The 71,351-nt window shown below is 45.2% G+C and overlaps 2 protein-coding genes, 3 non-coding genes and 1 pseudogene across 5 annotated transcripts in view; 3 read left to right on the forward strand and 3 right to left on the reverse strand.

Annotated features, from left to right (window-relative positions):
- Positions 1-204: 204 nt before the first annotated feature.
- LOC121822627 (U1 spliceosomal RNA) lies at positions 205-368 on the reverse strand. The gene has a single exon (XR_006063802.1). It is a non-coding gene; the product is annotated as a U1 spliceosomal RNA (small nuclear RNA).
- A 19,116-nt stretch (positions 369-19,484) lies between these two features.
- On the reverse strand, positions 19,485-19,648 carry LOC121822582 (U1 spliceosomal RNA). The gene has a single exon (XR_006063767.1). It is a non-coding gene; the product is annotated as a U1 spliceosomal RNA (small nuclear RNA).
- Positions 19,649-19,885: 237 nt separating this feature from the next.
- On the forward strand, positions 19,886-43,154 carry Eapp (E2F associated phosphoprotein). Its single transcript, XM_006975278.4, has 6 exons — positions 19,886-20,888; positions 25,872-26,053; positions 27,719-27,814; positions 34,080-34,197; positions 38,638-38,751; positions 42,195-43,154. The coding sequence occupies exons 1-6, from the start codon at positions 20,815-20,817 to the stop codon at positions 42,460-42,462; spliced, it is 852 nt and encodes a 283-aa protein (XP_006975340.1). The 5' UTR covers positions 19,886-20,814; the 3' UTR covers positions 42,463-43,154.
- LOC102923160 (large ribosomal subunit protein eL34 pseudogene) lies at positions 26,758-27,438 on the forward strand (annotated as a pseudogene).
- Positions 39,119-39,229, reverse strand: LOC121822665 (U6 spliceosomal RNA). Its single transcript, XR_006063833.1, has one exon. It is a non-coding gene; the product is annotated as a U6 spliceosomal RNA (small nuclear RNA).
- A 19,142-nt stretch (positions 43,155-62,296) lies between the features above and the next one.
- Sptssa (serine palmitoyltransferase small subunit A) overlaps positions 62,297-71,351 on the forward strand; it is an 11,413-nt gene continuing 2,358 nt past the window's right edge. Inside the window, exon 1 of the mRNA XM_006975277.4 lies at positions 62,297-62,496. Coding sequence (XP_006975339.1) covers positions 62,385-62,496 — 112 coding nt within the window. The 5' untranslated portion in view covers positions 62,297-62,384. The remainder of the gene's footprint in view (positions 62,497-71,351) is intronic.

Consider the following 71,351-nt stretch of genomic DNA (forward strand, 5'->3'; position numbering starts at 1 on the left):
GTGACCACTTCCTAGTTACCACTCATGAAGTCTCACTCTTCGAGGAACAACCTGGGACTAGAACCACGCAAACTGGGTCGTTATGAGGTTAAAGCGGTAAGGATACTTGTGTTCTCAGATTAAAAACACACTAACACAAACGAAGAGGGATCACTTGCGTACAGTGTAAAGGAAAACACGGTCTTTTTTTTGCACCGCAATGATCAGGGGAGAGCGCGAACGCAGTCCCCCACTACCACAAATTATGCAGTCGAGTTTCCCGCATTTGGGGAAATCGCAGGGGTCAGCACATCCGGAGTGCAATGGATAAGCCTCGCCCTGGGAAAACCACCTTCGTGATCATGGTATCTCCCCTGCCAGGTAAGTATGAGTTGTTCGCCACGCACGCACGCTCTCCCTACACACGCGCGCCCCTTTAACGCACGGTCACCCCGGTCGCCACACCCAATCGACGCCCACGCCCTCCACACCCGTCGCGGTCTTCTTGTCCCCGCGGACATCACACTCACCCACACGGGATCGTCACCGCGCGGGACGCCGCCCTCCGAGCCCGCGGACCGGCAGCCACTGCGCGCCGATTCGTTTGCATAGCCCCGCCCCACGCGTTTTTTTTGTTTTGTTTTGTTTTTTGTTTTTTGGCCATGCAACCGCGATGGCCCCAGGGACTCCCCGAGCGCACCACGTAGCCTAGGAGGACCCTAAACTTCTGATCCTGCCTGGGTGCCATCGTCCACTGCTGGGGTCACACGCTCGGGTCCATCCACCGGCCGAGCTGCACCCTCGGCCCATGAACCACTTTCCTTTCGCACAGAAGTTCGCTGCAAGTTCTCAGCAGAAACCATGACTAAGCTGGCTGTGGCGCTCACACCTGTCATCCTAACACTTGCGAGGCAGAGCCGAGAGAATTGTCGGGACCTAGTCGTCCTGATGCTTGACGTCATATTTATGGCGGCGGGGGGAGGGTGGAGGCCAGGACGACTGTGGTGGACCGGGGGAGACCTCAGGTCGATGGGCACGTGCGCTCACCTTCTCACCCTCTGACTGACCATTTGGTAAACACTGAAGGAGTGATTTCTTTCTCTTCCTTCCCTCCTCCTTCCTTCCCTTTAATACTCCGTCCCCGGTACCGAGTCATCTTGTGGGATCTGCAGGGGGACCGTTCTGGTCTAGAGTATCCACCTCTTTAAAACCCCAGCTAAAGCAGCTGCAGCCCGGGACAGCATCTGCCGGGAAATACAAATCAAAGCCCCTGCTCCCAGTCTTCCGCCTCCCCACTGCTCTGCTTGGAAATGAGGCTGAGGCCTGGAGCTGGGGAGCTGCCGGTAGGGCAGAGACCACAGGTGGGTGCTACAGCAAGCGAGCGTGTCCAGGTCAAGGGCCGATTCTGGGAGTTAGCTCTCTCCTTCCACCCCATGGGATCTGGGGATCGAACTCAGGTTGTCAGGCTTGGCAGCAGTCACCTTCACCCAATGAGTCACCTTGCTGCCCCCAAACCATTAGGGGGAGGAGTAGGGGATGTGTTGGGGAGCAGCAGCTATGTAGCCCTGGCTGGCCTGGAACTTACTATGTAGACTAGGCTGGCCTCAAACTCAGAGACGGTGTCAGCTGCAGCTGGTGTTCAGGGTGTGACCAGAAATGACACCTGCTGCAGCTGGAGATCAGGGTGTGACCAGAAACGACACCTGCTGCAGCTGGAGTTCAGGTGTGACCAGAATGACACACAGGATAATTAAAGTTAAGAAAAGCTGGCAAGAAACAAGCCAAGCTCAAGGCAGACATTCATAATTAAGAAAAGCCTCTGTGATTTATTTGGGAGCCGGGTGGTGCCTCCAAAGAGACAAAGCAAGAAAACCAACAGTGACAGCCTGAATCTGATCCCCCCACTCCACTTGGGGTAAGACTCACTGGTGGTGTTCTCTGACCATCTCCTGAATCCCTGCCCGAGACCACTGTATATACCCATTTAAAAATGTAAGTTAGGATCTGGTGGTGGTGGCTCATGCCATTAATATCAGCACTCGGGAGGTATCTCTGTGAGTTCGAGGCCAGCCTGATCTACAGAGCGAGTTCCAGGACAGACAAGTTACACAGAGGAATCCTATCTCAAAAAACCAAGATAGATTAGATGGATGGATGGATGGATGGATGGATGGATGGATGGATATAAATCAATCAATTGATGGCCCTGACTTGCTTTCCCCTCAGACCTGGGTACCTTTCCCAGTAACTACAACGAGGCTCCAGTTCTTGATGTTCCGATGCCCTCTTCTCCACCCACCCTTCTCTGGTACTGCACACACATGGTACACAGACAGTGGTCAGGTAAAAGCATCCCTAAACAGTAAATAAGTAAAAAAAAACAAAAGACACCAGAGGCTAAGGATGCACTCTACTCCACTTCCTCCCCACAAGAGACCGCGTTGATCAAAAACACAATAACTGGGAGCAGGAGAGATTGCTCAGAGGTTAAGAGCACTGACTGCCCTTCCAGAGGTCCTGAGTTCAATTCCCAGCAACCACATGGTGGCTCACAACCATCTGTAATGAGATCTGGCACCCTCTTCTGGCCTGCAGGCATACATGCAGACAGAACACTGTATACATAATAAATAAATAAATAAATAAATAAATAAATAAATAAATAAATAAATAAATAAATAAATAAATAAACCCCACAATAACCCCTGGGGGAGAGAACATTCATACAATTTGGCCCTCAACGATCCATCCCTCAGCATTTACACAGCACCTTCACGTTTCCAAAGCATGGTACCAACATTTATTAATCCTCACAACACCCCTGTGAGGTAGGTCAACATGTCCTTTAGAGCAGTCAAGAGAATCTTGCCCAAACCGGATTGAGGCCACAGGGGCAGCTGGTGAGGGTCGGACGGGTCCGAAGCAATGGCTCCTGATCCTGCACTCACCCACTGGTGGACACCGTGTGGGCGTTTCTACCACGGGAGGTCACAGACACGAAGGACAGAAAGGATCTCTCGGACGACACCAGGAACACCGACTCTGAACAGCACGGGGACACGTGTCAGTCGGAGAGGACAGCGACCAGCACACCGGCCAGCCAGAGAACATGCACTGGGAAAGGCTGGGCGGGGTCAGGGCCACCGCCTGCGAGACGGTTTGGAAAATTGTAAACAAACTAGGAACCCGTTCCAGGCAAGACCAGCCCGAATCCCCGTGGTTTCCACATGGGAGAGGACTTGGAAAAAGACAGAGAAATCCATTCCACCTACTTTACACTGGCAACGGGGATCTCGTCCTCTGCCTGTCAGAGAGCCCGGGCGGGGCACCCCATCCGCATACAAACTTTGGTCCCGGGGAATCTACTTCCCTCACCAACTCAAGAGCTCTTCCTTCTAGCAGAGGGTTTTCCTCAGTGCCAGTCAATATGCTGCCATGGTTGCCATGGTAACTGGGAGGGACGCGGTTGGCTGAGCTACGGATGGGCCCAGAGAAGTGCGATGCTCCTGCATTCCGGAAAAGGCAGACGTCTGCCTCTGCCCAGCTGCTCCTTCTGTGGAGGGCACCCGGAAGACCAGGTCGCTCTGCGGTAAAGCGATCGGTGAACTTGGTTCAATCGGCCTTTTCAAAAGAAAGAAGGGGAGGAAAACAGAAAACCTGCACTGTAAAGCATAATGCTGGAGTAGATTTATTATCGCTACCCCAAATTCCAGAGCGATACAAGGAGCACGGAGTCCAAGCGCCGCTGGTATCGCTGGGCGGTTTACAATATTGGTTTAGTTCACAAGTTTAAGGCAAACATACGAACACATCAGCTTTTCTTCAGAGATCGACCATAATGATAAAGCTCACACAACTGACCCAAAACTTTACGTTTCATTAATTCAAGGTAAGTCTCATTAAGATGTTTACACGGATAACATGAAAGAACGCAGGGCACAGTATGCTTAAAAAAAAATCCAGAAAGGCAACCGTTATCTGTGTGGACCGAGGACTCTTGAGAATGTTAAAACTGGACAAGTGAGCGAGAGGTAAATAAGGCGCCAGCCATCAGATCGCTATGCACGAAATAAACACAGTTAAGACAGGCTACTTAAAGAAAAGAGGAAGTTGGACTTTGGGCTTCTCGGAAGGTCAAGTGCGGTGGCAGACGCTGCCCTGCGGCCGGTGAGCCGGGCCACTCCACTGTGTCTCGGAAGAAGAGCCGATGCACCATGCCAGATGATCGGTTGTTCCCAGTGAGCTTAGATGCCGGAAGTCATGGAGAAAACAAACGAGATTTGAAGGCAGCCCTTTTCAACAGAAGGCGGAGTGTGGCCTATGTGTCTCCATTTAAAACGGCAAGGCAGTTCTGCAGCAGCTGGAGGTTGCCCTGGAAGGGAGGAACAAACCGACCATTAATTTCTTTAGTCCCAGCAGCTTGAGAGTCGTGGTCTGTAAATATTTTCTGCCGTCTGTGATGTGTAGGGGTGTTTTGGCTGCGTGTATGTCTGGGCCCCATGGGTATGCCCGCTGCCTTCAGAGGCATCACCCAGCAACCAAGACAGACAGGATAAAAGACAGAAATGGTATTCTGGTGCCAGAATTCTAGAAACACTTCTATCATAGTTAAAGACACAAAGTGCCAGCTTGTTCACCAAATTTCCACCTAGACCAGTATTCATGGTTTACACAGTCTGACTTTGAGCCATCTTTCCAGCCCTATGCTAGTTTTTTCTTTTTCTTTTTTTAATAAAAATGCTAGCATTACATACAAAAGTATTCTACAAAATTCACATGCATCTAGCCATTTGTAGAACAATTGACCTTTCTTCAAAATTTACAGGAGATCTGACTAAAGGTGTGGTGGCACACGCCTTTAATCCCAGCATTTGGGAGGCAGACACAGGTGGATCTACTGAGTTCCAGGACAGCCAGGACTACATAGAGAGACCCAGTCTCTTCTCAGTTCCTCCACACTCAACTGCGGTGCTTTGAATAAGAACGGCCCCATGGACTCATGTTTGAATGCTTAGGAATGGCTTCAGGAGGTGTGGCCTTGACACACTTGCAGGAAGTGTGTCATTGTGGGTGGGCTTTGGGGTTTGAAATGCCCAAGCTAGGCCCAGTGGTTCTCTCTCTGCTGTCTACAGATGCAGATGTAGAACTCTCGGCTACCTCTCCAGCACCACGTCTGCCTACCCGCAGCCATGGTGTCCACCATGATGATAATGGACTGAATAACCCTCTATAGAGCATCCCCAATGACCTGTTTTCCTCTACAGTGTTGCTGTGTCAGGCTGTCTCTTACAGCACCAGAACACCCATAAGAAACCCTCCCAAAACAGACGCAAATCCATTTTAGATGCCTATGAATGAATTAGGATTTACACACACACACACACACACACACACACACACACACACACACACACACACACAGATTTTCTTACTTTCTGTGGAGGAGTACTCTGCCTGCCTCTGTCATCTATGCACCATGTGTGCCCTGTACTTGAGGATGTCAGGAAGGACATCAGATCTCCTAGAACTGGATTTAGACAGAACTGGGAACCGAACCCAAGTGCAAGACTCTTGCGGGCCGCAGAAATATATCATAAGAACTCAGCTGGTTATGGCAAAGTCACTACCTGGAGGGATCAGGGAATTCCTCCAGAGGAAGCCAAATCCCAAGGAGTTTTTGGTGTTACTTGGCTTGTTATATATCAGCTGTATTCTGTTATGAAAATCATGTGTGCCTTCATAGTTTTCCCAATTGACTTTTCCCTAAGAAGAGCTAACAGTGTGGACTGATCACTCTCTGGACATACACATTCCAGGCATTTTGAGAACAGCCTCAGGAAAGGCCTTCTCTGGAATCAGATATCTCCCTTAGCCACTTTCAAGGACTACAGGAAACACCACCCAGGTGGTCACCCAATTTCCGAGGATTAACAGTGATAGCAACCCACAGGCGAGTCTCCTGACTTAAGATAAATTCCACAAGGAGACACCACCCAGGGGGGCGCCCAACTTCCAAAGACTAACAAGTGATAGCAGTCCACGTACAAGTCTCCTGACTTACAGTAAATTCACAAGAGGACACCGCCCAAGTCAGGTAGACATTAAGTAATAGCTTTACACAATTTAGCTCAGACCCCTCCTTTCTTACAACCTTACTAACTTTATAGATCTCTAATTACTTACCTAACCACTTCTAGGAATATTTAGATAACCTTCTGTGCTAACAGCTATGCTCAGCCAGAACTCCCAGTTCAAGCCTCCCTGTAATTATCATTGGTAGCATCCGGCCAGGTCCATCACCGGATGGAGGAAAGTACCTTATCAGAGATACCTCTGTACTCTCTAAGAACAGACTTAAGCATCCAGGTTACCTGTTTGAGAAGGCCTGGCGGATGTGTAAATTAAGCCTATTCTTATCACCCCTCCATTTGACCCTGGAAGCCTGGCTTTGCACTGCTAAGGAAATACTGCTTGTAAGTGTATATATACCAGAACTCCCAGGGCAGGAGAGGAGAGAAGAGGAGAAGAGAATGGAAGAACGAGATGGGTAAGAACTTGAGAGGAACAAACTGAGATGGGAGAGAAGTAGATTGAAGGGCTACAGCAGAGTACTAGAGGAACGAGATGGAAGATGAGGAAGAGCCAGATGAGAGAGAAGGAGACGGGAGAGGAGATGATATGGGAAAGAACTAGATAGATGAGAACCTAGAAGGGACAGAACTAGATGAAGGAATTAAGATAGAACATAGAAGGGACAATAGATAAATATAGAGAGAAATCAGGCAAGAAAGGAGCTAGACATGAGAACAGAACTGAAGCTGTGTATAAAGGATGTTATGCCAGAGGAATTAAAGCAAGTGGACTATAGAACTTGGTGTGCTGAGATTATATTTCCTGATAATAGTCCTCGCCGTTAGTAGTTCTCTCTCCTGAGCCCCTGGGATGTATAATATTGAGGCTGGTTCCTCTAATATTATACAAGACCTGGCGCCCTTGGGTACCCAGTCTCAGGAAGAGTAATCTACCAAGCACACTCAAAAAACAGTGGTGTGCTTGGCGGAGGCTGTCCAGAGACGAGGCAGTCTCTCCGGGGAGTCGTAAAGGTGACCCCTGAAGTGCCGGCTACCGACGGACCTCACCAAAGGTGCTGCAGACCGGGAGGAACCCCAGGCCTCTTTGTGGTGAGTAGGTGAATAGTTAAATATCTCCCTTCCCTATTAAGAATCCTTCTTGCAGACGGGCGGTGGTGGCGCACGCCTTTAATCCCAGCACTCTGGAGGCAGAACCACAGGATCTGTGAGGATCTCTGTGAGTTCGAGGCTAGCCTGGTCTACAGAGTGCGATCCAGGAAAGGCGCAAAGCTACACAAAGAAACCCTGTCTCGAAAAAAAAAAAAAAAATCCTTCTTGCACCATGAGTCCACGAGTCAAAAGAGAATCAGTTTTTGATAGAAATTACAGGACACAGGCTTGCGACGAAAGGCATTTCAGTCAGTTCTAGTCTGTTTACAGGCTTAGATAAGGAAGCAAAGACTATCTTAATTCCATAAAGCCCCCCCCTAAAAAATGTAAGGAAAGATTTAGGAGACCCCTAAAAGCCACCAACCTTATGAAATTGATTTACCATCAGAATATGATAAGCGGCAGAGATTCTAACCCCTCCCTTTTAGGGAGAAACCTGCCGTTACTTCATTCAGGGTCTTACAAGGAGGTAACAATATTCTCACACTACCAGACCTCCTGAGAGCATAAACCAGAGCTAATGAAGTTCACTATGTTCTCCATAGTAGCAGCAGCGTCCTGCTACAAACAGTCCTTTTTGCTAAAACTACTGGAATCTAAGGGCTAACTTGAGCCCTAAACTTGCCCTGCAGCTAACTAGGAGCTCCGCTCCAGCAGCCTTCATTTAAATCAATGCAAGCCTCACAGCCAGTGCCGATTTAAAAACTAATGGCAACTCCCAGCTCTCCTAAAAAATGTCTCTTTCTCTCTCTTTCCTTTTTCTGGGTTGACTATTAAGTTCTTGGTAATTTACAAAAATCTTGGCCAAGTACAAGAACTTCAGTTAACCCATTTCAAAAAAAAAAAACAGGTCCTGGTTAGGGGACGCCCTACTACGACCTGTATGGATTCATCAGACCCCTGAAGACGTTTGGGGGTCGGAATCCTAAACATCTGCCTTCTTCTCTCTGAACCTAACTATCTGCTATCTGCATCTCAGCTCACTTGGGCTCCACCCTTCTCCTCACCTTGCCATTCCCGGTGGCATGGCTATCTGGCTTGATACAGACTGGACAAACAGGCTGCAGCTGCTACAAAAAAAAAAAAAAAAAGAAAGAAAGAAAGAAAGAAAGAAAGAAAGAAAGAAAGAAAAAAAAAAAGAAAAAGAAAAGGAAAAAATCCTCCTTTGTTTTACTGTTTTATTGTGCTTATCTCATTTCATAATACACCTTAAAGGATTTATTAAATTGCTACTCTCCTCATACACTATATTTTTGAATAAGAGTTCCTGTTTCTACATTACAATAACTTCAGTACAAACTTAATATTTTTAAGGCTAAACTGACAGGTATAAAACCAAAGTTCTAAGCTTATAAGGGCAACTAACTTATAAATTGTTAAGAATATGTTTACTTTAATTAAAGATAATTAAGAAATAAAACTTATTGATTGATTGGCCGACCTAAACTGTAAACTGTTAAGGATAAGTTGTATTTAAGCTATAAGCTATTAGAAATAATTTTCAGGATACAAATTAAAACTTGATCATCATAAATGATCAAATTCCCTAACGTATACAAAATCATATTTATGTACATGCTATGTATGCTAAATTTCATATAATCAATTCATTACTTAGCCCCCTAGCATTTAAAATGTTTAAGCTTTGGACAAAACTGTCATACCCTTTATTGCCAGGGTTTTTTCCAAACTATGCTTTGAGATAATTTAGATTATATTTCCATTTATCAGGTTTAAAGATAATTTGCCTTACTATCCAATTTCAAGTGAAAGATAGCTCACCTAACAGATTTCAAAATGACATAGATGCTTTTGGATGTAAAGTTTTTATAAAGGGATATAAAGGTTTAGATTTAGAGAATGTTTAGGAAAGTTAAAAAATAATTTATGATATATGAATTGCCAGTTATTAGGATAGATCAATGTAACACATAAACATCTAGATGTTATTAATGATACATGAATCTCAGTAATAACCTAGAGATACTGAGGATGTATGCCTAAATTGGATCTATGGATAAAGTTTTTATTGAGGTCTGAGATATAGAAGCTTAAGGAATGGACTTATATGCCTTAACACAAGAGTCTGGACCTCCAAAGAAGGGACACTGGGGCTAAATATAGGCTCTAACTCCTCTGCTGTACAAGGTATAAAAATTGTCCCAGTAAAGGTTGATCCTGACTTTACTAAAGAAATTAAGATTATTGTACAACTCTCTATAAAACAATTCAGATTCATGCAGGGCAGCGCCTAAGGGAGCTGCTGGTATGGATTCCAGCAATATGGCCTTCTGGGTTCAGGAAATTAAATATTCCAAACCAACTAAACACTTAAAATACAGGGGGAAAAGTAATTGGCTTGCTAGACATAAGCATGGTTGTTTCTTATATTTCAGGAAAAGATTTGCCAAGTACTTAAGATGACTATTACTCCTTGGTCTCTTATAGGCCTAGGTCAACCTAATATTATTGTTAACAACTCAAAAATATTAAGATGGTCAGATAGATAAAATTATGACATATTCTGACCATATGTCATCCACCATACCTAACACACTATGGGAAAAAGACATACTGTAACAAATGGATGTACCATTAATTTCTGCTATGAACTAATATCATCTCAAATGCATTAGATGGGTTTTAAACTTAAAGGAACTTGAGTAACAAGCTCAAGGCATAATTGGGCCCTTTATTCCAGAAATCATACATGACAGACATGGCCTAAGGTATCAAAATTTCTCCTAGGGGCCACTGTCCACTGTTGACCCCATTACTTGTAAATCTGATGCTCCTATCTGGGTTAAGCAATGACATTTAAATGCTGAGAGAATTGTGATTGCTACCTGTCTGGTGGAAGAAAAACTTAAATATTGGGCATATAAAGCCCCCCACCAGTCTTTAAATCACCCCAATATCTTTTTATTTAGGAATATCAGGATTATAGACTGTTACAAGACCTTAAGAAATTAAATATAATTTATTAAAACCAAGGGGAACCTCACAGCCTGGCTTCCCATCTTACACGGCCACCCCAGAAACTGAAAAATAATTGCCATAGATGTACAAGATTGCTTCTTTACCATGCTTCCTCACCCTAAAGATTGTCAGCATTTCAAATACTTTGTTTGCCTACTCACCCTGCCATGATGGAGGCCAAGGCCGATATACAGAGCAGGAAATGCGAGTTCTGTTTATCCAGGACTCATTCTTTGAACAGAGTTCCTCATTTTATCCATACAGATTAACTTTCAGAACTGTCAGTTATAGCTTCCTCACAGTCCCCCAATCTAATAATTATGTGTGTGTATGTATGTATGTGTGTGTGTGTATGTATCTTACAATAATTTTATTGCACAGATGATATCAAACTATAAAACTTATGAGTCTATAGAATGGCAAATAACTCTACAGGATATACTGGCACCTTTTCTTATTTCTGTCCAACAATTACAAATTCTTTCCCTATGGAAGCTCACCATGAGGCTTACTTATGATTTTTGGTTATGAAATAAGAAGTAATACACCATTTATTTTTACTGCTTTTCAATTTTAGGAATGCCTAGAACTCATATAGACAACAGCCTTACTTATACCTCAAGAACTCTTAAGAATCGGCGCTTAGATTTTTCATATCTCCCACTACAGGCATTCCTTATTACCCCCAGGCCAAGTCACAAAATTACACCTAAGCCTCTGTGATCTTCTCACTGGTTTTTGTAAAGGTCCTGATGTTTTCATACTGTCAGGAAGAGGATATGCTTACATATCTTCACAGGACATTGACCTGCCTTTATGAATCCTGGATCGCCTGGTCACACCATAAGTTAGGCGCTACAGGATAAAGGCACTCTAAAGCTGCCAGACTGAATACAGGCTGTTATTTACCTCTAGATTCTTAAATATTGAGCTTTGAATATAAATAAATTGATACAACTCCAGATCCTTTTGATGAACTGTTCATCAATGATATAAAACTTATAGAAATGTGATTAGAAGTCACAATTCTGTTCTAAATACATTTCATTAATTTTTGTCAAAAGATAATGAGACTTGAGAGATATATAAATGACACATTTCAGATATCATTCTCTGGCTATCCTGATTCTGTTGAGACTCCAAGGATTCATATTTTTGTCTGACAAAATTTACCTCTGTTATATTGCTAACATATGTAAGCTTTTGTCCATTAAGAAGGTTCTTACAAACTTCAGGAGATCAAAATTTGCCAACGCTCACAAACCAAGAAGGACTGGGAGGAATGCAACCTATCTACAGTTCTTATCTCCCGCTTACAAAATTTCTTTTTCTTCTCAGGGTGGGGGAGGAGCCTTGCCTCTCCCTGGCCTGGTATCCCCTTCTCTTATCTACTAACCATGCATTCAATATCCCATAGGTACGCCTAAGAGAAAGAGTTTCCTCTTTAAAACTCCTCATCTTTAAAACTCCTCGGCTGCATGTTCTACCATTAATACACATATTTGTTTCCAGCAGAAACTCTAACCATTTAAAGAGTTACAGGTTGTCATCCTCTGGACCATGGACATGCTGTCTAGCTGCAGGTCTGCATCCCACCCTCCAGCCCACACCGATGTGCTGTCCGGCCCAACCCTGCATCACGCCCTCCAGCCCTCGAGACAGAAAATTCTGCTACACTGCCTGTCTCACAGAGCCTGAAACAGCCTGCGCTTCCTGGGTTTCCACTGCATCCCAGGCCTCAAGACCCCCAGCTTCGCCCCCATATCCGCAGGAAGTAACCATGAGAGATTTCTACAGCCCCCTTTGTCACGTACCCCTCTTTGTGAACTGAACTTTCCAGCCCAGGGGCTGGACTGCCCTTAAAAATGCTCTATTGTTAATTGTATAAGTTTTGCCCATGATCCTGAATTGTATGTATGTAAGTCTTGCTATGTATACCCTGACACAGGTTATTACTGTTCTCTCATAGCTAATAGTTTAATATTGCATTGATTACAAATTTAAATTAGGTAAGCCTCAGCTGCAGCCTTGGTCCCACAGGTGTTCAGGACTAGCTCAGGTAACTCTTTAACTATGCCTCATTAAATTACAGGTTAACCAAATTAATACCACTAACCAAAGATTAATAGATAGAGTTAATGTTCCAAACTAACCATTTCTTTTTGATAAGTCACAATCATAGTATTCAGACACTTTTGACCATATTATGCCATACTAGCTAAGGATAGATTTTTATGATTAATCATCTGCTCCCTTTTGGAGACAGAGATATTCTAACTATATACAGATATACCTATTAGATGGTTAAACTAATCCTCAGCCTGCCATCTATATAGAGTATTGATTATAAATATATATTATAGGTACAATATTGATTAAATATCAATGTTAATCAATCATTATTTATCATTTTTCAGAAATCTCCAAACTTAAGTTTATCTACATATTCAATGTCCCACAAAAAATTTTTTTTAACTAAATGAAAAAAGGGGAACTCTTGCGGGCCGCAGAAATATATCATAAGAACTCAGCTGGTTATGGCAAAGTCACTACCTGGAGGGATCAGGGAATTCCTCCAGAGGAAGCCAAATCCCAAGGAGTTTTTGGTGTTACTTGGCTTGTTATATATCAGCTGTATTCTGTTATGAAAATCATGTGTGCCTTCATAGTTTTCCCAATTGACTTTTCCCTAAGAAGAGCTAACAGTGTGGACTGATCACTCTCTGGACATACACATTCCAGGCATTTTGAGAACAGCCTCAGGAAAGGCCTTCTCTGGAATCAGATATCTCCCTTAGCCACTTTCAAGGACTACAGGAAACACCACCCAGGTGGTCACCCAATTTCCGAGGATTAACAGTGATAGCAACCCACAGGCGAGTCTCCTGACTTAAGATAAATTCCACAAGGAGACACCACCCAGGGGGGCGCCCAACTTCCAAAGACTAACAAGTGATAGCAGCCCACGTACAAGTCTCCTGACTTACAGTAAATTCACAAGAGGACACCGCCCAAGTCAGGTAGACATTAAGTAATAGCTTTACACAATTTAGCTCAGACCCCTCCTTTCTTACAACCTTACTAACTTTATAGATCTCTAATTACTTACCTAACCACTTCTAGGAATATTTAGATAACCTTCTGTGCTAACAGCTATGCTCAGCCAGAACTCCCAGTTCAAGCCTCCCTGTAATTATCATTGGTAGCATCCGGCCAGGTCCATCACCGGATGGAGGAAAGTACCTTATCAGAGATACCTCTGTACTCTCTAAGAACAGACTTAAGCATCCAGGTTACCTGTTTGAGAAGGCCTGGCGGATGTGTAAATTAAGCCTATTCTTATCACCCCTCCATTTGACCCTGGAAGCCTGGCTTTGCACTGCTAAGGAAATACTGCTTGTAAGTGTATATATACCAGAACTCCCAGGGCAGGAGAGGAGAGAAGAGGAGAAGAGAATGGAAGAACGAGATGGGTAAGAACTTGAGAGGAACAAACTGAGATGGGAGAGAAGTAGATTGAAGGGCTACAGCAGAGTACTAGAGGAACGAGATGGAAGATGAGGAAGAGCCAGATGAGAGAGAAGGAGACGGGAGAGGAGATGATATGGGAAAGAACTAGATAGATGAGAACCTAGAAGGGACAGAACTAGATGAAGGAATTAAGATAGAACATAGAAGGGACAATAGATAAATATAGAGAGAAATCAGGCAAGAAAGGAGCTAGACATGAGAACAGAACTGAAGCTGTGTATAAAGGATGTTATGCCAGAGGAATTAAAGCAAGTGGACTATAGAACTTGGTGTGCTGAGATTATATTTCCTGATAATAGTCCTCGCCGTTAGTAGTTCTCTCTCCTGAGCCCCTGGGATGTATAATATTGAGGCTGGTTCCTCTAATATTATACAAGACAAGACCAGTAAGAGCTCTCTTTTGGGTGGGCGGGGGTTTCGAGACAGGCTTTCCCTGTAACATCCCTGGCCCTGAAACTAGCTTTGTAGACCAGATTGGCCTCAAACTCCCAAAGATCTACCTGCTTTGGCCTCCTGAGTTCCGGGATTTCAAGCATGGGCCGCCACACCCAGCACAGTAAGTGTGCTTAACTGCTAAGCCGTCTCTCCATCGCCATCTTTTCCATTTTTAAATTCCAAAAAGTAATTTTTTGTTGTGCATTGTGTGTATATGTGTACAATTACAAACATGTGCAGGAGCCTTGTCTCTCCTACCTTTTTTAACTTAAAAGTGATTTACTCTGTGTGTGTGAAAGGGGAGAGGGGAGGGGAGGGGAGGGAGATGTAAGTACTCTTCCGCCGTATCCCCCCCTCTTGCAGAGGTCAAGGATAACTTGTAGGAGTCAGCCCTCACGCTCTACCTTCTTCCTGCTGCTGTGCTGCATGCAGTCTGGACGGCCCACAAGCTTCTGCACAGTTCTGTCTCTGCCTTTCATCTTGTCCTAGGTGTGCTGGGGTTACAGATGTGCTCTAGAGTGCTAGGATTACAGATGTGCTCTAGAGTGCTAGGATTACAGATGTGCACTATGAGTGCTGGGGTTATAGATTTGCATTAGGGGGCTGGGGTTACAGATGTGCACTAGAGTGCTGGGGTTACAGATGTGCACTAGGAGTTCTGCATTACAGATGTGCACTAGAGTGCTGGGGTTACAAATGCTCCCTCCACATTCAGCTTTTTTTTTAGGGTATCAGGTCTCAGGCTTGAGAAGCAAATGCTTTTACCTGTCAAGCCCTCCTTGCCTCCCACTCTCCATCCCAGATTTAAAATGGCAGGATTTTGTTTGTAGCCCAAACAAAGTGCGGCCTCAAACTGACAATCTCCTGCCTCAGACTCCCAGGGGCTGGGGTTACTGGCATAAGCCACTCACTACACAGCTGGCAAGTTCTTCCTTACAGTACAAAGTCAAGGTCTTAGCCAGTGTTCTATTGCTGTGAAGAGGAACCATGATCAAGGCAATGCTTACAAAAGGAAGCATTTAATTGGGGGCTTTCTTACAGTTTCAGTCTCCCCTGCCTCCTACACTTCATGTTTAAAATGGCAGGGTGTCAATGAGATAATACATTATTATTTGTTTGTTTGTTTGTTTATCAAGACAGGCTTTCTCTGTGTAATCCTGGCTGTTCTGGAACTAGCTCTGCAGACCAGGCTGGCCTTGAACTCGTAGAGATCTGTTTGCCTTTGCCTTCCAAATGCTGGGGTTAAAGGCGTGTGCCACCATACCCAGCTCATTTCTATTGTTTTAAGCTGTTCAATGTGAGAGAAGAGAGATTAAAGAGCTAGAGAGAGCAAGAGAGAGGAGGGAGGGGAAGGGAGAGGGAGAGGGAGAGAGGGAGAGAGGGGGAGAGGGGGAGAGAGAGAGAGAGAGAGAGAGAGAGAGAGAGAGAGAGAGAGAGAGAGAGAGAGAGACCTTAGTTCCTATTTGGGTTATTGGGCTGCATATAGAACTCAGTTAATAAGTGCTAATGAAATTTTGCTCAGTTTACATGTACTCAAGGATCTTCCCAAAAGAGTGAGGTCCAAAGAAATGACCAAAGTATGCTGATTTTAGACAAAGAATAAGTAAATGTTGAAGAAATAATAGGCCCAATGTATAGGTGGTCCAGGGTGATAACATTGTTAAAAGATAAGGATGTAGAAGCACCCAGTGGAGGAAAAGATTTATGTTGAGTTTATTTATTTAGGTCCATTATGCTCTCAATTACCAGTCTGGTTGATCAGAACTGTTTTCTGTCCTGGTGGTTAAACCAGTGAAGGCCTGGGCACCCAGGCACCTCTTGAACTGATTGCTATTGCCAATGACTATTACAAGTGGGACGCCTCAGTTTTCAGGCATGCTTTATGTGTCCATGGTTTATGGTTAGGGACTGAGGGCCTAAATTCTATAATGGCATCTCAGCTCCTAGCCATTTGCTGACTAGGTGTTCCACACTCATGCGCTGTTCTCAAAAGAACCAACCGAGTCTTGTGTCCCTTTTCTGACCTTGTTCTTATGTCAACTGCCAAGACGAATAGCTTCAGAAGTCTCAGTTCATCACCTAGACATGAGATGTAACATGCAAATTTAAATATCGACCAATGGAGACCGAATTTTTATTTCAATCTCCCTTTTCATAGGAGACCAGAGTGGGAATCTGAATGGAACTTTCCTTTAGTTTAGAATTCCCACCGCTCTTCCCCCCCCACCCCCCCAACCCCCGACGGTGACAAATGCTCCTCATCGGCTCACATATGTGAACACTTGTTCCCCCGCTGGCCACACTGTTAGGGGAGGCTATGGAGCTTTTGGGACTGGAGCCTTGCTGGAACAAGTATGTCTTGGGGGTGGAGGGGGTGGGGGTGGGGGTGTGTGAGATTCAAGAGCTTATATCTTTGCCCATTAGCAGTTTGTTCTCTCTATGGATTATTATGGACTCCTGGGACCCATAAACCAAATTAAAGACATTTGTCTCTTAAAAAAAAAAAGAATAAAATGGCAGGGTTTAGCATGGCGTGGTGACACATACCTTTGTAGGCATAAGTCGTTAAACCGGATGGGAAGTTTTTCCTTAGAGTAGTACAGAGTCAAGCTGCCTGCTTCTGCTCTTAAGTGCTGGTATCAAGGGTCCGCATCATCACCCCTAGTCTGCTAAAGCTTTACATTTTTTATTTCTTTATTTATGTACAAGGTTTCTCTGTTTATCTCTGGCTGTCCTGGAACTCACTCTATAGACCAGGCTGGTCTATATATTCAGAGATCTACCTACCTCTGCCTCTGGAGTGCTGAAATTATAGGCCAGTGCTGTCCAGCAACCTTTAATTTTTTTTTTTTAAATTTCATTTTGGGGACTGGAGAAATAGCTCACTCATCGTTTAAAAGCACTTGCTGCTCTTATAGAGGGCCCAACTTTGGTTCCCAGCACCCAGTTTAGATGTTTTACAACTGCCTATAACTATAGCTCCTGAGATATAATCCAACACCCTCCTCTGGCCTCTGCAGGTACCCATACACATGTGACACACACACCCACATGCACCTATATAAAAATGACTTTTTAAACATTTAAAAATTGAGACTGGAGAGATGCTTCAGCAGTTAAGAGCACTGACTACTCTTCCAGAGGATCCAGGTGCATGCCCCAGCATCCACATTGCAGTTCACACCTCTCTGTAACTCGAGTTCCAGGGCTTGTGACACCCGTATAGATATACATTCAGGCAAAACACCAATGACATAAAATAAAAATAAATTATATATTTAAAAAAAGGGAAAAAAATTAGAAAGTTCTTAGGGCTGGCCATTTAATCCCTAGCACTTGAGACACAGAGGCAGGCAGATCTCTGTGAGTTCAAGGCTAGCCTGGTCTACATAGTGAGTTCCAGGAGGGAGAAAAAGAAAAGAAAAGAAAAGAAAAGAAAAGAAAAGAAAAGAAAAGAAAAGAAAAGAAAAGAAAAAAGGTATAGAAAAAGATGACTCAGCAGGTGAGGGCCCTTGCCACTGAAGTTGATTGAGTTCCATTCCCAGAATTCACAGGGCAGGAGTGAGCTGGCTCCTTTGAGTTATCCTCTGCAGCGGGTGGTTTCCTTCCCATGGGAACATTTAAAAATGTCTATTATTTTGTTGAGAATGGCTCTCACCACGTAGTCCTGGGTAGCCTGGAACTCATTATATAGACCAGGCTGTTCTCAGACTTACAGAAATCTGCCTTGCTTTTGCCTGCTGAATGCTGGGTTAAAGATGTACCTCATTGTGCATAGGAAAAAAAATTAAGCTGGACGGCGGTGGCACACACCTTTAATACCAGCACTCAGGAGGCAGAGGCAGGTGGCTCTCTGTGAGTTTGAGACCAGCCTGGTCTTCAGAGTGAGATCCAGGACAGCCACCAAAACTACACAGAGAAACCCTGTCTCGAAAAACAAAAACAAAACAAACAAAAAAATAAAAAAGAAAAAATTATGCATGGACATGTTTGTGGTATGCACCATGTTAAAAAATGTGGGGACATGTGTGCACTTGCACATGTATGTGCAATGTGGGCAGAAGTTAGAGTTTGCAATAGAATATCTTCCTTGATATCTCTCTCTCTCTCTCAACCGAGGCAGTGTCTCTTGCTGTGAACCGGAGCTGGCTGATTCAGCAAGTCTCTCAAGTCTATAGCCAGCTTGTCCTGGAGAGTCAGTCTCCTTTCTCTACTTCTGGAACTGGAGTTACAACAGATGAGCTGCCCCGACTCAGCGCTGGAAGGGCTGGTCCTCTGCCAGAGCAATGAGTGCTCTTCATCCCTGAGCTACCTCCTCCAGCCCCTTGTGCAGATTTTGTGAGTGCCTGTAAACACAGCTTCCGTGAGGTGATGTGCACATTGGCTGCATCATGTCGGAAAGACAGCATTTCACAGCTCTCCTCCCACACTGTCAGTCCTTACGTTCTTCTGGCCCTCTTCTGAGTTCCCTGAACCTTGCTTGGGTGGGGGAGGTTGGTGTAGACCACTCATCAGCAATTGAGCGCTCACAGTTACTTTATTCTCAGAATTTTGACCGGTTGTGGATCTCTGCAGTAGCCATTACACCAACGTGCTGCAGAGAAACGTTTCTGGATATATAGAAGGCATGACCATTTAGCCCAACAGCACTCCTAGTGCACATCTGTAACCCCAGCACTCCTAGGGAGACTTTTCCTCCTAGTGACGAATTTCCATACACAGACAAGTTTAATGAAATTCACTGGGTCACAACAAATGATGCCTATCTTAGGGTTTCTACTGCTGTGATATTGGAGAGAAAAAGGTATGTCAGAATTCTCAGTTCACATCACCGTCTATCACTGAAGAAAGGGCAGGAATCCAGGCAGAAGAAACCTGGGGGCAAAAACTGAAGCAGAGGACATGGAGAAGGAATGTTACTATTTCCTTAAGTAGGTATCTTGCTCCGGTCCTTTCTTTTCAGCACCCACCACTACTCAGGGGCCCGCACCATCCTCAGAGCTGAGCCTCCACCACAAACAAAATAGCTTTTAGTTTTGCATCGTTCAAGGGCACTATACTACCAAACTTTTTAATATTTACGTTGCGATAAGTTGCTGCTAGTATTTGATTTATAAGAATGTACTACTACCAAAGCTCTTAACTGTTAAGCTGTGAGAGTTACTCCTACTATTCGATGTTAAATGCTGTACATGAGTTCCACGTAACAGCAAGCACCACCTTCTCAAACATAAACCACGTACAGCTAAATAAACTACATTGACAGAACCTGCCAGGAAAAACTAAAGTTAGAGACCCTGACATTAAACCTTCAAAGATGAGGGGAGAGCGCGAACGCAGTCCCCCACTACCACAAATTATGCAGTCGAGTTTCCCGCATTTGGGGAAATCGCAGGGGTCAGCACATCCGGAGTGCAATGGATAAGCCTCGCCCTGGGAAAACCACCTTCGTGATCATGGTATCTCCCCTGCCAGGTAAGTATGAGTTGCTTGGGCCGGGCCCAGGCTCTCCATCATTATAGACTCACTCAACACTTACGGTCTTTTCTTTACTGTGCCTTCTTTCCCTCCCAGTCCCTTGATCTAATAGTGCACTCTAAAAACACCCTGGACCGCATGTGAATCTTATTCATCTACGGCGTGGGAAGTCTACGTGCGGGGAACCGGCATCCTCTGCGTGCATGTCATTTACATGCACCACGCCTCTGTGGTGACGTGGTGGGGACGCGCGCGTTGTCCCCTAAGTAAGACTCCGCCCGCTAAAGCTGGAGGGTGGAGGGGCGGGGCTTGCTGTTGATGGAGGGTCAAGTCTGGAAACCAGAAGGGAGGTGAAAACCTATCTTCGAGGTCCGGGGCCACCCAGGGGCTCACAGGCTCTGGGCCAAAAAGAACTTCTAGCTGGTCGTTTCCGCCAGCGGATGGAACTCATCCTCGCAGGATTCAACTCTAGGAGATTCACCCTTGTAATGTTCAAGTACTTATAGAAAATAGGTTTTTTTCCATGGTATTTTTCTGAGGTCTATCATTTATTTGCACACAATCACTAAGCCTAATAAAAACCTGGGGGGAAAGGCCAAGATAACAACTTGGAAGAAAGAAATCAGACTGGATGGTGGCACACAACTGTAATCTCAGCGCTCCGCAGGCCAAGGTGGGCGGAGCGAAGTCAGCCTGGGCTACACGGCGAGTTTCAGGTCAGTGAGCCCAGTGAGACCGTCTCAAAACCTAAAGCAGCAACAACGAAAATCCATAAAAAGACAACTGCTGGCCGGGCAGTGGTGGCGCACGCCTTTAATCCCAGCACTCGGGAGGCAGAGGCAGGGGGATCTCTGTGAGTTCGGGGCCAGCCTGGGCTACAGAGTGAGTTCCAGGACAGGCTCCAAAGCTACACAGAGAAACCCTGTCTCCAAAAACAAACAAACCAAAAACCAAAAACCAAAGACAACTTCTGTTTTCTGCGGAAAGGAAAACGCAAGGTACCGACGTGATCCCGTCCCCGCTTGGCAGCTTCGGAAGGCCTGCGCAGGCGCACCGGAAGGACTCGGGGTTACGAGCGGAAGTCGAGTCTCGGGACGCTTTAGGGAAGGAGCCCGCGGAGTACGCAGACCCGGGGACCGTCCGTGGTCCCCGCAGGCTCCCTTAGGCCGCCATGAACCGGCTCCAGGACGACTACGACCCCTACGCGGTGGAAGAGCCGAGCGACGAGGAGCCGGCTCTGAGCAGGTGGGCCGCCGCCCCGCGGGGTCCGCCCGGCCTTGGCCGAGGCCGTCGCGCTCGCCGCGCCGGCCGAGCCTGGGCGCCGCGCCGCCCGCTTGGCTCGTAGGAGCCCCGGGGTGCCTGGGGAGGCTGCTCAGCCTCTGGGGAGCCAGGATGGACAGCAGTGCGGGAAGAAGGGGTGTTCCGGAATCTCGGGGGCCCCGGGCGTAAGTCCTCAGATGGAGCCCTGCTGCCTACCGCTCCCTAGCACTGTGACTGAAGGCAAGTCGGCTCTCGGCTTCGCGTCTGTCAGTGGAGAGACGAGCGTGGAACCAACTGGTGAGGGCGGGCCACGGGCCTTAGCAGGAAGAACTCATCGGGAGGACTGTCAAATAGAAACAACGGAATACTGAGCGGGGAGTCCTTTTGGGTTGTGATAGAGATAAATACAAAGTTCTTGTCTTCCATTGCCGTGTCTTACAACGGGGAATGAAGTGCGTGTCTGCGAAGGCCATCGTAGATGACCTCTGATAGGCACAGATGAAGTTCTGTGCTACTTTTGGAAAGGGAGTATTTAATCCTACTTGAGGGAACTTGGAGTGTTTTTACTTACACACATCTGTCTCCTCCCACCTTTTAACCTTGGCTGAGTATTAAACCCAGGATATTTTTATCTATATGTTTCTTTTTTTTTTTTTAATTTAAATTTTAGTTTTGAGACACGGTCTCATTGTGTAGCTCTGCCTGGCCTGGAACTCATTCTGTAGACCAGGTTGGCCTTGAATTCAGAGATCCACTTGCTTTTGCTTCCAAGTGCTGGTGTTAAAGACACACACACACACACACACACACACACACACACCCCTGGCTTGTTTACTCCTCTATTAACCTAGATTCTAGAACAGTGGTTCTCAACCTTCCTAATGCAGGGACCCTTTAATATGGCTCTTCATGTTGTGGTGACCCTCAGCCATAAAATTATTTCGTTGCTGTCTGGGTGCTCTGTGTTGTGGGTTGGTCAAAGAAAGAAGGTCACTCCAAGATGAATTTTAGGCTTTCTGGCAGCAGGGAGGAGCAGTTTCTATGAACTGAGCCCTGAATCACTGTACGAAGATGTATTTATTGACTGTTACACAGAAGTTGGTTTTTTGAGTAAAACAAGTTCCCCACCCGAAGCCCCTGATCTAAAATCACATGTCCTTCTGAAGAAAACATCACACCTGGGCCCCTTTAGTCCTTACTGTGTACTGTTTGCAGTGCGCAGTAATCCGAGGTATCCAGGTGTGCCCGGAGCATCTTGTGACCAAAGCCATGCAAAGGCTCTAAAGCTCCTTCAGAAAGACAACCCTATAGATAGCAGCAAACCTCACTGTTTTCCACAATGATTTCTTCAACGTCAAAGTACTCCTAGAAAGCAACTATTCATTTTGAAGTTTACCTTAGATACAATGAAAAACAACTATTTTATTCTAATGGTAGATACAATGATTCTATTAAATCTTCTTGCTGCAATTGCTACTTTATAATTTTGCTGTTATAAAGCATACTGTAAATATGTATATGCAGGATATCTGATATGTGACTCACAAGGGGGTCGTGGACATGGGTTGAGAACCACTGCAGAAAATGACGGCATGCCCCCTGGGAAGACGGTTTAGCTTGTAATAGCACTTGCTGTGCGAGCCTGAGGACCTGAGTTCTAGCCCCTGAACTCATGTAAGAAGCTGGGTGTGGTAGTCCTCTGTTTTTAATCCCAGCACTTTTGTGGTGAGATGGGACAAGTGGAGATGGATGCCATCAGAGGCTTGAGGACAGCTAACCTGTCATATACTGCCAGAAACAAGAAAGACCCTTCCTCTACAAGGCAAAAGGCAAGAAGCAGTTTCTCAAAGTTGTCTTCTGCCTTCCAAATGCACTTGCACACATAACAGCAGACATGATGTGAACACTGAAAACAGCGAAGATACAGAACATGGGAGTACAAGGATCCCGTTTACTGCCGGCAAGAATGCTGTTCTCCTTCCTCTCTGCTCTTGGTCCTCATGTGTCAGGCTGGCCTCAGACTTCTGCAGTCTTCCTGCCTTATAGGTGTGTGTCACCACATTAGCTCTTTTTTCCCTTCCTGCCTCCTAAGTGTTGGGATTACAGGGGTGCACCATCGTATCTAGCTCCCCTCTTGATGCTGTTTTTAGTTTTTATTTTTTGTTCTTTTTTGAGACAGGGTTTCTCTGTGTAGCTCTGGCTGTCCTGGAACTCACTTTGTAGATCAGGCTGGCCTCGAACTCAGAGATCTGCCTGCCTCTGCCTCCCCTGTGCTGGGATTAAAGTTGTGTGCCACCACCACCTGGCAAATAATATGCGCTTTATATTTTGGTCAGACTAGAGCATAGGAACAGTCTTCTGGCCTGAGCAGTACTGGCCTTTTGGGTAGGGACATAGAGGGTTTTTGTAGTGAGCATTCAGGTGGGAAGGTAGGTTGGAGCCACGTTGTGGAAGGCTGTTTTGAATGCTCAGAGAACTGGCGCCTGAGTTGGGTGGTGACGTGATGAGAATCCTTTAGGAGTGCATTCTGCTGGTAGGATGGATGAGAGGGAGTAGAGACAGGAGACAGTTTTGAGGTCAGGGCATCCTTGACATATGTTGCTGGAGGTGGAGTTAAGTGAAAATAGTTGTGACGGTGGGAGTAATAGGGGAGTCTAGCATGCTGGCCAATTTAAGGCATTTTCTTGGGAATAGATTCTGGTTAAAACCTTAGCCATTGTCAGGTGTGGTGGCACTTGCTTTTAATCCTGGCTCTTGGGAGGCTCTGTAAATTTAGGGCAGTTAGGCTGCACGGTGAAACCCTGTCTCAAACAGGCAGACAGACAAGCAACCTTCCTGTAGTCATCAGCAAAATTCACTGGAGTGAATTGCATTTTTCTGATTAACTTTCTGGTGGAGCCTTAAAAAGCATTGTTCAGTAAGAAAACAAAAGTCAAGCTGGGCGGCGGTGGTTGATATACCCTTTAGTCCCAGCACTTGAGAGGCAGAGGCAGGTGGATCTCTGTGAGTTCAAGGCCAGCCTGGTCTACAGAGTGAGTTTCAGGACAGCCAGGGCTGTTACACAGAGAAACCCTGTCTCAAAAAACAACAAAAAAAGAAAAAGAAAACAGAAGTCAGGAATATTCTGCTTATGAAGAATCTGCTATTATTATTGATACAGCATCTCATATATCCCAGGCTAGTGACTTCTGATCCTCCTGCTTCCATTTCTCAAGTGTTTTATGTGATGCTGGTGCTCAGATCCAGCCTTGTGCCTGCCAGGCAAGCACTCTTCCAACTCAGTTACAGCCTCATCCTTATTATCGTGTATGCTCTTCATATTGTATTAGAAAGGTCTTAGACATTTAATTTGTTCTTGTTTGAGACAGGGTCTGCGGTAGCCCAGGGCCGGCTTTGACTCCATTGTGCAGCTGATGATGCTCTTGAACTCTTCATCCTTGGCCTCCTAAGTGTGGGATTATAGGTTCTCACCACCACATCTGACTTAATTAATTTAAATATTTTAAATAACATTTTTTCCTTAAATTTGTGTATGTGGCATGTGGGTCCTAGGGATTGAATTCAGGTCATCACAGACTTGGTGACAGGTACCTGCCGATGAGCTATCTTGCTGGCCCCAACTTAATTCATTTTTGTTGTTTTATTCCTCCTAATTTCTGATTTAATTCTATTATAATTCTGTTGAAAGGAAACTAATCACAGAAGGCAATATAAATGGACAGAAACTGTTCAGGAGAATTGGGAATGTAGCGTAAGTTTCATGGGGCTAGCGATGTAGCTCAGGGGTAGAGCAGCTGCCTAGTCTGCATGAAGCCTTGGGTTCAGTTACCAGCACCAGGAAAAAATAATCATTGTACATAGTTTTCTCCTTTTACAGTTTCTGGAGCACTGTGTCTTTTAAATTATATTTAATTGCTTTATATTTTATGTTGATATATTAACTATATTAATTGCATATATATTTTGTCTAAGTAAAACTCAGTTCTGTGTAGTAAGCTTTAATTAGTTGATAGAATTATGACTTGGTACAAGTATTGGAAAGCAGTGTGATAATACAAGAGGTTGGAAAGAGGGATGGAAAGATGGCTCAGTGGTTAAGAGTATTGGCTGCTCTTCTAGAGGACCTGGGTTCGATTCCCAGCACCCACAAGGCAGCTCACAACCATCTAACTGTAACTCCAGTTCTAGGGGATCCAGTGCCCTTTTCTGGCCTCTGTGGGCACCAGGCAACACAGTTGATGCACAGATATATGTACAAGCAGGAACACACACACACACACACACACACACACACACACACACACACACACGGGAAAGAAGAAGCCAGGCAGTGGTGGTGCACACCTTTAATTTCAGCACTCAGGAGGCAGAGGCAGGTGGATCTCTGAATTTGAGGCCAGCCTGGTCTACAGATGAGTTGCAGGACTACATAGGAATCTTGTCTCGAAAAACCAAAACCAACCAACCACCAACAACAACAACAAAAAAAAAAACCAGAACAAAACCTCTGAAAATTGGAAGGATTAGCTGATGTATTGCCTACTAATGATCATTGCTATATGTAATGTGATAGGTATGTCAGATGTAAATTTGTAAAACTTATATTTGCTGTTGAGCAGTAAGATGATAGAAGTTTTAAGTGATTTTATTTTGTTTTGTGATGCTACACTTCAAACCTAGGGCCTTGCACATGCTACGTGAGTGCTCTACCACTATGCCACATCCCAGCCTTGATTTTAATATTTTTAATATTCAGGGTTGGAGAAATGGCTCAGCGGTTGCTCTTCCAGAGAGGTCCTGGGTTCAATTCCCAGCAACCACATGGTGCCTCACAACCATCTATAGTGGTATCTGATGCCCTATTCTGGCATAAAAGCATACATGCAGATAAAGCTCTTATATACATAAAGTAAATAAATTAAAAAATATTTTAATATTCATATTCCCTGTGCTTTAAATGTATGCTAGTTCTGAAGATGAAGTGGATGTGCTTTTACATGGAACTCCTGACCAAAAACGAAAACTCATCCGGGAATGTCTTACTGGAGAAAGTGAGTCATCTAGTGAAGACGAATTTGAAAAGGAAATGGAAGCCGAACTAAACTCTACCATCAAAACAATGGAGGATAAATTATCCTCTATGGGGACAGGTACTCAAGAATCACTGTTTGTGTGTGCATGTGCGTGCGTGCGTGCGTGTGTGCGTGCGTGCGTGCGTGCGTGAAGCATATGAATGATGGGTGGTGATGGGGGTAAAGCTGGGTCTTGTGTTTACTAGGCAAATGTTCTACCACCAAGTTACAGCCCAGCCTCTTAAAATTTTGAGACAGGGTCTGGCCAAGTTACTCAGTCTGGTCTTGAACTCACTGTAGCCTACATGATCCTTCTGCCTCTGCCTCCGGAGTAGCTGGTGGCAGATCTGCATGAATGGGTCTGATTAATACAGCACTTACTAAATGAAGGAATGAATGTGCTTGACAGTCTCTACCAGGGTTTTTGCTAATGACTGACATGTGTCATGTGTTATTGGAAAGATACTATTTAGTAGCAAGTACATGCATTATTTCCTTTTGTAGTGTTGAACACATGCCAGGCGTAGTGGCGCACACCTTTAATTCCAGCACTCAAGAGGCAGAGACAGGCAGATCTCTGAGTTTGAGGCTAGCCTGGTCTACACAGTGAGTTCCAGAACAGCCAGGGCTACACAGAGAAACCCTGTCTCAAAAACAAACCAGACAACCACAGCATACAAAACATTTTTAGGGTTTGATGGCAGGTTTAATGGCATGTCACTGCAAATGCCTGTCTCTTTGTAGTGAATAATAAACATATTTCTTTTTAGCTCTTTATGTATAATTTACTTGACCCAAAAATTGGTTTGTATAAGTAGGACTGGTCAGAACTGGTTTTCATGTTGTGTTATAACTTAAGAACTGAAAGATGTAATTGAAGCAGAGAAGAGTCAGGGACACAGGCATGTGAAGACAAGCTGGAGAGAGGAAGTTTGCTCTTGGTCCATCGTCTTGTCTGATGCCCCTTGAAGCAAGACATCCCTTTCCTATTCCCCACAGCTATTTGTATTGTGAATTCAAAGGTATATAGAAGCCGCCCTTTCCTTTTCCTCTTCCGGGGACGGTGCTTAGAGGCACTCAGGATGGTCCAGCGTTTGACATACCGTCGTAGGCTTTCCTACAGCACAGCCTCTAACAAAACTAGGCTGTCTCGAACCCCTGGCAACAGGATTGTTTACCTTTATACCAAGAGGTTGGAAAAGCACCTAAATCGGCATGCGGTGTGTGCCCAGGCAGGCTTCGAGGGGTTCGTGCTGTGAGACCGAAAGTCCTTATGAGGATGTCTAAGACCAAGAAGCATGTCAGCAGGGCCTACGGTGGGTCCGTGTGTGCCAAGTGTGTCCGCGACAGGATCAAGCGGGCTTTCCTTATTGAGGAGCAGAAAATGGTTGTGAAGGTGTTGAAGGCACAAGCACAGAGTCAGAAAGCGAAATAAATACTCAGCTTTTTAAATTAAAAAAAAAGGTATATAGAATATATATGCTGAAAACCTGGAAATACGGCATTTAAATTTTAATTGGATTTTTGGGGAGAAAGAGTGATTTTCTCCTAATTGGAAAACTCGTCAAGGAGTAATTCCCTATTTGTGCATAGGACACAGATAAACCAATAAACATATTGACACACAAATGAGATTGTGAATAAATTAATGCTATTTGAGGTGATGGAGATATATGTGGAGGCCTTTTGTTTTCTTGGGGATCAGATGTGGTGTAGTTTGTAAACTGTCTTCTGGTTTGGTAGGGACTTCCTCAGGAGTTGGGAGTGGTGGAGGAGTTACCGCAAAGTACTATGACGACATTTATTTTGATTCGGATTCTGAGGATGAAGACAAAGCAGGTGAGTATCTTTTTGTTTAGCAGTGCATTTTATGAATAATATCTGCCTTAGCAGTTACTTGATACTAGCTTTTTCATCTGAGTTTTATTTATTTTTTTAATCTTATGTTAATGGGTATTTGGCCTGCATGTATAGCTGTGCACCATGTGCATGCCTGGTGCCTTTGGAGGCCTGGAGAGGATGTTAGATTCCCCAGAACTGTAGTTAGAGATGTTTGTGAGCCACCATGTGGGTGCTGGAAATCAAACCTGGTCCCCTGGCCAAACCTGGGTCCTCTGGAACAGCAGCCAGTGCTCTTAACTGCTGAGCCATCTCTCCAGCTCCTCTATTTAAAGTTTATTTTTAAGAAACTATAGACTAAGCCAAGTGTGGTGGCTACATCTTTAGTCCCAGCACTCAGGGAGGCAGAGGTAGGCCAGCCAGAGCTACGCAGTAAGACCCGGTCTCAAAAGAAAAAAAAAAAGAAAGACATTGTATGTTGTTGATGGAGGTGCAGAATTGGTTAGTGAGAAAGGCAGGGGGTGCAGATGTGTGCATTTACAACAGCAGTTCTCACCATGGGGGTTATGACCCCTTTCACAGGGGTCATCTGAGACCATCAGAAAACACTGTTTCCAGTGTTCTTAGGAACTGAGACCCTGCTCCTCTGTCTGCTTTCTGTAGTCTGCCCACATGCAGATACACCACATGTGAGTACCAACCCTTCACATACACCCTAACAAACGAAGGTGTGTGCGGCAGGTTTGGTGCAGTGATGCACTTGTGTAGACCCATGGCACATGTGTAGAGAGCAGCTGAGTGCCGAAAGCAGCAGTATTGGGAGTAAAACTACACTGGATGAATTGTAATTACTGGGTAAATGTAAAACCATCAACTACTGCAAGAAAACAATCTGTACCATGGGAACTTTATCTGGCTGCTGATCGGTCTTTTATATTCTGCTGTGGTTGATGTGAATACTGCCCCCCTATTGATAGTAGATAGTAACAGGTATGTAACAACAAAACAACAAAAAACAGAATGGTAAATCATAGGAATTTTTTTTTTTTTTTTTTTTTTTTTTTTTTTTCCGAGACAGGGCTTCTCTGCATAACATCTCTAGCTGTCCTGAAACTCACTCTGTAGACCGGGCTGGGCTTAACCTTACAGAGATACACCTGCCTTTGCCTCCCAAGTGCTGGGATTAAAGGTGTGCACCACTATGCCTGGCCAGTCATAGGAAATTTTAATGAACTGCATTGACTGAAATATGCTATGTATCATCTTTTGTCTTATAAAAACTATTGTTATATATTGTTTTCATTAGAAAACCATCCTATGACAATGGATTATGTACAGAAAAATGTTAAGAAACCGTAGTGAAGATTTTTTTTACAGTATGGTAATTACAGCAGAAATTTAGAACTCACAATGTGTTATTTGTTGTGAAGTTCTATTAGCAAAGTCTATGAAGCCAAACAAACTAAACGCCATTTTGATAGTGAGCCTCTGAGCTCTGCCAGCAAGGATACCAACTAATTTAGAAGCAAAGCTGATGGACTCAAGAAAGCAAGACTTGTCAGGCGGTGGTGGTGCACGCCTTTAATCCCAGCACTTGGAAAGTAGAGGCAGGTGGATCTCTGTGAGTTCCAGGCCAGCCTGGGCTACAGAGCGAGTTCCAGGACAGCCATGACTGCACAGAGAAACTTTGTCTCAAAAGAAACCCCCCAAAAAAGGAAAGCCAAAATTGACACTGGTGGCAAATACCACAAACAAAATAGAGCAGCCATTGAAGCTTCATGTTTGGTGGCACTCAGACTCACCACAGCTATGACATCTCACACTGTTGCTGAGGATTTACTGTTGCCCGTGGCCAAAGACAGTGTCCAAGTTATGATTGGAGATGACCTTGTTGCATGATTAATGCAGTGTCCTTATCTAAGAACACTGTCTGCAGAAGAATGGATGGCATGTCTGCTGGTATTCTTGATCAGGGAATCCAGGAAATCAATCTGCTCTGCTCCATTATTTACTATCCAGCTCGCTGAATCCACAGACATTGCAAACTGTTCACAGTTACTGGTTTATAGGAGGTATATTAATGATGGCGACGTTAGAGATGAGTGTCTTTTTTTGCAAAGCTCTTGAATCAACAACCACTGCACGTGAAGTATTTGACACGGTTCATTTCTGAAAGAGCGGGAGATCTCTTGGGAAAGGGTTTGTGGTGTTGGCACAGACGGTGCTCCAGCTGTGCTAGGGTGCTGATCTGGACTTCAGTGTGGTGCTCAGTGAGGCACCACAGTCATCGGGCCTCACTGTGTGATTCACAGGCAAATATCAGCAGTGAAGATGCTGCCGCACGGGTTACAAGAAGTCATGGCAAACGTCGTAAGTTCTGTCAGTTTGTCAATGTGAGAGCACTTTAGACAGTCAACTGTTTTTACAGCTGCAGGGAGTTGGATACTCTGAACAAAGCTCTGGTTGTCCAGCGGAAAAGTTTTAAAACGTGTTTTTGAGCTTCGTGATGAACTCAATTTTTTTTAGACTTATTTACTTATGTATTTTATGTACATGAATGCTCTATCTTCATGCACACCAGAAGAGGAGGGCATCAGATTCCGTTACAAATGGTTGTGAGCCACCATGTGGGTGCTAGGAATTGAACTCAGGACCTCTGGAAGAGCAGCTAGTGCTCTTAACCGCTAGGCCACCTCTCCAGCCCCCTCAGAAAGCAAGACCACAGTTGGAAGCACTTTTCAGTGATGAAAATGAATTGCAGAAAACAGCTTACTAGGTCGACATCTTTGCCATCTTGAATGAAGTAAATTTATCACTGCAAGGACCAAATGCAGCATGCCTGGATTTGTCTGAAAAGATCCGATCATTCCAAATGAAAATTTAGCTTTGGCAAAAAAAAAAAAAAAAAAAAAAAAAAAAAGATGATAATAGAATTCACAGGTTGCCTACCTAAGCTGCCTTCTTTGAGGAACATGACAGTGAACCAGACAGAAGGATTAGGATGATAGTTTCTGTGAAAGAACACTTGCACATGAAATTTCATCATCTTTTCCAAATGTACCAGACACCCATTAGCCTCTGCCAAAAGTCCATTCACAGTCGGGTTGAAGGTATTCCTGAGACAGCACAAGAGGAATTCACTGAACTTAAACAGCCATGCAGTGAGAACTGACTTCTCTACGATGCCATTACAGAATTCTGGATCGAGTGTCTGCAGTCATTTCCTCTTTTCTCTGAGACTGAGTTGCGCCTTCTTCCATTTCCAACAACATATCTTTGTGAAACAGGTGTTCCAGCTTACTGGTTATCAAATCTGAATACAGAAGCAGACTGTGCTCTTGCAAAGACTGCCCTGAGAATTTCTGATCTGGTGAGCAAGCAGCAGTCTTAACCTTTGCACTGAGGTTAGCTTTTTATACACACTGTCGCAAAATGTAGCAGTGTAGTTTACTGTTGTTATTTTAAGATTGTTACCCTTGCTACACCATGCTTCAAGACGAAATTTTGTTTATTTGTAATTTAAATATTCCACAATATATAATTACATATTGTTTTTGTAATTAATCACTGTGCTTTAATTATGTTCATTTTGTAGCTGCAAATACATCCTGCTTATCAGATATTTACAGTATAACTCATACAGTAACAAAATTACAGTTATGAAGTAGCAATGAAAATAATTTTATGGTTGGGATCACCACAACATGAGGAACTGTATTACTGTATTAAAGGATCAAAGTATTAGGAAGGTTGAGAACCACTGGATTAAAGGCATTTGCCACCATATCTGGCGATATATATATATATATAAATAAAATATTTATGTATTTATGTGTGGACATGCATGTTTATATACATGCACACATACATGCGTATATATAAATATGTGTATGGGTGTGAGTGTATACATACACATACACACACACATATATATATATATATATATATATATATTTTTTTTTTCTCCCCATTTTCAAGATAGCGTTTCTCTGTAGCCCTTGGCTGTCCTGGAACTTGTTCTGTAGATCAGGCTGATCTTGAACTCAGAGATCCCCTTCAGGGATGTGTGCCACCACCATCTGGCTCTTAGGTTTTTATGTTGACCTCCACCTATTTGTTACATATATCAGGCTGGCCTCCAGCTCACAGAGACCCGGCTGCCTCTGTCCTGCCCTACTATCCTCCACCCTACAGGGCTGGGATTAAAGGACCACACCTGCCTAAGAGCATAGTTTTAGAAGTCTGCCTTTTTGTTTTGTTTTAAGTACTTTGGGTCCTCAAGAATGTTAGGCAAGGGGCTAGAGCAGTGGTCGCAACCCACAGGTTGAGAAACGCTGGGCTAGAGAGATGGTCCAGAGGTTCAGAGCACACGCTGTTCTTGTAGGGGGCCTGGGTTCAGTTCCCAGAACTCGCATTAACTCTCACAGCTATCCGTAACTCCAGTTCCAGAGGACCTGCTTTTTGGCCTCAGCAAGCATTAAGCATTCATGGAGTGTATTTGCATACATTTAGGCAAAACACTCATATACATAAAATAAAAAGCAATAAACCTTAAAAGAATTACCATTTCAGTTTTAAATATTTTTTGTTCTGATTTTAGTGTTTATTTGAGAGATGGTCTCAGAGTGTATCCCCATCTGACCTAGAACTCACTCTGCAGCCCAGGCTGGCCTGAGTCTTTGTTTGAGAGCTGTGGCGAGCTTATATGTGAGGAGTGGTTCCTAGGGCTAAGAATGGAGCTCAGTCTATAGGACTGCTTGCCTGGTGTACACAAAGCCCCAAAGGTGATTCCCAGTAGTGATAAAACTGAGTGCACACCCATAATCCTAGTGTTTGCGAAGTGAAGGCAGGGAGGGGTCTCAGAAGTTTAGCATCATCTTAGGCTACATAGTGAGTTTGAGGCTCAGGCTACACAAGGCCCAAAGCACATTCTGGCATTCTTTTTATTTAATTGAAAAATTATTCTGGCCTGGCTGTGGTGGTGCCTGCCTTTAGTCCCAACACTCGGGAGGCAGAGACAGGTGGATCTCTGTGAGTTCGAGGCCAGCCTGGGCTACAGAGGGAGTTCCAGGACAGCCAGGGCTACACAGAGAAACTCTGTCCTGAAAAACCAAACCAAACAAACAATATGTGTGTGTTTATGGGAGTCCATTCTGCAACTCCTGTGTGGCTGTAGAAGACGACCTGTGAGAGTCAGTTCTCTCTGGCACCAGGTGAGTCCCAGGCATTGAACTCAGGGGTCAGGCTTGGTGGCAGTTCATGATCCCATTGCCTCTGTCTCCCAGGCACTGGGATTACAAACGTGTGTCACCATGCCCAGTTAGTTTTAAATGGGTTTTTGAGACTGAATTTTCATTATTTTGAACTTAGCCTTTTGGCCTCCTCTATCTTGTTAAGTTTTTGAGTGTAGGGGGCCATCCCTCACCCCTGACATTTCCCCAGAGTACTCTTGAGTAGAAGCATCAGGAAATATTAGTTAGAAGCATAGAGGGGAGAGAAAAAGAAAACACAGGATAGCCTCAAGAGGGCCTGGAACCTTTTCCAACGGGCCCCGACTGTCTCTGCCCCAGGGTTTTTATAGAGACGCCAAGGGGTGGAGCAAAAGACCTCCTCCCCCAGCACAGCCAAGTGCAGACCATCTCAGACACCTGGTACCCAGGCCCGTGGGCCAATCATCCTCTATGCGGACCAGCTGGGTAAAGCTCCAACATTTGAGACAGCGCTGGCTGTCCTGGAACTATCTCTCTAGACGAGGCTGGCCTTGAACTCACAAAGATTCACCTGCTTCTGCTTCAGGAGTGCTGGGATTACAGGCGTGCCCCACCACGCCTCCTCTGTTTTTAATTTAGTGTCTTAATTGGACAAAACTCTTATTTGAAGAATAGCTGTATTTATTTAATTTCATGGAATGTTTTTTGGGGTAAGGTTTTGTATTTGTTGCCAGGGTGGCCTGGGACTCACTGTGTAGTCCAGGCATGGTAGGTCTCTTGCCTCGACCTCCCGAGAGTTGGGATTGCTGGCTAAAGGAAGGCTTTAGACATCCTTTTAAAAGATAATGTAAATAGAATAAATACACAGTATGGGAATCAGGAGTCATTTTATATTCAAGACTTGTAAACTTCAGGGTTGGGGATTTAGCTCAATGGTAGAGCGCTTGCCTACAAGCTCAAGGCCCTGGGTTTCATCCTCAGCTCCAAAAAAAAAAAAAAGAGTTGTAAACTTTAAACATGATTCTGATCCATATTCTCAACCTTTTAAAAATTAGCACACGTGACCAAGAAAAAGAAGAAGAAACAGCGAAGGATCCCAACAAATGATGAACTGCTGTATGACCCTGAGAAAGACAACAGAGACCAAGCCTGGGTTGATGCACAAAGAAGGGGGTAAGAATTTAAATCTGTAATCTTTAGAGAAAGAGTGCTTTTTCCCTGCTTTCATAGTTTACTGTATTTGTATTTATTTTCACACAAACACTTCAAAAACAATTTGAGGACAAAAACTTGAATAGCTTGTTTGAAAATAACCAGCAGATTTTAGTCAGGTAATTGATTATTTATTCATTCATTTGTTTGTTTATTTATTTATCTATTTACTTATTTATTTGCAAGACAGTGTTTGTCTGTCTAGCCCTGACTGTCCTGGAACTCACACTGTGGACCATGGACCAGGCTGGCCTTGAACTCAGATCCGCTTGCCTCTGCCTGGGATTAAAGGTCTGTTCCATCATACCTGGCTGAATTTTTCTTTATTTTTAAAATAGATTCTCATGTAGCCCCTGCTGCTTCAAAACTTAGTATGTAGTTGGGCTGGCCTTAAACTCCTGATCTTGCTGCCTCCACCTTCCAGATGCTGTCTGGAGTTACAAGTTTGTGTCACCACAACAGTTAATTGTTGAGTTATTGATGGATCTAAACTGTCATAGTCAGTCTCTTCATTTAAGAATTGCTCTTGTGAGACAGGGTCTTGCTATGCAGCCCTGGCTGGCCTGGGACTCATGTATGTTGCTCTGCACAGCAATCCCTCCTCAACCTCATAAGTGCTGGGATTAGAGTTATGTGCCACCATGCCTGGCCTTCCCTTTTGCCACCACCCCATGGTACTAGGAATTGTTTGAACATAGGCTCTTGAGCATACTGGGCAAGTGTTGTGTCACGGATCTCTATCCTTAACCTTCTTTTTGCTTTTTTTTAAAGATTTTATTTATTTATTTTATGTATATGAGTGCTCTATCTGCATGGATGCCTTTATGCCAGAAGAGGGTATCCGATCCCACTATTGATGGTTGTGAGCCATCCATCATGTCATGGTTGGGAATTGAACTCAGGACCTCTGGAAGAGCACCCAATGCTCTTAGCTATTAAGCCATCTCTCCAGCCCTGGCTTTTTGCTTTTTAAAACAAGGTCTCATTAAGTTGTTCAGGCTGGTCTTGAAATCACTTGCTGTGGATATCGCTCTGTATAAATAAACACTCATTGGCCAGTGGCCAGGAAGTATAGGCGGGACTAACAGAGAGGAGAAAAAAGGAAACAGGAAGGAGAGGGGAGACTGCCTGGAGCCGCCTCCAGGACAAGGAAGATGTAAAGGACCGGTAAGCCACGAGCCACGTGGCAAAGTAAAGATTAATAGGAATGGGTTAAATATAAGAGTAAGAGCTAGACAATGACAGGCCTGAGCTAATGGCCAAGCAGTTTAAATAATGTAAGAGTCTGTGTGTTTATTTTATAAGTGGGCTCTGGGACTTGGCGGCGGGAGCTAGAGAGAAACTCTGTAGCCCAGCGGGCCTGGAGCTTGCAGTCCTCCTGCCTCAGCTATATCAGAAGCAGGGTTATGGGGCCTGTACCAGCAGGCCTGATTATAAAACTAACTTCAGTGGTTGGTTGGTTTGTATTTTGGTCTTTCCAAACTAACTTTTCCCTAATAGACATGTTAAAACTTTTTTTTTTAAAGTTTTTTTGTTTATGGAGACAGGGTCTGTCCCAGACTGGCCTTGAAGTCCCAGGGCTACTCCTGGCCTCCCAAATGCCAGGATTATGAGTATGTACCACCAGGCTTATTTTATAATTTTAAATTATTTTGAGAGCAGAGTTTTAGCATCTAAATTGTTAATTTTATTTTTTGATGTCTTGGAACTCACTATGTAGCCCAGGCTGGCCTTGAATACTCAGAGATCTGTCTACCTCTGCCTCCCAAATGTTTTTTGTTATTTTGTTTTTTAGTCCCGAGTTCTGAGATTAAAAGTTTGCATCAGTTTGCAGGCTCAAGAGCACAGTGCTGTCCAGGCTCGTCTGCACTGTAGCCCAGTACTCTGAGCGGTGCCATTGCATGTGTATACCTTGACTTTTTTATCCAGATGCCCACCAAAGGATGTTTGTGTTCTAAGTACCTTTTGACTGTAGTAGTGTTGGCAACACTGGTATACTGTAGATGTAACCAACCGTCTTATTAAATAAGAAACACAGAACCAATGCAAAGAAGAAAGCCAAGAGAACAGAGCTAAGAGCCTTACCGCCTGCTGCTAGCCTCTTAAGCCAATAGACCTCTCCGAAAGAGAACTACTTCCTGTCTGTTTGTCTTTATATAGTCTTTCTGTTCTGCCTTCTCATTGATTGTAAACCCAAACACGTGACTGCTTCATCACTGCCTGTAAGTACAGCCCTCCAGGTCTTAAAGGCATGTGTCTCCAATGCTGGCTGTATCCCTGAACACACAGAGGCTTACCTAGCTCTGCCTACCAAGTGCCGGGATTATAAGCGTACGCCACCACTGCCCTGCTTTCCTATGGCTTGCTAATAGCTCTGACCCCCGGGCAACTTTATTTATTAACATACAATTAAAATCACATTTCAGTACAAATAAAATATCACCATAGTGTACAGATGTTTGTTTGAGTCTCTACTTGTGTGTTTTTGGTTATAGGAGGAGCCTTGGAGGATCGCATGGTAATTCTGTGTATGAACTTCTTGTGTGCTTGTGTGTGTGTGTGTGTGGTGCTGGAGATTGAGTTTATGCTGTTGTACATGCTAGGCAGGCACTACGCTGCTGAGCTACACTCGGTGCCTAGGAGGCTGTGCTTCAATCCAGATGGGGATGGCTGGCTGTTTTCCAGGTCTGGAGGGTTGATGTTGCTGTGGGATCTCTGTACACACCCTTAGCTCCAGTTCTTTCCCTGTCCTTTCCTGGTTCGGATTTATGCCTGTGCTGCTTCCTCCAGCGCCCCCCTGCTGTTTACTTCCTGAAACTTCCTTTATTTTGTTTTGGGGTCAGGATCTCCGAGGAAGCATGGTTTGGCCTGGGATTTACTGTGTAGCTCAGGCTGGCATTGGGAGCTTTTGTTCTTCCTGCCTTAGCTTTCCAAATTTATTTTACTTTACATTTGTTTATTTAAGATTTAGTATTGCTGTGTGCATGCATGGCAAGGCATCCTTGTGGAGGTTAGAGGACAGCTTCTGGGAGTCAGTTCTGTTTCCATCATGTAGTTCTCCAGGTGGAACTCTGGTTGTCATGTCAGTCGCAAGCGCCTTTACCTGGTAAGCCATCTTACCAGCTCCTCTGTCTTCAGTTTTTGTAACAGTCTCTACTGAACCCAGAGCTCTGCTTGGCTGAGCTCCAGTGGCCCGTGCCTGTCTCCATCCTGCTATCCTGGAGAGCAATGTGGCCCGTACCTGTGTGCCTGCTCTTTATGTGGCTTTGGGCTCTTAGCTCAGGCCTTAAACTTTGCACAGCAGGTGCTTTACCAAGCGTCTCCCCAGCTGTGCCGTGCCCCTCCCCCAGGCTGCTCTGGAGCTCACGGTATATATAGTCCAGGCTTAATTAGTAATCTCCTGCTGTTGTCTCTACTGCTAGGAATACAGGTGTGGGACACCTTGCCTGGCCAATTTAAGTTTTTTCAGACAGGGGACAGGGTTTCTCTGTATAGCTCTGGCTGTCCTGGAACTCACTCTGTAGCCCAGGCTGGCCTTGAACTCAGAGATCTGCCTGCCTCTGCCTCCTGAGTGCTGGAGTGAAAGGCCACCAGCGCCTGGCTTAAGTTTGTGACTACAAATGTAAAAATAGTTTCTTAGATTTTCCTTGTTTTTGGTCTCTTAAGTATTTTGAATCATGGCCAGCTGTGAGAAAGAGTTAGTTTCCTGTTAGAATTCACCTGAGATTTCCTCACAATCACACTGATATTATGGATTTTGGTTTGTTGTCAGGTTTGGTTTTTATGAGACACATCTCATTTTAGCTCATACTGACCTTGAACTCTGGATCCCCCTGCTTCTGTCTCTGGTGCTGGGATTTCAAGCATTGACTACCACTTCCCACCATACTGTCTACTTTGAAAGAAAATTACTGTGTGCAGTCCAGACTTAAGGAGTTAGGCTCTGTCACCTTGAAATTTTATTTTATTTTATTTTTTTTTTATTTTTGAGCACTTTTTTTTTTTTTTTTTTTTTTTAACTTTCTGCTTCTCCAAGGTGTTTTAGATAGATCTTGTAAACCAGATCCCTAGAATTACCCATTTCTGGTGCTGGAGAAACGGCTCATCGGTTAAGAGCACTGAGTTTGGTTTCTAGCGCCCACATGGTGACTCTCAGTTCCTGGAGATATCACACCTTATTCTGACCTCCCAGGGCACCAGGCATGCATGTAGTGCACTTAGCTACATGAAGATAAGACATTCATATCCATAAAGAAAAACAGATCAAAAATATAAACAATAATAATAAAGTAACTAGTCATTTCTCTGAGTACTGATTCCGTTTTCTGGACAGTGATATTAGAAACCAGGATTTGGTTGGTTAATGTATTTTTCCTTCTCAAATTTACTTTTCTGTTTTAGTTATCATGCCTTTGGATTGCGGAGACCACATCAGAAACAGCAGCCGGTTCCAAACAGTGATGCCGTTTTGAATTGTCCTGCCTGCATGACTACACTGTGCCTTGATTGCCAGAGGTAAGGGACAGAGGTAAACATACCACATGCCCCCAAACGAGCGAACCCCCACCCTCCAACAAGCCTTTCCCGGAACCAAAACAGTTTGATGGGCCTTTGCTTAAGTCAGAATTTGTTGTTGCTGTTTATGTAAACATTTATTTGACCAAAATGTAGAAAAGTAGTAACTGTAACATAGGATACAGTTACAGGAATCTGAAGAACAGAGTGGGTTTGCTAAAAGTTCATCTCTCTGGTAGTGTGATGCTTAAAACACAGGAGCGAGAGCAAGGCAGGGTTGGTGCACCCCTTGATCCCAGCACTTGGGAGGCAGAGGCAGGAGGAGCTCTGTGAGTTCAAGGCCAGCCTGGGCTGCAGAGCTACACAGAGAAATTCTGTCTCAGAAAAAAAATTTAATGTCATCCTTGCACAGGGGCATGCTAATTTTCTTTGTATTGTTTCAGTTTTAATATATGTGCTGTTGAATTGAATCGAGCACAAGGGACAGTTTTTAAAAATAACAGTTGTTAATAGTTATTGCCGGGTGAGGAGAGGCACATCTTTAATACCAGCATTTGGGAGGCGGAGGCAGGTGGATCTCTGTGAGTTTGAGGCCAGCCTGGTCTACAGAGTGAGTTCCAGGACAGCCAGGGATATACAAAGAAACCCTGTCTTGAAAAGCCAAAAAAAAAAAAAAAAGCTATTATTAGTGCAATTATTCACTAATAGTAATTCAAACCTCTGCTGGTCTATAATCCCAGTACTTGCAGGTTCAAACAGGATGATTGCTATAGGTTTAAGACTGCTCTCAGCTACAAAGTGAGGACCTGCCTCAGAAACAAGAATGGGCTGGAGAGAGATGGCTCAGCAGTCCAGAGCACTGGCTGCAGAGGCCCTGAGTTCAGTTCCCAGCAAACATGGTGGCCCACACCCATCTGTAATGAGGTCTGGCGCCCTCTTCTGGCCTGCAGGCATACATGCTGGCAGAACACTCAATACACGATAAATAAACACATCTGTAAGAACTCAGGTTTGGTTCTGAGCACCCAGAGGGCAGCTCAGTATCCAGCACCTTCTTCTAACCCCTGCAAGCATCAGGCATGCATGTGGTGTACATACATACAGGCAAAACAGTTGTACATATAAAAATACAATAAATCAGCCGGGCGGTGGTGGCGCACGCCTTTAATCCCAGCACTCGGGAGGCAGAGGCAGGCGGATCTCTGTGAGTTCGAGGCCAGCCTGGGCTACCAAGTGAGCTCCAGGAAAGGCGCAAAGCTACACAGAGAAACCCTGTCTCGAAAAACCAAAAAAAAAAAAAAATACAATAAATCTATTTTTTTTTTTTTTTTTTGGAGACAGGGTTTCTCTCTGTTGTATATCCCTGGCTGTCCTGGAACTTGCTTTGTAGCCCAGGCTGGCCTTGAACTCCGAGATCTGCCTGCCTCTGCCTCCCGAGTGCTGAGATTAAAGGCTAATATAATCCCTCCTCCTACTCTTCAACTGGGCTCCTGGAGTTCAGCCCAGTGCTTGACTGTGGTTCTCTGTGTCTGCTTCCATCAGTTACTGGATGAAAGGTCTATAACGACAATTAGGGTAGTCACCATTTGATTACAGGAAAAGACCAGTTCAGGCACCCTCTCCACTATTGCTAGGAGTCTTAGCTGGGGTCATCCTTGTGGATTCCTGGGAGTTTCCCTGGTACCAGGTTTCTGCCTAACCCTATAATGTCCCTCCATCAAGATATCTCTTTCATTGCTCTCCCTCTCTGTCCCTCCCCCAACTCGGCCATCCTGATCCATTATGTTCCCACCCCTCCATACCCCCCCTTCCCCCAGTTTACCCAGGAAATCTCATCTATTTCCCCTTCCCAAGATAATCCATGTGTCCCTCTTAGGGTCCTCCTTGTTACCTAGCTTCTCTGGGGCCTAAACTTTTTTTTTTTTTTTTTTTATACAAAACAATACAAACCTCAAATAATTCTAGACAGAACATTAAGTGTTTCTGACTTTTGTTGAAGTGTCAGCCACTAGTCCGCTGGAGCATGTGGCTCTGGCAGGCCTTGCCCTTCTCCGTTCCCTCTGCCTATCTAGAAACCGTTACTGTTTAGGTGACGTCCCTAAAGCTAGCCACTAAGGGCTGTCCCCTTATTTGGCCACTTCCTCCTCCTGAGACTGACCACCAAGGACCAGCTATCAAAGTATTGAAGTCCAGTAATCAAAAGCTTCCTTTGGTTCACCTAATTAACACGCCCAGTCAAGATACACCACTGTGTCCTAGCCCATTCTAACACAGACCTCCCTTTTCCGCCTCTTAAACATCACACCTGCACGCTCATTTGCTGCCTGAGTCAGAAAGCAGCCACTTTAACTTTTCTTCCCCACTTAATAAAGGATCTCTCTGTGAAAACAGGTGTTTCTGTGTGGTTTATGCCTAATCTGCGGTCCGTGAGTACGGTGGTCTCTTTCAGGTGGGCCTCTGAGAGTTCCAGGCCAGCCAGGGAAACGTAGTGAGAACCTGTCTCAAAAGGAGAAAACAAATTTTAAAAGCTTCAGGGCTGGTGCCAGGCATGGTGGCACATGCCTTTGAGCCTGGTAATCAGGAGGCAGAAGCAGGCAAATCTCTGTGAGTATGAGACCAGCTTGGTTTACATATGGAGTTCCAGGCCAGTCAGGGATACATAGTGAGATCCTCTCTAAAAAAATTAATTTTTTCAGTGCTGGAGATCAAACCTCAAGACTTTGGGCATGCTTTACCATTGAACTATATTCCCAGCCCAGCAATATGTTTTCATTTATTTATTTGTCTGTTTATCTGTCTATCTATCTATCTATCTATCTATCTATCTATCTATCTATCTATCTATCTATCTATCTATCTTCTATTTATTTTTGAGGCAGAGTTTCTATGTAGCCCTGGTTGTCCTAGAACTATGTAGATCAGGCTGGCCATGAACTCACAGAGACCCCTCTGTCTCTGCCTCCTTAGAGTGCTGGAATCTAAGGTGTGTGCCACTGTGCCCAACCTTACATTCCATTTAAGAAATATATTTCTCCATGGAATGACAGTGCATGCCTGCATTCTCATTACTTGAAAGGTTGAGACAGGAGGATTGTGAGTTCTAGGTTAGCTTTTGTAGGTGTGTCTCAAAGAAATAAGTAAATAAATGACTCAAAGTTTTTTGTTTTTTTTTTTTTTGTTTTTTTGAGACAGGGTTTCTCTGTGTAGTTTTGGTGCCTGTTCTGGATCTCACTCTATAGACCAGGCTGGCCTCGAACTCACAGAGATCCGCCTGCCTCTGCCTCCCGAGTGCTGGGATTAAAGGCGTGCGCCACCAATGCCTGGCTGACTCTTTCAAATTTAATCCCCATCTTTATTTTGGTGGCTGTTGATGTAGGTGTTCTCAGATGTGATCTAAAATGACTACTATTAAATCCAAACTCTCCTTTTCGTTCTCCTTCTAGGCATGAATCCTACAAGACTCAGTACAGAGCAATGTTTGTGATGAATTGTTCTGTCAACAGAGAGGAGGTTCTAAGATACAAGAATCCAGAAAACAGGAAGAAAAAGTGGGGTGCTAAGAAGATGAGGTCTAACCCTGAAGGTCCCGTGGAGACAGACGTGGAGGAGATCTATCACCCTGTCATGTGCACAGAGTGTTCCACTGAAGTGGCCGTCTATGACAAAGATGAAGTCTTTCATTTCTTCAACGTTTTAGCAAGCCACTCTTGAACAGTGTGACAGGTAATTGACTTCCCAGCACTGTATAAAGCAAATGTGGACTCCTATTTTCCTCTTTCCTAGTCTAAACTTTCAGTGACATTGAGTCATTAAAACAGTATTTACCTCTGTGAAAAGAATGGTTATCAACCTCTGTTTCTTCTCCCTTTTTTCTTTTTAATTTTCCCATGAATAATGACGGGACTGATTATTCATTTCATTTTTGGTGCATCTTTGAAGACTTTGGGGTTCCTTATTTATTAAACTAGCTTCCTAGAATTAAATGGTTTTGGAGTATTTGTTTCTTAGTGTTTGGTCCATTTTCTATTGCTATAACAAAGTACTAGAGGTTGGGTGCTTTATAAAGAGATGAGTTTTAGGGGTTGACAAGATGGCTCTGCACTTGGCATGCAAGCCTCACAACCTGGGATTGTTCAGTCCCTGGGACCCTCAGTGGAAGGACAGAATAACTTTCAAGTTTTCCTGTGACTGACCTAAACATACATGCACAGGCGGGCACACACATGCAGAGGCGGGCGGATACACAGCACACAGAGGACCTGAAAAGTGGGGGAAGTGTTGACAAGTTGGTGGGGTAGCAGACAGAAATGGGGCAGCAAGTCACACAAGTTGAGTGGTGTGCATGTGAAAATGTTTTGTATGCTTACTAAAAACAATACTGAATAAAGTACTATTAACAACCATTGTTCCTGTCCTTTCACTTAGAAAAGACTTGAGATATCAGGTATTTCCTGAGGCTATTTGGGCTGGACACAGGTGTGCTACAGTGTTCCCCTCTGATTTCCATGCATAGCTTTGAATATCTTTCTGTTCTTTTATCAGGATGATTGCTATAACTGACCTGTAGGTGATTGTATCTGAGATGACAGTGTTTCTCAGCATAGCCTTCTCATATTTCATCACTATAGATATTTTTCTCTTAATGTTAAGCAGCTGCCCATAATCCTTTGAAGGATTACTTATGGCCTTCTCTTGCCTCAACTCTCTTGACCTTCACAGGGCATCATGTAGCCCAGGCTGCCCTTAAACTCATCATGTAGCTGAGGATGATCCTGAGCTCCTGCTCCTACCTTCCTGTTGCCTCGATTATAGATGTCTGCTCTTCCTCCATTTTTTTTTAAATGCTGAATGTCATTTCTTGAAGGGGTAGGAGGTCTTAAATGCAGGCTTACAGCACAATGGGAGAACCCCGGAGGGCAGAAGTTCGATACTGATGTTTTACAATCTTGCATCTAAGCTGTTAACACCCATTATTCAGGATACACAGACAAGGAACTTCCTTAAGCATTCAGGAGGGTGGAACTTGGCAGGGAATTAACATAGGGAGGATATCAAGGTCAAGGTCAGCAAGCAAGGCAACAGTTACCCAAAAACAGTTAGCCCTATAGGTCCCCCTTTTATTAAAAAATGAGCTTCTGGCCGGGCGGTGGTGGCGCACGCCTTTAATCCCAGCACTCGGGAGGCAGAGCCAGGCAGATCTCTGTGAGTTCGAGGCCAGCCTGGGCTACCAAGTGAGTCCCAGGAAAGGCGCAAAGCTACACAGAGAAACCCTGTCTCGAAAAACCAAAAAAAAAAAAATGAGCTTCTGACTTGGGTTGCTTGGGACGTCAGCAGGTCACCTTACCCGTCATGGAGACGCCTGCCCAGGCCACACAGGTGCTCTGTCTTAGGTTGGTGAGTGCCCCCCAGGTATTACCCGTCTCTGAATACTCCTCATACAGGCTCAATCGTGTCTGAGCTGCAGAGTTAACTGCTGCCAAAGATCTCAAAGTGGCACTGGGCTTGCAATCTGTGTTCAACACAGAAAAGACCAACAGAGGTCCTATCTCACCCATAGCCAGTAGGCTAAAGGCAACTGAGCCTTTCCCTTCCTTAATGAGCCGTACTGTACATTGGAGTCCTTGTAGGATAGTATCCCAAAAGCAACTGGAACTTGAGTTTATAAATTTATAATTTTCAAAGCCAATCAAGATGTGTATAACTACTGAATTAAATTTATCATGCCCAATAGAATGGAAGATTAACTGTGGTAGCTACTTTTGCTGTCAGGATCTCTACTGTGCTAGCTGTAGTAAGCAATTATGAAATTCTACCTCCATTTTAAATGGAGCATAAAATATTTTAAACAGATTCCACTGCAGCTAATTGTTCCTTCCTCAGCTTGGCTTATTGCGTCCTGCCCCTCTTTTTTTTTTTTTTTTTTTTTTTGCCTGTTTCCTTCTTTATTAAGATATAATAACTAACAGTAAGGATTTGTAATGAATGAATTGATAGTGCCTCCCCTCCCACCCTCCACCCCCCAGTGCTAGGGATCAGACTCAGGGCCTTGTGCATGCTGGTACTCTACCATGAAGCCATACTCCCCAGGCCCAAGGCATGACTCTTAAGCACCCTGACTGACATTCCTCATTCAGTCCCAAGTCAGGCCTCCTTTCCTTAGACTTGCACTCTTTCCAAGAGCGCCATATAGACAGCTGCCTGCTCCAGGAGACACCAGAGACCATCTCTTGTCAGGAGAGGGCTCCTCCTAGAAGCTGTGGTGTGGTCCCTCTGAATGCCAGAGAACCATGGGGATCGTTTAGAAAAATAAAAAGCAAGACCTTTGCCCTAGCCCTGTGCACAGGTAAGGGGGTTAATCAGGAATTTTCTTTCCCTCACTCAGGGCTGCTGGTAGGTCATCCAGCTCTCTGATGATCTGGGGACCCACTAGCCTGTGGTAAGTGGGGCTTCCCAGTGCCTTTTATCCTGTTTACAATACACTGGTTTTCCTTAGACGGGTGCGTCCTGCCTCTCTTGCTGTGTAACCTGACCTCGGGCGTATAGAATAACGTTCGTTGTCGTAATTTTTTTTGTGTGTGTCAGGAGCCTGGCCACAGTTAAGCAGTGCATTCAACACGAGCTCACAAAGGCGGTAAGGAACCTGGTTAGGTAGTGTTCTCTCTTGGAGACGTGGCCAGGCAAGTGTCCGTTCCAGCATCTCAGGCCATTGGCAGAGTGTGTGTGCATCCTTACAGCCACAGGACTAAGTGCCTTTCCCCTCTGCTGGTTGTCAGCCAGGAGGAGTAAAGGTGACGCTTTTTTTTTCCTCATTGATTAGCCAGGAGATGCTCTCAGCTCCCGGAGGCCACCTGCCCCAGATGTAGAAATGCACAAACTATTAAATGTCACTTGTCAAGTGTTGTATTATGTTTCAAAGGCGCGCGCGCGCACACACACACACACACACACACACACACACACACACACACACACACACACACACACTTCTATCTGTATGGCAGATGTTGGCTGTGGTTTGTTTGCTTTCTTAGTTCCCAATCTGAACTCCAAGCACTCTAGGAGCGGTCATTGCCCTGGGCTTTTGATCCTCACCAGGGATCTGGAGCAGAAGGAACAGGTAAAGATGCTGTAATGAGGGAAGCTGAACACGGTGAGGAAGCAGGGACCTCTACCACATCCCAATCTGAATGCTTTTTTTGGTCAATAATTTTTGAGTGACTTCTTTGCAGTTTTGATATTTGGTTGTCACTGACTCACTGGTTTGCTGTGGTTTCTTAGCAGTCATGCAGACATGGGAAGTTTTTGTTGTTTGTTTCGATTTTTCCTGTACTAGGGATTTTACCCAGAGTCTTATGCATGCCAGGAAGTACTTTACCACAGAGCTATAACCTAGCCACAGGCCTGGGGTAACTCGCTTCCTATATGTAAAATCAAAGAGGTTACCCCACAAATATATACAGTTACTGTGTCAATTAAAAAGTAAGCATTAGCTGGGCATGGACGTTGCATTCCTTTAATCATAGCACTCAAGAGACAGAGACAGGCAGATCTCCATGAGTTCAAGACTAGTCTGGTCTACATAGCAGGTTCCAGGTCAGCCAGGGCTGTATAGAGAAATCCTATCTCAAACAAACAAACAAACAAACAAACAAACAATCATACATACATACATGTTTAAATACCCTTAAGCTTGCAGTTTTACTTTTAGCTGGAATCAAGGCTTGCCCCTACCCTGTGTAGGGGCACTCCCCTGTGTACTGGAAAATTTGGACCTCTGCACTCAGCTGCAATGCTGGTTTGGGTGTTTCTCAGAGTTAATATGTTGGGAATTTAATCCCTAAAGTCATAGCGTGATGGCTTTTGGAGATGGGCCTTTGGGAGGTAGTTAGGATTAGATGATACACCCCCCCCCCCCCCGTGATGGCATCCATGGGCCTTTGGGAGGTAGTTAGGATTAGATGACCCCCCGTGATGGCACCCATGGGCCTTTGGGAGGTAGTTGGGATTAGATGATTCTCCCCCACCCCCCGTGATAGCACCCATGGGCCTTTGGGAGGTAGTTGGGATTAGATGGTTCTCCCCTACCCCCTTGATGTCATCCATGGTTTTCTCAGAAGAGGAAGGGAAACCTTTTCCGTCATGGCAGTTGCTGTCTTGCCCTGTGGTGCCATTTACATTATGCTGCAAATGCCAAGCGGATGCTGATGCCATGCTCTCCTCCTGTCCCAGCCTCTGGGACTGTAGGCCACAGAGTCCAGCCATGACTCAGTGGGAAGGTGTTACAGAAATTCGACCACCATCTATCAGCCAACCCTGGGACAGACCTGGGACTGGTGTGTCACAGCACTAACCTTCCAGCTTATCTGAATGGAAGGATGGAATGGCACGTGCAAACCTTATCCAAAGGAGTAAGTTACCCCCACCACAGGACTGTGATATGCTAGCATTTAGTCACCGTGAGAGGAATCTTCAACTTGTGCTATACTGAAAGTTCACCTGAAATCCAGGTAGTGTGATCATTTAAAGATGACTTAAGTTCAGTGGTCAGACATAGCCCCTAATGGGGTTTAGTTTAGCCTAATATGTAAGCGGTCTGAACAGACCTCATGTACAGTTTTTTTTTTTTTTTTTTTTTAAAGATTTATTTATTTATTATGTATACAGTATTCTGCTTACACACCAGCAGAAGAGGGCGCCAGATCAAATTACAGATGGTTGTGAGCCACCATGTGGTTGCTGGGAATTGAACTCAGGACCTTGGGAAGGGCAGCCAGCGCTCTTAACCTCTGAGCCGTCTCTCCAGCCCCTCATGTACAGTTTTATAATCATTTTATAGTGGAGGAGTTTCAGAGACATACTGCCTATGAGAGTCTCTGTAGGGAACCAAATGTCTGAGGTAGGTGAGTTAGGGATGGTGTTGGAGATGCAGAGCTGGGGGCTTGCTGTGTCATAGGTCTTGAGAGTGGCAGTGGAAGCTGAGAAGCCACAGTAGGGTGTGGGAGTGGAGACCCTTGAACACTTCCAGAGGTTTGTCATCCAGGGCACAGAACTATCTCAAGGGGAAGAAGAGTTGCACCAGTCTAATAGGTCCTTTTGGGATGCTTGAGGTGTAGGAAGCTGGCTCATTCAGAATCTTTTTGTTGTTCATTTGTTCGTTTTTCAGACAGGGTCTCTCCTTATAACATGGGTGTCCTGGAACTTGCTCCATAGTCCAGGCTGGCCTTGAACTCACACAGATTTATCTGCCATTGCCTCCAGAGTGTTGAGTCACCACCACGACCAGACTAATTTTATTATTTGTAATCATGTGTATGTACCTGTGTGTGGATGTGTGTATGTTTGTGCAGGTACTTGAGGAGGCCAAAGGCATTAAATGGCCCTGGAGCTGGAGTTACAGGCTGTTGTGAGGACTCTGGTCCCCTGGAAAAGCAGGACATGCTCTGAACTGCTTAGCTGTCTTTCCAGCTCCCCACTCTCCACTTCTCTTTAGGATTTACTTTTTGGGCTATACCACAACTGTCCGTAACTCCAGCTCTGATCTTTACAGACACCAAGCATGAATGTGGTACACATACTTACGTGCTGTAGGCTGCAAAAATATATGAAGTAGGAATTCAGCTGATATGACAAAGCTAGACTTGGAGGAGTTAAGAACTCTTCCAGAGGTCAAGCCGATGCTCAAGGAGTCTTGGTGATATTGGCTTTTGATTATTAGCCGTTTCCTGCTATGAATTTCTCGTGTGCTATTGTAGCTTTTCCATCATTCACTGGCCACAATTTCCTCTCTACTAATGGAATATTTAGATAACCTTCTGAGCAGTAATGCAACCAGGATCCCTAATTTCAGGCCTTTCTGTAATTATTGTCATTAGCAGCATGTGGCCAGGACCATTTCCAGATGGAAAGACGAAAGTATCTCATCCGAGATACCTCACAGATTCTGTAAGAACAGACTTAAGCATCCAGACTATCAGAGAAGGCCTGGCGGATGTGCTAATTAAGCTTAACTTTCTCCTTTTCCAAATCTTATCTCTAGTTTTAGATCTCCTTTCAACAATTACCAGGTGCATTTAGCTGTGATGGGAGTCGCCTAGAGACTGAGTACACTTCCCCCGTCTTGCCAGAAAACGGCTTGGAGAGATAAGGGCCAAAGGGATAAAAGGCAATTTTATTTTCAGAGCAAGGACAGAGAAGAAAAAAGAGAAAGGAAGAAGTAGATGGGTAAGAACTGGAGAGGAACGAACTGAGATGGGGAAGAACTAGATAGGAAGAGAACTGGATTAGAGGAGAACTAGATTGAAGGACTAGAGGAGAAAACTAGAAGGACGAGATGGAAAATGAGGAAGAGGGGAAGAATTAGATGGGTAAGAATGAGATGAGAAAGACCAAGATGGGGCAGAATTAAATAAAGGAATTTGCACCACAATAAAGCTTATCTGAGGATCAGAGGGAAAAGCCAGCCACTATATTAAACATAGGAGTCAGGCAGTGGTAGCACACGCCTTTAATGTTAGCGTTCAGGAGGCAGGGATCCATCCGGATCTCTGTGAGTTCAAGGCCACACTGGGAACAGGGCCAGGCTTGGTGGCCTTTAATTCCCAGCACTCGTTAACCATAGAGGTCTGTACAGATAGACAGGAAGTGATAGAGCTGGGTGGAAAGAGGAAGTGATGTAGCTCGGTGGAGAGAGGAAGTAAGAGGGCAGGGACAGAAAGGCATATAGGCGTGGATATACAGGAAGTAGCTCACTTTGGAGGCTGAACGTTGGTGAGATTGGATGTGGCTTGTCCTATTCCTCTGATCTCTCAGTTTTCACCCCAATATCTGGCTCTGGGTTTTTTATTAATAAGACCATTCAGCAATTTGTCTTACAAGGAAGTAAGGTAGTTTTAGAGGGAACAGCAGAAAGATGTAGAGGGAATCAGGCAAGAAAGGAGCTAAGTGTGAGAGCAGCAAAGAGTTCGTGCATGTAGATTCATTTAATATCATCAAAGAACAGATTATCAGCTGGATGTAGATTCTTCCACAGACCCTGGGAGAGGGCTTTCGAGGGGCTGGACTCCAATAGCCCCCATTACTTACATGTAGGCAAAACACCCATACACATAAGCAAGATTGTGTGTGTGTGTGTGTGTGTGTGTGTGTGTGTGTGTGTGTGTGTGATGTCAGGTGAGTGCAGGTACCTTAGGAGTCTAGAAGAAGGCTCTGGATCCCTTAGAGCTGGAGTTACAAGCAATTCCCCATGTAGGTGCTGGAAACCAAACTCTGGTCCTTTGGAAGAACAGGAAGTGCTCTTACCTGCCAAGCCATCTCCCTAGGCCTTCATTAAGAAATTTTGAATTGGTGAGGGGACAGCTGGGATGTAGCTGAGTTGGTAGAGTGCACTCAGCACGATTTAATGAAACATAAGAGACTTGTCTTGGGAAAACTACCTTTGTGATCATGGTGTCCTGCCAGGTAAGCATTTCCTTCCATGGCTTACTTGCCGCTTCTTTATTACTGTTTCTTTGGGGTCAGCTGCTGCAATAGTTGCTTTTCATTGTCAACATGGCTGCATTTAGAGTCCCCATGGAAACACCTGTGCTGTGGATGTCTTTCTATATGCTGTGAATATATGTTGCTCTGATTGGTTGGTAAATAAAGCCGTTTGGCCTATGGCAAGGCAGCTTAGAGGCAGGTGGAAAATCCAAACAGACAGGAAGAGAAAGGAGAGGCAAGGCAGACGCTGCTAGACGCTGCCAGGAGAAACAAGATTTAGAGGTATTGGTAAGTTTAAAAATAATGTAAGCCTGTGTGTGTTTATTTGGGACCAAGTGGCTGTGGGACGTGGATTGGAGAGATTCTGCAGGACCGGAGAAAACTTATGGCTAGACACCTGTATGTGTCTGTGAGCATGCTTCCAGGATGATAAAAATGAGGAGGGAGGACCTAGCCTGAATGGAGCACTATCCTGCAGGCTGGGGTTTGGGGGTGAATAAAAAGACAACAGATTAAGCACCCACACTTACCTCTCTCTGTTTGCAGACACAGCATGGCAGCCATCTTCCACATCCGCCACCATCCCTTCCCTCTCCTGATGGACTGTGTCCTCAGACTCTGAGCCAAACCCTTCCTTCCTTAAATTGGTTTTCATCAGATACTTCGTTACAACAAGAAAAATAACTAATACAGAAAATTGGGGACTGGGACTTTTCTGTGATAAACCTATGTGGTTCTTAGGCCTTTAGAACTAGTTTGTAGGAGAAATGGGGGAGAATTGGAAGCTGCAGGCTAGAGAAGCCCTAGAATACTGTAAGCAGAGCTTAACAGGGCCATTCTGGTGGGAGTTTAGAAAACCAGATGAGCTGGGTGGTGGTGCACACTTTTAATCCCAGCACTTGGGAGGCAGAGGCAGGTGGATCTCTGAGTTAGAGGCCAGCCTGGTCTACAGAGCGAGTCCTAGGACATACAGAAAGAAATGCCTTGAACCCTCCCCCACCCCCCACCCCCCACCCCCCACCCCAAAAAAGAAAACCAGAATGCTAAGAGAAATAGAACAGTGGAGGCCCAGCTCATGAGTTCAGGAGGAACAAGTACACTATATCAGGGACTGTGTTAGGGGCAGTGTGAATTACACTCTTGAGAAGAAACCAGCTGCAGTTCTGCCTGTGTCCTGAAAACTTGAAGGCGGTGCAATTCATTTTTAAAAGTTTGTTTATTTATATGTGATGTGTGTGAGTGTGTGTGGGGGGTATATGCACATGCGTGTGGCATTTATTTGTGTGCATATGTATGGAGGATGGAAGAGGAGGATAGGAGTCTCCCTTTATTGCTTTATTTTTATTTTATTTTATTTGAGGCAGGGTCTCATATGTAGCTTTAGCTGGCTTTTAATTCACTAGTTTCAATACAAAACCACAGCCCTCATCTTAAAGGAATAAGAGGTAGTTTATTCCAGAGCCATTTTGAGTGACCATGGCCCAGGAACACAGAGTTGGGTTACCCCAAATTCCATGCTTCCAGTGGAAGAGGTTTCAAGAAGTTTTTATAGCTTTACAAAACAAAGAAAGTCACAAATCAAGGCAAGATTCAAATACATTGGTGGGTCCATCAGAGAGGCAAATGCAGGAGATGGGGGAAGCTTTTCTCTAGGCCCAAGATGGTGTCTGTAGGGAAAAGGGGTCTGCTAAAGAAACTCACCCTGACCCTGGAGCCCAGGACCAGTGAAAGCAACACAGCCTAGATCTGGGACCTGAGCCAGAGAAAGAAACACTTTATCCCTGAACCCAGAACCAAAGAAACATGCCCCGACTCTGAAACCAGTGCCAAAGAAACACACTTTGTCCCTGGAGTCAGAGGCGGTGAAAGAAATGTGCCCTGGCCTTAGAGTTAGAGCTGAAAAGCTAAGATAGGCCAGTGAAAGAAACAGGCTCTGAAATTAGGGCCATCTCTGCCCCTGACCAATGAAACTAACCAATCCCTGAACAGAAAATCTCCCTGGAGAAACTCCACCCCCAAGAATCCCTATATAAAGCACCTGCCTGTTCAGTTGTTGGCTGTTCTTTCCCACCCTGGTAGAGGCAGCCACTCTCCTGGACTCCTCCTTCCCAAATACATCTCTTTCTCAAAAGAGTCTTGGGTGTGAAGATCTTCATTTGCCAGCTCCAAGAAGAACCTTGCCAAGACTCCCTTAGGGGACTGAGCAGAAAAAACCTTGCAGAGACGTTCCCTTAGAGGGCCTAAGCAAGGCGAAGCTGAACAGAACCTTGCTGAGACATCCCTTAGGGAACCTAGCAAAGGCGGAGCAGAAAAAGTAACAACTTTCTGCAGGAGCCGAGGAGATTGCTACATTTCTGTAGGAGTTTCCCCTTTAGTGAAACAAAAGAAGCACTGTCTTGGGCTGGAGAAGAAGCAGAGCTCTGCTAGGAAGCCCCCTTAAGTAGGAGCTGAGCAAATCAGCTGTAGCGGCTCTCCAGGAGAGAGAGGAGCAGGATTGCTATATCCTGCGGGGAGACCATCCCCCACCACACCAGGTATAGCCTGACTCCCGAACAGTCAGGACACCATTCCCTCCCGAGCTGAGCGGTCCAGTTGTGGTTCCAGCTGCCAGAGCTGTTCTAACACTTGCTTACAGTATCTATAGGCTTTTGGATTGGTATTGGTCTGCTAAGTTAATAGATAACAAAAGGTTCCCATTAGTCACAAGATGTTAGTTCTGGCTGCTCCAAAGGGCTAGAACTAGCCCCGAGTGAGGTAATTACCCTCTGGATCTGCGACCTCTCAGTCTCTCCACAGTACTGAAAATTGAATCACTTAGTTTCTGCAAACATAGTTTTTTTTCAGGAGTTTTAGTTTACACTGTGTAGACCAGGCTGACCTGAACTCACAGAAACCCATTTGTTTCTGCTGGGATTAAATGAACCACTAGTCTATTTTATTTAAAAGACATGGTCTTTTACTGGACTGGAAACGGACAGTTTGAGCTAGGCTGGTCAGCCAGTAAGCTCTTGGGATTCACCTGTCTCCACCCTCCAATGCTGGAGTTACAGGCATGTATGTATAGTCTTTGTTTTGTTTTAATCTGGTTTGGGGAGGGTGAGGGTGAAGAGATGGCTCTGGTTGAGTACCTGTTGCTCTTGCAGAGGACCTGGGTTCAGTTCCTGGTACCCAATATGGTGGCTCATAATTGTGATGGCTATATTGATTGTCAACTTGACTACACTAGAATTAACTAAAACCCAAGCAGTTGGGTATACTTGTGAGGGATTTCTCTTGATTGAATTATTTGAAGTGGGAAGACCTACCCTAAATCTGGATCTTCTGAGGTGGGAAGATCCACCTTAAATCTGGGCCACCCCTTCTGGTGGCAGGCTGTATATAGGACATGGAAGAAAGAAGCTTTTCCTCTTTGTCTGCTTGCCCTCACTCTCATTGGCAAGACTATTCCTTCACTGGTAGTAGAGCCTACTTCTTCAGGATTCCTGCATATATGGAAGACCAGCTGAGACATCCAGCCTGAGGACTGAACAACCACTGGGTTCTTGGATTTTCCATCAGGAGACAGCTATTATTGGAACAGCCAGACCATAATCTATACCTGTAAACCATGCTAAAAAATCCCACACACATATATAGAATGTATATATTCTATCAGTTCTGTCTGTTTCTCCAGAGAACCCTGACTGATACAATAACCATCTGTAACCCCAATTCAAGGGGCTCTAGTGACCTCTTCCGAACTCTGCAGGGTAGCAGGCATGTATGCGGTGCACATACATACGTGTAGATAAACACTCATGAAATAAATCTGTAAGTAAATAAATGTGGTTGGTGGGGTTTTGAAAGCAGATCCTGTGCGTTCACAGCAAGCACCCTTTCCCACTGAACCATCTCCCTAAACCAAATGAAGTACAATTAAAAAAAGTGATGTGCCCAGTTGACAAGGGGCAGAGCTGTGACAGTTAACCTTTACTGCAAACATGATTGGATTTAGAATCACCATGGAAACACATCTCTGGGTGTACTTATGAAAGTGTCTCTAGTCTATGGCCGTACCACCCTGAACGCACCTGATCTCATCTCTTCCAGGAAGCTAAGCAAGATCAGGCCCGGTTAGCACTTGGGTGGGAGACGGCCTGGGGATACTGTGTGCTTAAAAAGAAAGAAAGGATTTCTAGAAAGGTTTAACCGTGGAAGGAAGACCCACTTTGAATTTAGTTTGCGATCTCCCGTGGCTGGCATTCCAGACCAGGAAGAGAAGAGTTTGCCGAACACCAACATTTTTCTCTCTCTCCTTCCTGACTATGGGTGTAATGTTCCCACTACAAGCCTTCTTTGCAGTGACTGCTCACACTGAAAGCTGAAAATAAGCACTTATCCCCTTACGTTGCATTTATCAAGTATTTTATCATAGAAGAAAAGAATAGACAATAAAAGAAACTAACATACCTCCCCAAAGAAAGTGTCAAATTCTAGACCCTGCGAATGCATTTGGAAACGACTTACCTAAGACAGGACCACTTGTTTATTCTCCTTGTTCTGCAATTATTATTATTATTATTATTATTATTATTATTATTATTATTATTTTTGAGACTGGGTTTCTCTGTGTTGCCCTAACTGTCTTGGAACTAGCTTTGTAGACCAGGCTGACCTCACAGAGATCTGCCTACCTCTGCCTCCCAAGTGCTAGGATTAAAGGCATATACCACTACGCCTGGTGTTGCTCTGAAAATTTACAGTGATGTGCATTTAATTTGGGGGGGGGGTAAGAAGGAATGTTAAAATAAACCTTCTATTTGTCTGTGTGAGTGTGAGGGTGCAGAGGCAGCAGGGAGTAGAATGTCCTCTTCCATCACCCATGTTTACCCCTTTTGAGGCAGAGTCTCTCCTTACATCTGGGGCTTGTATTTTCTTGGGCAGGCGGCTGATCAGCCAGCCCCCTGGCTATCTTCCTGCCTCTTCCCTTCTTGAAGCTGGGGTAACAGGCATTTAAGCAACACCTGGATTGTTACATGGATCCAAACTCAGGTCCAGGTCCTTGTGGTGCAGAAGGATTAACCACTGAGTGATTTCTCCCGCTCTTCAGTTGTTTTGAAACCCATGGAATGGGCCCCCCAGGTGCCCTGTTCACTTTGGATTTTCAGTTGTAGAAATGTTTTATTCTAGAACTCCTTTTCCATTAGGTTCTGTTCCTTCTTAGATCTGTTTGTTTGAAGTAGAGCCTTCTGATTTTATCCTCCTGCTCTCAGGTTTCCTTAAGAAAAGCTCAAGTTTGGTGGAACATGGAAATATAGGCCAGTATTCTAAATGCTCTAGAGCAGTGGTTCTCAGTCTTCCCAATGACGCGACCCTTTAATACAGCTCCTCATGTTGTGGTGACCCCAACCACAAAATTATGGTGTTGCTACATCATAACTGTAATTTTGCTATTATTATGAATCGTAATGTAAATATCTGTGGTTTTCCATGGTCTCAGACAACCCCTGTGAAAAGGTTGTTCAGCTGTCACAGGGGTCGAGATCCACAGGCTGAGAATCACTGCTCTGTAGGCTAAGGCAGGAGAATTGACAGTTCTAAGCCGACCTACACTACATAGTGAGTCCCCCCCCCCCCAAAAAAAAAAAGAAAGAAAAAAGAAAACAAAATGAAGAGGAAGAAAATAGAAAATCAAAATCAAAGGGATGTGGTGTTACAAGTCCATAATTCCAGTGATCAGGAGGTCAAACAGAAGAACAGAGTTCAAGGCCAGACGGGTCGGAGCTGGATTCCAACCTGTCGAAGGGTTCTTGGGGGGAGGAGTGAGGAATGAGGAAATGTTAGATAGAAATATAGACATAGATGGAGAGAAAGACAGAGACACAGGATCGCTTCGGGAGGGCCCCGGCTCAATACCCAGTCACCCTGACTTTATTCATAATGGGCCTTTTATCCATCATCGAGGGATGGGCAAAAGACCTCCCTCTTCCAAGGTCGAGGTATAAAGTACCACCAAGTTTAGACCCTTCAAAACACCTGGTAACCATGCCCTTGGCCAAATCATTCCACTATGCAGCCCTGCTGGGCAAAGCAAGCTCAGATTCTCTGACCTTGAGTAAGGCCTTACTAGGGAGCCTCTGTGGGCCCCCATAAAGCCTGGGCTCTCTCTGTCTCTGTCTCTGTCTCTGTCTCTGTCTCTGTGTCTCTCTGTGTCTCTGTCTCTGTCTCTGTCTCTGTCTCTCTCTCTCTCTCTCTCTCTCTCTCTCTCTCTCTCGTACACACACGCACGCACGCACGCACGCACGCACGCACGCACGCATGCACACATACACACCACACATCACATATCACACATACACACACACACCAAAGCACAAAAGGAACAAAAAGGTAATTTAAAAAAAAAAAAAAAATAGCCGGGCGGTGGTGGCGCACGCCTTTAATCTCACCACTCGGGAGGCAGAGCCAGGCGGATCTCTGTGAGTTCAAGGCCAGCCTGGGCTACCAAGTGAGTTCCAGGAAAGGCGCAAAGCTACACAGAGAAACCCTGTCTCGAAAAACCAAAAAAAAAAAAAAATATATATATATATTTCCAGGTGAGATGGTGCATGCCTGTAATCCCAGCACTGGGGAGTAGAGGCAGGGGGATTGGGAGTTCAAGTCACCCTCGGTTGAATTCTAGGCCACCTAGGCTATGTGAGGCTCTCTCTCACAACAGTCTGTTTATCCCACCTAGGATAAGATACTGACCAATACCTCATTATTTATTTTATGTTCTAGTATACTTAGACTAGTTTTGTTTGGGCGATCTTGTTTATTTATTACTTGAGACTCTTTCCTTTTTCCTTTCTTCTTCTCCCTTTCTTTTTCTCCTTCTTTATTCTCAAGACAAGGACTCAGTCTGTATCCTGACTGGCCTAGAACTCATTATGTTGCCCAGGCTGGTCTTGAACTCTTGGTTCTCCTCCTGCTCGAGTCTCCCAAGTGCTGGGATTGCAAGTATAAGATATCACATCTCGATTTTTTCTTTCAATTGTAATTTTTTTTATAACATTCTCATCTTATTCTAGTGATATTATTATTTTGGGGAGTTGGGAGCTTGAGACAATGCCTCGCTATTTAGCCCTGGCTGGCACTGAACTCACTGTTTAGCCCTGGCTGGCACTGAACTCACTATTGAGCCCTGGCTGGCACTGAACTCACAGAGAGCCACCTGCCTCTGCCTGGGATTCAAGGTGTGAACCACAATGTTCGGTTCACTCTTACCCATGCAATGATTTTAATGTTTCTGGTTCCTCATGTGGCTCCCAGATTTTCAGCTTTGGCTTTATCTACATAGAGAACATAGACAGAACCGCTGACTAAGGAGACCATGAATGAACTGCTACACAGTTAGAATAGCCATTCCTTCACTGTGTGATTTAAATGGCTTCCTAATGGGCCTTTCTGTCTCCTGTCTCATTTAGTTCTCATAAAACTTCCTTATCAGCTAGCCCTTCCATGTTTTGAACTTGACAGACTTCCTTCCCACTCTCCCTACATTTGTCCCATGTTCTTGCAGGTTGCAGCCAGATGGATCACGGGTTTTCTTTCATGCTCATTGAATAACTAACTGGAAGGCCCCACACCCGCTCACCCTTCACCTCTGTTCGTGTTGCCCGAAGCCTTCCCTGATCCGCTTCCTTCTTCAGTTACCACAGAGCTTGGAAGGACTCCCTCCCTCTGAGCTGTCCCCAAGTTACATTTATGTGTGTTTGTGTGTGAGCACAGAGGATAACTTTCAGAAGTCAATTCTCTCCTTCCAGCATGTGGGTCTCTGGGGTCAAATGCATGGGATAATCGGGCGTGGTAACAGGCACCTTTACCTGCTGAGGTGTGCTAGGTGTGCAAAGCAGTACAAGAATCTGCTTTGTTTCAGGCGCTGCCAGAGGCATAAATGGACTAGTCAACAGCTTGTCCTCCAGGAACCCATTTAATGGCGCGTCTTGGTAGACAGTGCCAGGCATCAGGAGCTCTGGGGGAGGGCTTTTCTGGGGTCTGTGTCCTTTGACAATGGGGTTGATCCTTGCTAGATAAACTGGAATCCAATAAGAACAGGACTAGGGAGATGTGGGCACTTCACAAAGAGAGCATGGTTTTTCCAGTTGTTGTTTGTTTTTATGTAAATACAGGAGAGGGAAAAAGGTTCACACTACAGACCGTAGTGATAATCCCAGGTACCCGGGGGTCAGAGTCAGTGTGCTTATCCTGTGGAGGAGGCAATGTAAGTTGTGGGGTGACTTAGAAGATTCATTGCAGCACCAGAGGGGAAGGCCTGGGCTAGAGGACGGAGAAGGAAGATGAGGTGTGAGGACTAAGGCACAGCAGGTTTAGGCTGTGCCTGCCGAGAACAGACAGCTCCCCTCTGCTTCCTACCCGTAACTCTCAGAAGATCTACGGTGCAGATTGATTGTGTTCGTTTTCTGATTCTGTTGATGAAACACCCGAGACAGTCGACGTGAAAGCAGGAAAGGCTTACTTGGGTCACAGTTTGGGAGTTTTCAGCCGGTGGTTGATTGGCCTTGGTGCTGTGGCTCTGTAAATGTGGCAAGCTGTTTGCCTGAGGGAGGACGGGAAGCAGTGAGGGACAGGAAGGTGCCAGGGTACCTCCTCCAAGACACGCCCCGGATGGCTTACTTTCTCTCACTAGGCGCTACCCACTTGTGGTGGCTTGAATTAGCTGGCCTCCAAGCATGTCCAGAAGACGGTGTTTCACACCAGCCCTTCTCATCCTCTGGCCCTTACGTTATTTCTTCCTCCTCTTCTGCAACCTCCCTGGGTCTTGGAGAGGGTGATACAGATGTGTTGTTCAGGGTCGAGAACCCAACAGTCCCTTATTCTCTGCATTTTGACCGGTTCTGAGTCTTTGCAAACCAAAGCTCCTCCTTTGACCAAGGCTGGGGATGAATGCAGTCATGTAAAGCCCGGTTAACCGGAAGCCTGTTTAGCGAACAACAGTAGCAGGTTCCCTCCTTGTGCCTATGACCTCCCCGGCCATGGGCTTTTGACCAGATTTACAGTACCAGAGTTCTCTCTCGTGGAGCAGCCCTAAAACCCTGCGAGGAGGTAGCTGATCACCCCCATAACAGTCATGCACTATTGCCCCAGTGGGTGTGTCTTGCCTGGCAGGTTGGTATTGTAGTTCACAGGGTTGATGACTGGGTGGGACTACTGACGAATTTTCTCCCTGAGCAGCTTAGACCTTTTGGCACAATGAAAGCTAGCCAGCAGGGAAGAAACTCTCAGCTCAGATCCAGTTTGATTTCTGAGCTTACTTCTTACCATCAGGTACCTGAAAGATGAGTCCAGGCTAGGTGTGGCAGTGCGTGTGCCTGGAATCCCAGCACTCAGGAGTCGGAGACAGGTGAATTCCTGTGAGTTTAAGGCCAGCTCGGGCTTCCTAGTGAGACCCTGTGTACTGGTTAGTTTTTATTATCATCTCCATTAAAAACTAGGGTCAGCTGGGAAGAGGGGACCTCAGCTGATGAACTGTAACATCAGATTGGTCTGTGGGCGTGCCTGTGGGGCACTGATATGTGGTTGGCCCCAGCCTACTATGGGCAGTGCCATTCCTAGGCAAGTGGGTCTGGGCTGTTTAAGGAAGCAAGCTGAGCCAAGCCAGGGACAGCATGCTAGTAAGTGAAAGACCCTAACCCTTCAGGCTTACACCCCCCCAAGCCCCAGGAGAATAAGGAACTAAAAAGAAAACTAGTTCCAAGGGCAACCTGACTCAGGCATTATTCAACCACCCCTGCCACAATGTAACAATGTAAAGAGATTTCTGTTACTGTTAAAAGATGTGCTCAACTGTGACTGGGATAGTTGCAAGTCTTTCAGGAAGGACCACTGTGACCTTTGTGTAAACTCCACTCCTGCCCTGATACCTCCCTTGAGGTTTCAGGAAGAATGTACATGCGGACGGACATGACTGTACTCACTCTGTGATCAGACCATGATCTTGTGAAACGAAATTGTATGGGAACTGTAATCTTATGGCTTCTGTGGGTTTTTCCTTTAAAAGTACCCATGTGACTGTGGGGCAGTGCGACTCTTGCTCTCTGGAGCTGAGTCTGCCCGACTGTACAGCCGCATCAATAAACACCTCTTGCTGCTGCACCAACTGGACTGGAGTCTGGGTTCTTGGGGCGCCCACTTGAGACCCTAAACTTTGGGGTCCAACAGTAAGCAGCATTCCTGTGGTTTCTGCTTCCGTCTCCTGCCTTGAGTTCCTGCCATGGCTTCCCTCACGGGTGTCCTGTAACCTACAAGATGACATGAATTCTACCCAAGGTTTTATTCTTTTATTTTATTTTGTCATAGTTTTTTTTTTACCACAGCAGCAGAAAAACAAACTAAAACACAGTCTCCAAAAACAAAAACAAAAAACTAACAAAAGGTCTGAGAATGAGTAATAGCTTTGGCTTCATCACTGGACTAGTGGGGTCCTGTCTTAGGGTTTCTATTGCTGTAACAAACTGGAGAGGAGGAAAGGGTTTAATTCGGCCTACACTTCCACATCACTGTTCACCACTGAAGGAAGTCAGGACAGGAACTTGAATAGGGCAGGATCCTGGAGGCAGGAGCTGATGCAGAGACCATGGAGGGGAGCTGCTTACTGGCTTGCTTCCTATGGCTTGCTCAGCCCACCTTCTTATAGCACTCAGGACCACCAGCCCAGGGATGACACCACCCACCATGGGCTGGGCCCTCCCACACTGATCACTAATGAGAAATGCAGCTGGATCTCATGGAAGCATTTCCTCAACAGAGGCTCCTTCCTTTCTGATGACTCTTAACTTGTGTCAAGTTGACACACAAAACCAGCTAGTGCAGATCTTTAGTCCTGGAACCAAATGCCAGACTTTGATGTGGGGGTGTTATTCTTCTGAGTTTGGAACATCTATCACCCATGTTTCTGTTAGTACTCCTCCTTCAGCAGTTAGCTCAAGTACTGTTTCCCAGAAACCTTTACTCTTCCAATCTAATACACAGAACACAGATACCCTTTATCACAGCACACTTTACTGTAGTCTTCCTGCCTGCCTTCTCTAGTAGATAGGTACTTCATGAAAGAAGATTTAACTCTATTACTGTTTGTAAGGTCTTTGCTCATAAGGAACTCTTGATATTTCTAAGTTAATAGCTGTCAGCCTTGAAAGTTTTAAAGCTTAAAGCAGCAGTAGGCTCAAAAATTAAATGCGGATCATTTAATTATATCATCTTACACGCAGTGTATGGACCGAGATTTAAGACTGAAATACAGCTGTTCCATTGCAGATAGAAAAATCTTAGGAGTGCATCTCTAGGAGACAGCTCCCACACTGACCTCAAGTTGTTTGTAGAACCCACTAGAGCAAGTGGAAGTCTCTTGATCCTGATCTACGCGGTTGTTTCCTAAATGCAGCCACGGAAAGATGGGCAGCTGTTTATGGTCAGTTCTCTTGTCTTTAGGTTAGGGAGTACTGGGTGGTGGTGGCAGAGGCGGGGTAATGTGGCCTAGATATGTGTGTTTTCATGCATGTGCCTGGGCGAAGAAAAGAACTGATGTATACGTCACTTTTACAGTTTTCAACACCTCCTTGGCTGGGTGACATTTGGCATCCACGTTCTTTGATCATTTTCTATGGCACAGGACACTGTTTATTTGCACGCCTATCTCTTTGGTTGCATTCACACCCAGCCCTAAAATCCCCTGGCCCAGAGGCAGGAGAGAGAGATTCCATACACTTGTTCCTAGAAAGAACCCTTTTGGGCTGGTCTGAAGGAACCTGCCTCCAAGGACATGCCCTCGACTGAACACCAGTGGGCCCTGAAGCCGATCTCGCAACCGCCATGTGGGCGCGTGGGAAAGCAGAAGGAGCGCTCAGATCCAGACCGTTTCCCGGGGCTGGGGAGGCACCCGGGGCGAGGCGCGGGGCGGAGCGCGAGCATCCGAGGTGGCCTCCTGGCCAATAAGCGCCGGTCAGGCGGGGCTGGCAGTGGCCGCTCGGGTGCGCGCGGGGCTGGGCGTACACGGTGACGCGCGGAGCCGGCAGGGCCAATGGGCGCAGGGTGGTGGCGGGCGGGCCCGAGGCCTGGGGCTTTAGGAGGTGAGCGGGCCCCGGGCCGGCCTGACGCTGCTGCATCGCGGGAGGCGCATGGCGGGCATGGCGCTGGCGCGGGCCTGGAAGCAGATGTCCTGGTTCTACTACCAATACCTGCTGGTCACAGCACTCTACATGCTGGAGCCCTGGGAGCGGACCGTGTTCAGTATCCTCTGTTGCCTGGCCTGGCCTGGGCTTGGAGGGGCGCCCGCGCCGGGTTGGGGTGGGGGTGTCTTGGGGCCAAAGGAGGTGGAACCGCGGAGATCGGGGTGTAGGGCGCAGTTCCTCTGCCCAAGGTGGAGGCGTCCTGATTTCTGTCGGCAGTCCGGAGGGCGACGTCTCCCCTGGGGCTTCCTTGCCCCGCTTCGGCCGCGCCTGCTTTTGCTTCAGTCCCCTGGTAGGAGGCAGGGGTGATGCTGGTGGAGCAAATCGCTCCGGGCTTGGGCGTCTTTGACCCTTTAGCTAGTCCTGATATGATTGGCTTTGGAGCGACAGAACTCTAACCAGTTCACCAGGTTGCGAGTACGTGGTCGTGACACTCCCATACAGTTCTGGAAAGCAGTTTATAAGTTACTGGCAGACCTTTGGGTCTTCAAGATGGCAGTTTAAGAAGTGTGTTTTGTTTATGACTTCTTTGCACCGTAAGTATGAGCTGTGTTCGGGACAGATTTGTGGTTAGTTGTAGATGGGGTTTCAAGCTGTGCTTTGTTGTGTAATTTATAAATAGTTAAGAACTACTGAGTGATGACTTGGCTGAGCACTTTCTGAATACCTTACTTCACCTAATTTTGACAGCCCCAATGAATAGCTCAAGGTTGTGAAATCTGTGATGTTTGTTGTCTCCTAATGTCTACGCTGATACCCTCTGGTATTATTTGTGTGGACTGAATACTAACAATGGGTTCTTTCTCCTCTTCCATGCCCTCTCTTTAGTTTAGACTGAATTATTTCACGTTACATGTTTATTTTATCCAGGCTCAGCTTTCTGTTGTGGTTAGCTTGCTTAGGAACCACTTCACACATGCATTGTTGCATTCTGATGACTGACTCCAAGCTTTATCAAGGATGCTGGTGTTGAAGTAGCATGAGGTTGTTTGGAGCTGTCTCTTGAAAAATTTTAGCTGCTTGCAAGACATTTTATTACCACTGGTATTTCTTTCCTAACCTAGAATTTAATAACCAGAATGCAGATTTGGGACTTTGGAATATAGAGTCTGCATCGTTTGTTGGTAGCTTCAGTTTGGTCTTTGGATTTTGTAGGTCAGGTAAAATGGACACTTAAATGCATGCTTAATTGAAACCCCTCGATAGTAGCAGGTAATCTTGACTGAAGATTGTCTTACTACAGTCAAACAGTGGTGGCAAAGCCTCACACTAATGAAAGCCAGACGTGGTGCTGCTTCATGACTGATGTCACCGCTCAGGAGGCTGATTCAAGAGGGTTGCTGGGAGTTCAAGGCAGCATGGGCTGCGTAATACACAGCCACGTGCCAGGCAAGCCAGGGCTACACGGCAGAACTTGAAGGAAGAGAAGAAAGAAGGAAGAAGAAAAGAAACAGTGTCGGGATAAAGTTTGAAACTCTTTAGGTCAGGTTGATGGTAGAGCTTAGTGTAGACGCTGCACACTTGGAAACATTGCTTGGCTTATGGATAAAAGCTACAGTGGCAACAGTGTTAAGAGTCTTCTGCGGTAATTGTCTTAGAAATCGTGTCCTGTTTTGAAGATGGAGAGAGAAATTACGAAGGGAAACCCAGTGCGGCAGTAGATTTTGGTTGTGATGTTTTTGAGTAATTGGCTGTGGCTGTGCAGCCAAGCTTGTCTATGTTGTCCAAACTTGCCTCAAACTCAAAGTAATCCTCCTGTCTTAGCCTCTCGAGTGCTGGTAGGTGTTGGCCACCATTTCTGCTGTTGTGGATTTTCTGCTGTTACCTTAGGACTTTCCCTCCGTAGGAAGGGATGCAGCGTCCTGGTACCAGGGAGGGCTAAGTGGATGAAGTAGAAGCTTAGTGAACCCTGTCTTGGAAAACAGCAGCAGCAGCAGCAGCATTTTTGGAAACCATGTAGTACAGTGGTCTTCGGACAGTTGACGTCCATCACCCTCCAAAGGGGAAAAAAAGGTGGATGATGTAGTCCCTTGCTCATTTATGTTGACATAGGAGTCTTTTATAGTAAATGTAGACAGCTAGAAAGAATTTATTTGTACATATATTTTTAATACTTTTGTTAAAATAATTTTAACAAAACTATTTTTTGTTACTTGTGTAACTGTATACTTTTGTCACAATGATTTTCTTTCTTTTATTTTTTATTTTTTTGTTTTTTTGAGACAAGGTTTCTCTGTGTCGCCCTGGCTGTCCTGGAACTCACTTTGTAGACCAGGCTGGCCTCGTACTCACAAAGATTCACCTGCCTCTGCCTTCAGAGTGATGAGATTAAAGGCGGGCGCCGCCACCTCCTGGTGATTTTCTTATACAATTCATAGAAAATGTTCATTGCGCAACTGGTAAAACCAATCTGCACTGTGAAGCCAAGAGGAAAAAAATCAGCTGTAATTTCTATCAGAAAAAGGTTGCCATTTTTTTCCCCTGTACAAATAATTGTGTGTATGGCTAGGTGTGGTGGTGCATGCCTGTAATCCTAGTCCTTGGAGAGGTGACTGCAGGAACATCAGAACACATGTTCAGGGCTAGCTTCAGCTACATGGTGAGTTTGAGGCTAGCCTTGGCTTCATGAAAGCCTGTCCTCCCAAAAACCACAAAACCAAGCCAAACAAAAAAATTGTGTTAAACTCTCCTGTTTTCCTTTGGATGAGTAAATAGACGGGCTTGGGTGCTGTGCCAGATGTCTGTTATCTGAATGAAAGGAAAACCCAAGTTAGTTACTATCCCTTTCTGGGCTGTGTTAGAGGTTCTTTGTGTTCCCCGGGTCATGAGATGGAGGAAGAAGAAGAGTATGAGGAGGGGGTGGGAAGATTTGGTAGCCCAGGGTTAGTTCTCAGATGCCTGTTAGAAGACGGGAAGTAGATCTCTAACTGGCTTGTCGTAAACTGCCCTCACTTCCTGGGAGATTGCTTCCTCACTGCCAGTTTCTAAGCTTTGGTTTGTTTTCACACTGCGTTTGTATGGAGGGTGTTAGAATATCTACTAGCTGTACTCAGGCTTTGAAATGATGTTTTCTTTAGTAGCTTTTAGGGAAGGTGTGAGATAATGAAGACTACTTTAAGGGCTGGAAAGCCTAGGAGGGACTGCCCCATGGTCTTTGTTCCACACTGCTTCAGCTTGTGAAATTAGCCATTTGTTACAGTGTGTTAGGAGCAATGACTGAAGACCTCCTCAAGCTGTGAGTGTTGTGACGTTTATGGCTTTTCTGAGATAAACTAAGACAGATTCTCTCTCTCCGGGGACTCACTATAATAGCCTCAAAATCAGAGATCTACCTGCCTCTGCTTCCTGAGTGCTGGAGTTAAAGGCATGTGTTACCATGTCTGGGGCAATTTGTTTTGGTTTGGTTTTTGTTGGTTGGTTTGGTTTGGTTTTTTTGAGACAGTGTTTCTCTGTGGAGTCCTGGCTGTCTTGGATCAGACTGGCTTTGAACTCAAAAGATCTGCCTGCCTCTGCCTCCTGAGTGCTAGGTTTAAAGGCATGTACCACCCTGCGCCACCCCCTCTTGGTAGCATACCCCTTTAATCATAGCACTTGAGCATTTTTGAATTTGAGGCCAGCCTGGCTTACAGAGTGAGTTCCAGAACAGCCAGGGATACACAGAGAAACTCTCTCTTGAAAAACAAACAAACAAAGAAACAAAAAACAAAAACAAACAAACAAACAAAAATAGTAAATTGGAGGCTGGGCAATGGTGTCGAATGCCTTTAATCCCAGCATTAAAGGGGGAAGCAGAGGCAGGTAGATTTCTATGAGCGAGGCTAGCCTGGTCTACAGAGTGAGTTCAAGGACAGTCAAGGCTACACAGAGAAGTCTGTCTTGAAAAACCAATAAACTCGAGGTGTTCATATTTAATAATTAAAAGCTAGGTTTCAGAGCTACCAGACAGAGTATATATTGGAATGCTTAAAATAGTTATGGAGTGTTTGAAAGAGTATTTATGCTAAGTAGTTATAAGTAGAAGTTTCACTCATAAATTTTGGCCAGCATGCATTATATACGTTCTGGCCAATGCCCACATAGTAGTGTTTCTTGGAAGACAGTATTTCGGCAGGCCATTGGGACATGTGCAACTTACCAAGCAAGCCCTAACAGAAACAATCATTGCCATCTCGGGGGACAACTTGATTAGCCCAGGTAGGCTGTGGAACCCATCGCGGCTGGAAGCTGCCCCAGGCTTCATTAGAAATGCATGCGCAGTGTTCAGTGGAAATACTGGTTGTCAGGGATCTAAGGCCACCATAGGTGCTCTATGGGACACAGTGCCGCCAGCATCAGCTGAGAGCTGGGCCAGTCTAGAGATGTGTCTGGTGTGTCTCTGGAGGCCGCGCTGCTGCAGATGCTAATTTCTAATTTTCTTAAAATAGAATTCAAAGGGCTTGTGCTGCGCAGCAGCTGAGCTGAGAGATGCTTCCCGCTGAAGGCTGTCGGCCGCTGCCCTCTAATCTGGCTTCCCTGACATGAGAAATCCGTGCGAGGGGCTGGAGGGATGGCTCAGCAGTCAGTGCTCTCCCAAGGACAAAGGTTCAGTCTTGAGCACCCACATGGTGGCTCATGCCTATCTGTAACTCCAGTTCCAGGGGGTCTGAACTGCTTCCCCCCAAAAAAGAGGAAGAAAGAAAGAAGGAAAGAAAGGCCCCATGTGAATGATATAGAACCGGTTGCATGGGAGCTAACTGGTACTCTAGAAATATGTGTTGTTTGTCTTTGCTGTTTTGGGGGACCCTCCACCCACCTCCCAAATAATCACACATGGAGACTTATTCTTAGTTATAAACACTCGGCCTCCCTTAGCTTGGCGTAGTTTCTTGCCAGCTTTCCTTAACTTTAAATTATCCCGTCTTTTGCCTCTGGGCTTTTCCTGTTCTCTTGCTTCTGTAAATCTTACTCTTACTTCATGTCTTGCTGTATAGCTGGGTGGCTGGCCCCTGATGTCCTTCTCCTCCTCTGGATTCTTCACCCTTTTTTCCACCTCCCAAATTTCTCCTTCTATATGTTCTCTCTGCCTGCCAGCCCCACCTATCCTTTCTCCTGCCTTGCTATTGGCCAATTCTTTATTAGATCATCAGGTGTTTTAGACAGGCAAAGTATCACAGTTTCATAGAGTTAAACAAATGCAACATAAACAAAAATAACACACCTTAAAATAATATTCTGCAACAGATACGGACTGAAGCAGAACCCTGGGAAATTCATACGTGCGCACACACACACACACACACACACACACACACACACACACACACACACACACACATCACAGCCCTCCCCCAGTATTGGGTCTTTGTGAAGGCGATAGACTAATTTATGAAAATATACATCTGTTGTAAACTGGTGTTTGGAATCGGAGCTACAATTGATTTCCAGGAATTTAGTTCAGGGTGAGGATTTTTTTCAGGGCATGGCCAATGTTCAGCAGCATGATTTTTCTTAAAACTGTTTGTTTGTTTGTGTGTGTATGTGTGTGTGTGTGTGTGTGTGTGTGTGTGTGTGTGTGTGTGTGTGTGTGTGTGTAAACTAGTGCATGTGCAGAGGGCCACTGGAGGGAGTGGGGTCTCCTTTACCATGTGGGTCTCAGGGATCCAGTTCAGGGCTCCTTTACCCACTGAGTACTTAGCAGCAAGCACTCTCAACCAGCCGCGTTGGTTGGTTGGTTTGGTTTGTTCTCTTAGTTGGAAAGAGCTCCTTGTAAAGTTCTGGTTAGTGGAAACAATTCTTTCTTGCTATCGGCACACTGTTAACAGTCCCGGGGATGGGTTCTCCTTCAGCACGGGAACATCTGCTGCTTTGGGATTTCCTGTGATCTGAGAAGGGCTGGTCAGGGAGCCCACACAGGGCTGTAACAGTATCAGCCCCTTACGTTTGCTGTCATATTAGGCAGCCAGAAAAGTATCAAGACCCAGTGGATACATTGGAGAAAAATCAACATTCTTAACATTTCTGCTGGGGAAGATCTCCAGTTATTTCAGGAAAAGTAAAGCTTTCTTGTTTGGAGCTCACGTTTGTAGCTGACAGCTTCTCTCTCTCTCTCTCTCTCTCTCTCTCTCTCTCTCTCTCTCTCTCTCTCTCTCTCTCTCTCTCTCTCTCTTGTTTTTTTGTTTTTCAAGGCAGGATGTAACAGTTTCAGCTGTTCTGGAACTTGCTTTGCTGACCAGGCTGGCCTGGAACTCACAGAGATCCACCTGCCTCTGCCTCCTGGGTGCTGGGATTACAAGCGGCCGCCGCCGCCGCCACCACTGCCAGGCTCTGGCACCTTCTTTTGTGTAGGGCTTTGCTTTTCACTAAATATTCTCCGATAACAATCAAATGTTGTTCTCCCCCACTCCCCAGATGGCTCTCTAAAAGAAGTTGTGTGTATCAAACTTTTGGCTACTTTTAAGAGGTAAATAGCAGCCGGGCGGTGGTGGTGCACGCCTTTAATCCCAGCACTCGGGAGGCAGAGCCAGGTGGATCTCTGTGAGTTCGAGGCCAGCCTGGGCTACCAAGTGAGTTCCAGGAAAGGCGCAAAGCTACACAGAGAAACCCTGTCTCGAAAAACAAAACAAAACAAAACAAAACAAAACAAAAAGAGGTAAATAGCATTTTATAATTGGTTTTTACAAAGGACTTTGACCAATGTAAGATTAGATCGTGCTGGGGACAGTGTCTCTTGCTTTTGAGCCCAGCATTTGGGAGGCAGAGGCTGAAGGATTTCTGTGAGTTCTAGGCCAGGTCTACATAGCGAGTTCCAGACAGCCATGGCTACAGAGAGACCCTGTCTCGTCTCTCAAAAAAAAAAAAAAGACTGGCTTGCTTTAGAAGCTTTCTGATGTGAGCAGTGTGATCAGATTTAAAGTACTGAGTATTCTGTACGGTAGTAAAGCAGAGTGTCCCCCCCCCCCAAAGAGATCCTGACTTTCCTAGAGAGAAACTGCTTTCCAGTTTTCCAAGTCTTGTGAATGCCAGGGGTGACAGTGTTATTGTTTGGGGTAGGCCGAGTTAGTTGCTGGTCTTGGTTCTGATGAATGGTGCTTGTCTTTTGTCTTTAAATCATTTCCTGCCTTTGTTACAGTACTTATTTTTTTTTTAACGTTGCTGGAATAAGTGCTGGCTTAGCCTGTTTATTTATTTATTTATTTTATTCTTTAGCTGAAAATTTCTCAGCTCGTGATTAGTTGGCTAATCTCTCTTAAAGAGACAGCAAGCTACCTACAAATACATGGTTTTACATCCATTTGATTTTTGTTGCTGTTTGTTTTGTTTTGAGATAGAGTCTTACTGTACGTCATTGGGTGTCCTGGAACTAGGTAATTCACAGAGATCCACCTGCTGCCACCTCCTGGGTGCTGAGGTTAAAGGTGTTTAACCACCATGCCTGGTTCCATTTGATTTATGAACATAATAAAGTGTTTACGTTACATCTTGGCTATAAATAACCTGTTTTTCATTCAGCCCTTGTGCAAACCTTTGTCTGCAGGGCCTTCCTGCATCCCAGCCCATGGCTGTTGGTACCGGAGAGATTTATAGGGCAGCTCTGTCGTATGGTGGCCTGCGGCTGGGAGCAGAGGCTTAACAAGGTCTGCTCCTGCCCACAGGCACTTACAATTCAGTGGCAGAGAACAGCTTTCCATTTTTAGCTTTTTAGTTTTGAGACAGGGTTTCTCTGTGTAGCCCTGGCTGTTCTGGAACTCACTCTGTAGAGCAGGCTGGCCTCGAACTCACAGAGATCCACCTGCCTCTGCCTCCCGAGTGCTGGGATCAAAGGCATGCTGGCTTTGTAAATAGAAATATTATTTGGGTATTACCTGTCTTTTTTTGTGTGTTGTATATCATCAGATTTGTACTTTTTCCTTTTGTGTCTGTTTCTAGTAGATGACTCAAAGGAGATTGAGATGTGGTAACTAAATGTCCTCTCTAAATAAATGGGATCTTAAAATGCTAATAAAGAAAGGAAGGAATCTCTCTCTCTCTGTCTCTCTCTGTCTCTGTCTCTCTCTCTCTCTCTCACACACACACACACACTCTCTCTTACACACACACATACACACGAACACTGATTATTTTTTGTTTTTTGGTTTTTTTTTTTTTTTTTTGAGACAGGGTCTCACTGTACAGCCTTGGTTGGCCTGGAGTTCTCTTTGTAGACCAGGCTGACCTTGAGATGACAGAGATCTGCCAACTTCTTCCTCTGGCTACAAAATAATTTTCTTTTTTTGTGACAGGGTTTCTCTGTGTAACCCTGGCTGTCCTGGAACTCACTCTGTACACCACCTCCACCTCCAGAGTGTGAGGATTAAAGGTGTGGGCCATCATGCCCAGCAGGCTAGAAATAAATCTTAAGATTTATTAAGGACTAATATTGCTAATACTAAGGACTAATATTGCTTCCATCATTTCTCATTGGTGAGGAAAGGAGAGGTGAGATAAGGACTGGAGAACTGGGGGGTCTTAGGAAATTTGAATGTGGGACGAGGGAATCAAAGAAGCTTCTGATTGAGTAGGCAAATGGTTATGAGCGCTGCAAAAATTAACAGGCTGGGGGTGAGGCTCAGTGCAAGTGAGCTAGCGTGCCCAAGGCCCTGGTTCGAACCTCAGGCCAGAACAGGAGGGTTAGTGCAGCAGGGACCAAGTCAGTCCCCAGTTAGCCATTGGGTTTGATGGGCCACTGGGAATCTTAGGGATTGTCTGTAGTTAGTGTGGATGGGGGGGGGGGGTGGAGTCCGTTGCCAATGATGGGAGCTGGTAATTAGGCATTTTTTTTTTGTTTGTTTGTTCATTTTAAAGAAATGAGGTGGTATGATAAAGAGAAAGGTAGAGATTTAAGGATGGACTAGATGAGATGCCAGTGTGGAGGTGCACTAGGAGGCAGAGGCAGGCGGA

Source organism: Peromyscus maniculatus, chromosome 14, assembly GCF_049852395.1.
Source record: "Peromyscus maniculatus bairdii isolate BWxNUB_F1_BW_parent chromosome 14, HU_Pman_BW_mat_3.1, whole genome shotgun sequence".
Lineage (NCBI taxonomy): Eukaryota > Metazoa > Chordata > Mammalia > Rodentia > Cricetidae > Peromyscus > Peromyscus maniculatus.

Coding starts and splice junctions, on each gene's coding strand:
- Eapp (XM_006975278.4), top strand. CDS start 20,815: ATGAACCGGCTCCAGGACGACTACGACCCCTACGCGGTGGAAGAGCCG. Junction 26,054..27,718: donor ATTATCCTCTATGGGGACAG/GTACTCAAGAAT, acceptor CTGGTTTGGTAG/GGACTTCCTCAGGAGTTGGG. Junction 38,752..42,194: donor CTGTGCCTTGATTGCCAGAG/GTAAGGGACAGA, acceptor TTCTCCTTCTAG/GCATGAATCCTACAAGACTC.